The 72,089-nt window shown below is 43.5% G+C and overlaps 1 protein-coding gene and 1 long non-coding RNA gene across 6 annotated transcripts; both read right to left on the bottom strand.

The window, feature by feature from the left end:
- Window positions 1-17,893: 17,893 nt before the first annotated feature.
- OLIG3 (oligodendrocyte transcription factor 3) lies at window positions 17,894-20,578 on the bottom strand. The gene has a single exon (XM_031613961.2). It carries the CDS (start codon window positions 19,604-19,606, stop codon window positions 18,785-18,787), a length of 822 nt encoding a protein of 273 aa, XP_031469821.1. The 5' UTR covers window positions 19,607-20,578; the 3' UTR covers window positions 17,894-18,784.
- Window positions 20,579-31,017: 10,439 nt separating this feature from the next.
- Window positions 31,018-71,568, bottom strand: LOC116240632 (uncharacterized). Of its 5 annotated transcripts, none has more exons than XR_016464340.1 (5): window positions 71,415-71,568; window positions 68,462-71,058; window positions 55,965-56,082; window positions 54,048-54,151; window positions 31,018-32,943 (listed from the first exon to the last, which is right to left on the bottom strand). It is a non-coding gene; the product is annotated as an uncharacterized LOC116240632 (long non-coding RNA). The 5 variants fall into 5 exon arrangements; XR_016464338.1 differs by lacking the exon at window positions 31,018-32,943 and adding an exon at window positions 43,690-44,321; XR_016464341.1 differs by lacking the exon at window positions 31,018-32,943 and adding an exon at window positions 45,029-48,380.
- Window positions 71,569-72,089: the final 521 nt, after the last annotated feature.

The following is a 72,089-nucleotide window of genomic DNA, read 5'->3' as shown; positions in this document are numbered from 1 at the left end:
AATTAAAAGTGGTAATAAGTATAAGAAAGCCTATTTTCACTTGGTTCTACCAGTCAGCTCAAAAATTACAACTGATTAGAGAAGAATGTCTGGGCAGGGGTTCTCTAGGAACCCAGGCATCAAGAAGAAAGAAAGCAAAAGTATACTCAGAGAGGGAAAGAAAACACATGTTCTTACATTGCTAGGCAAAGAAGTTTGAAAAGTAAGAAGTTTTAGGTTAAGAAAATGGATGTTTCATTCCCTTAACTATGACCTGTGCATATACCTGATTAAAGATTTTCATTTTCCTAAAGAATTAACACTAGCACAATAATCACCTTTGCCATCATCAATTCATAATAGTAGTAATTTTAGAGTAGCACCAAAGTACTCCAATCGTGGGTCACAACCTCTGGTGTCAGTGTCATACAAATGTATGTCCTTGGATGGATCCCTGTAGCAAGGGGAACACATCTCCCTCTTACAGCCTCCCAACCCATCATTAAACAAGTGAGACTTTGGACTACTGAAGCTGAGTACCATTACCTGGTTTTAGTCTTGTTTTGAGCTTTGTGCTTAAGTATCTGACTAAAATATTTGTTGGTTGTTTTGGTAAATGAATCAAGAACATCCTGAGCTGGAAAAGCTGCAGATACTAAAACATGAAGGCATCAATGACATGGCCAATTAATGAGCAATCATGCACAGAGCAGAAGAAACAGTCTGAAGCTTTATAACACTAAAAGCCCTGAATTGTCTTAATATTAACATTATTGTCAAATAAGAAAAAGACTAAAAGTGTTGCGTTGTGGTATGTAACAAAGGAAGTTTCACTTCTGCAGGTATTTACTTAGAAAAGTGCAATCCTTCCTCTATCACACCCAAGTACTTCAGAATAATCACTTAAATTGGGGACATGAAACAAAATTTTCCTATGAAAATACAAAACATACTAAACAATCCCTGAAACACATTTTAAAATTAATTGAAAGCACTAGAATTTTATGACAATCAGATACTTGGATAATAATACTGTGTATATTCAGAAAATGACTGTAAAACACAAATTCTGGATAGCACATTGCTGACGTCTAATACAAGTCATACTGTCAGAATGGAGACTGCAAAGGAAAGGATCACTTTTCTTTCTTGTTGCCCTTAACTCTGTTCTGGGTGATGTGTTTGTTGAGTGTGGTTTATCTACCAGAGACTTTTCCATAGAAATGTTCTGCTAAACATCATTCAAGTTTTTTCTCTGTTGCTAATCTTCAACAGGTGCAATAAAGGCAAGGTGTAATAATGCTGTGGAGAAGAGAATATTTGTTCAATAACATCATGGGACTGGACATACGCATCATATTGCAGTGAAAGAAGAGGCATCAAATTCAAGTCTCTGAGCATCATGGACCAGCATCCTACAAAAGTAATGGGTAATTGATTTGTGCATAATGGAATGCATTACTTAGATCTAATGCTATAAACAAAATTGTCTGGTTTTGCCTGCTGTATACAAGGCCAAATGTGGCTGAGAGTGTGGGATCTGGCTAAAATTTAGCTGCAATAACATCAGCATCTGGCTTTTTTTAAAAAAATAGTGTTGTGACTAAAGATGACAAACAGTTGGCATTTTTTTTACATCTCCTCTGTGAAGTGTCATTCGTTGGAAGGACTGATATTACTATCAACCACATCCTTCAGGCTCTTCTAATTTTATTTTGCCTTGTTGATAATAATATCTTTTTTTTTTTTAATGAAGATATGACACCGTGGGAAGGCTGCTATCTCAGAAATATCTGTAGGCTCTGATTGGTATACAGTCAACAATATGTTGACTAATGGTGAATAGATAAATGATCACTCTTATGCTGTAAAGTCTCAAATTTCACAGAGTTTCAGGATATTTGACATATCATAATTGCTTCCTAAAACTTTCCAAATGTGTCAGATTAGAGTGCAAGAGGCTGCTGTTTTAACCAACATAGATAATCTGAAACAAAAAACGGAGACAACAAAGTTGGAAAAAAACAGGCTGTTTTGACCAGTTGTTATCTATTGTGCATACGTGTGTCAGACTTGATTTACTGCGAGCTCACAAATGCCTCTGTTGTTTTTGCTAGTTCCAAGGAATGGTGGCAACTCTAGGGGCATGTGCTTGTGGTTACTTAGCACAGCCAGAGCCTTTCAGTGGCATGTCGCTGTCTCCGACACTTTGCCAAAAGTCTGAAGGATCCAACGCCAATCACCAAGTGTCTGACAGGCCTTGGCGAGTTCACCTAATTAGCCTGAGGACTCTTGCAGAGCTTCTAAGCTTCAGAGTAAGTCCAGCCAACATTTAAAGCCATGTCGTGAAACAGATCTCCCCCATCCCCAAAGGAGTTCCTGCTAATCTCCTTGGCCCCACTGCATTCTTTAGCCAGAGAAACCCTGGCAGAGGGCAAATGCTGTGAGGAATTTCTAGTCCTCAGAGGGACTCTTGCAGGGATTTGAGGCACATCTAGTTGAATTAAATGGTTTTGTGAAGGCCCTGATAGCTTGGGGAAGACAAAAAGCAACAGACAAACTTTGGGTACAATTCTAGCAAGCAGGAGACCAAGATATGCTAATTAACACAGCTGCCATTGAGGATGTAATCTAATTTACATACTTGGTAGTGAATAAATGCTTCCATATGGCAGAGTACCAGTATTTTTCCTTGACAACTTTATCAAAAAGCTAATGAAATTCCCATTTAAAAAAACAAAACAAAACAAAACAGAAAAAAAAAAAAAAAAAACCAGAAAGGAAGAAAAAACAAGGGAGAAAGGGAGAAGGAAAAAGAGAAAGAGAGAGACAGAAAGAAAGAAATGCACAACGGCATTCTCCAGGTAACTTCACCAACTTCCTCATCTGCTTGCCCTGACCACATCCATGAGAGCCTCACTTTTGCTCAGCCTGTGCATCCTCCCCTGCCAATCTGAGGCAGATGCTCAAATGCTCAGATGCCCAATATGAGCCAGATGCTCAGATGCGGTGCTACTGGACTTCCTGATGCGTGTAAGCCCACAGATCCATCCCTGCCTTCAGAGTCCTGGACTAGTGCATGATTCACTGTGTGTGGCAGCAAAGTTCCCCATACTGCATAGGAATATTACAGACTGCCTCAGCAGTCATGTCATCTTCCTGGTGCAAGGCAGTTTGCTTGGTCACAACAGTGACATCCAAAACTCTGGGTATGGCTTCCATTCAGCTAGAGAAACCAACTCTCTTGGCCAAAGCAGATGTTACTCTAGATGTCCCGAGGAATGAGCCACACAATGTACCACTCTTCCCTAAAGTGGTTCAGTATTTAATTTTTTTTCTGACTAAGTAAGGGTTGATTTAGGAATGCTTGTCTGGCAGATCGCAGGCTGGCCACTGAGGTATACAGCACTGTGTTATCTCTCTGGACAACAGTAGTTTCAACCAAGCCAGCAAGGTAACATGAGGATGATGATACTGATTCAGAGTTTCATTCATCCTCCCTTGTTGTATGATTAGAAAACAGGAAACATTAGTGAATATGCACACTGCAAGTTCTGATGCCATGGACTTTCCCAAGGGAGGATGCCTCTGCTATGAAGATACTGAGCTCTGGAAAAATTAAACAGCCTTTATTTTTGCCTGAAGCAGGACTGTCTGAGAAATGACTGCTCCATGTTTTGTAATGCCTTCCACATTGGTTTTCATTTTTAAAAATGAAACTGCAGATATTAGATGTATCCATCATTAAGTTATTGATAGTCTAAGTGGTCAATGCTATGAACATCACATTTGTACGAGCAGCACAAACACATGCATAACAATGTGCCTATACAAACCAAATAGAGGTCTGAATGACCTAGTAAAGGACAGTAGCCAAAGAAGCTATGCTTGGTTTAGGTGTACCCATGGAAGAAAGCATTCCACCATTCCTAGCCAGATTCTGGAAAGCTTCCCAGACAAAATGTGGTGAGAATATTTATACATATGCTTAACTTTAGACATTTGTGTTGTCCTACACAGACTGCATGCTTGAATGCACTGCTGGATGCAATCCAGGGCACAAGGCACCTCCTGAGGATCAGGCTCAGCCTAATAATCATTTTCCTTTTGTACTTACTCTGACCAGAAGTGAGGCAGGCATTTATGCAATTCTTACTGTGTACCTGCCTTAAAATCCCATTGCATTCTCAGGCAGATAGCCTTACCTTGTCTCAGTCTGTTTTTCTTGAAAAAAAATCTCTAAAATCTTCGTTAGCTGACCTTAACTGCTGCTGCCAATAGACTAGAAGTGTCTATCCTAAAGTCCAGGGAGATATGCCTTCTGCACTTGGACCTCACAGTCACAAGCACATGGTCTGTGAGCCACATCTGAAATGTTCGTGAGATAAGATACTGAACCAATGCAAAATTATTATCTGTAATAACTGGCATCAATACCATCTAATTTTCCCTACTCCTGAGTAATGTGCAGCTGACAGGTCCAAGAGAAAAGCCCTGGCCACATCTGCTCTGCCAGGGAAGTAACACAGCAGGAGGTTTAACATGCTCCAGCCAATCCAGGTGTAAAGGGAGGCACCAGCCCAGGTTCTACTAGGGGCTTTAAACAGAAATTGCTCTACAAGCAGAAGAGCCTGAGATGGCTGCTGTGGAGATCTTTGGCTTTGATGCATGGATTCATCCTTAAGCTTTTATTGAAATAAATCATTAGGATTGTAGCTGTGTGTGCCTCAAATGCAAGAATGCACCAGCAAAGCAATGGCTGCTGTTGTGAGCTGCTCCCATAGGGCTTTCTATCTCCAGGACAGAAGTATTTGGTCTCCATTACTGTTGTCTCCTGTTGGACCCACTCCTCCCATCCCCTGCTACTGGTGCAAGGAGCAGACCTGGCACACAACAGGCTGGCTGTCTCCTGCCCCACACGAAGCCAAAAGCAAACCTGACTGGTGCACTGGGACTTTCAGCCTGTGGAAGGATTTTTCCAGCCACGGAACAGTCCCACTAAAGGTCACCTCTTCTTGCAGCTAATGCTGGCCAAAGACAAGCAAACTGCACTTGGGAATGTTGGTGGTGGAAAAGTCAGGCAAAATGCTGACACAGGCAGCAATCTGCACTCGTGTCTCTGTCTTTCACTGGAGGTCGGTATGGCTGCAGTAGACGCAACTTCTCTGCAGTCAGTGCTAGCTGCTTTAAACCGGAGCTCAAGAAACATCATCTGGGCTGGCACAGCCCTTACTGCCTTCATAACCCCCTTGTCAATGGTTTGAAAGCACGATGGCTAATTTTGTGCCTGACAAGAAAGGACGGATCATTTTCTCAGATGCTGCTATCAGCAGAGTCAGTGCTGGTACACTCTCCGAGGGAGTCCCCAAACTACAGGTTACTGGCAGGCAGACAAACACTCGCTGACAGCCATTTGTGACCAACTATGAAACACCATCTGCTGTAGTTGGAGGGAAGGAACATATCCAGCAAGTGATACCACTGTGAGAAATGATTTTGTGTGTTGACACACAGCGGTCTTTAGATAGCCCCAAAGAATAAGCCTACTTTATTTTTCCAGATTTTTGTAAGGAGGAAAGAAGCATTTCCTCTCTATGTGAGTCCATGTGTGAGACTTCCTGGGTCTATTTGTATCTGAACCAGAAAAACAAAGAGTTTGATGCATTAGTATTAACAGGTGTACTAAGTGCAAGCCCAAGCTGAGCCAAATGTGCCTTTAGCAATGTCCTGTTATGGGGTGAAACAATAGCTGATGGTTAGAGCACCCACTGGGGGGGATGTAAATCAGCCCCTAACTTGCAAGACTAGGCAGGCCACGTTGCTCCTGGTTTGACTGGTTCTGGGTTCTGAGGAACAATAGTAACGCTTTTCTCCAGGAGAACATTGCAAGGACCCATTATTGTTTGTTCAGCTCTTTTAAGTCCTTGGAGAAAGAGAATACCTATTTTTAGTTGAGTTGCACAGTGGCTGCATGCCACCAAACAGACAACAATGAACACTTCACCTTCAGTAGGTTATATATATACATATGTGTACATACATACAAAAAGATAGAAAGGAAAAAGAAACATTTTAAGGCTTACAGAAATGTTCTTAAAAAGAAGTAGTCATTTAAGTTTCTCCAGCCACATACTTTTGTATGTACCTAATTGAGTACCAAATTGAGTCCAAAATGCTATCCAGAAGCACTGTTAATCAACACAGGCAGCAGCAGATCACAGAAGTTTCAGGATAAGGGATGCTCAGCTCCCTTACAGGGAGAAGGAATCGTACTTGCTCATTAATGTAAATAAGGCATGCAGCCAAAGGCATATGCCAGCTCTTCCCTCCCTGGTCAGAGAACAAGGCTTTCATTTTAAGAGTCTTAATAGTCCTGTGTCTCATGATTAAGTAATGAGAGCTGGCATCCAAAGTATCTGAAGTTCAGCTGATCGTGCACTATCCTTGCAGGCCCTGACAGACTATAAAACAAAGTATTTTGGAGCAAAATATGCAGACAAAAAACCAAACAAAATATACATCTTAGACTTGTCACTCAGTATTAGAAGAGAGGAGCCATTTCGTCAAAGAAAATTATCACTTTGAATTCTAGTGACATTTTTATTCACTAGTAAATGTGTTATTTTTTGTGCATTTTTTTATGTGCATCGATATTTGCCATCAGAGGGTTGCAGACATTCAGTGCTGTTTTCCAGCAGAAAGCCTTACTGGAGGCTAGAACCAGATGCCTGAATTCCGTATCTTTAAGTCCACGTATATCACACAGCATCAGCCACAGGAGGGCTTAGTCCAGATCTTGCATCCTTCACCCTCAGGTGATGTTGCAAAGGGGACCAGCTCACAGGAGCGTCCCTTGGAAAGGCAGGAGCGGCACAGCTTAGGGACATTCCTTCTCCTGGGAGCTGCCTGTGCAAGCCCCAGTCCTGGGTGAGCCAATGTGGGGGGAACAGGGAGAGGAGGGCAGGAGAGGGGTCGCAGGAAGCCCTGTGATTTAAGCACACTGTCGCCTGTGCCTGTGCGATATGAAAACCAAATCTAAACATTTGTCTGTAGAATCAGGTGATGGCTGGCCCTCTGCTGTCTCAAGGGGGGTAGGAAAACAGTCCATGCACCTGCCACCTAATTCAGTTTAAAACCTGACACATTTACCAAGAGTGGGCTGGCATAATGAACTTCATTCATGCTGTCAGTGGAGTCAATAACTTATCCCCAACTGCTTTTGTCTCCCTGGCGGCAGTGCCTCTGATCGGACTGAGGTACTTATTCAAGTAAAATTTATTTTCAATTGCAGGCCATAATACTACTGGCACAAGCCTTGCTTTGACAGAAGCTTTTGCTCAAGGCTAAACTATTGTTAAAGTTTGTGCCCATTGTCCAGGGTCTTTGATCTGTCAAAGCTGCTTAACAAGCTGGTTAAAAACTGTTTCAGATAACAGGTGTGTCCTTTGAGGACACAGGGCCATTTCTCAACTTCTTTAAAAGACTAGTCCAGGAGCTGACTAAAATTTACATGCTGGTTGGTGGTGATATATGTAAAGCACTTTTAAAGCAAGAAATTAGATTTAGTGTTTTAGTTCCCTGAACTTCCTTGAGGTTTGTTGTTGGTTTTGTTTTTTTCAGGAGAGCAAAAAGATTTATGAAGTGTTTCTCTGGGGTTTTGGCAGTATTTATGGGAAAGATGATTGAGAAGCTGAACCTACCTGCGATGCTGCACAGGCACCCAGCTACAGACAGAAGGATGCTCTCAGAGGAGAGCAGTGGAACAGTGCCATGGCCCACGTCCCATTAGCCCACCCCATCTCTTCCACTGTGTCTTGGCTCCACTTCAGGCTATTCCACTCTCAGGGTCTGCACCGCAGCAGAGACAAGTGGCAGGGCTCACTATCCAGAGAAGCCATTTCCTGGGAGAAGATCCCCATCGTAGTTTGGGTCCCCACTGTATAAACCAGGCCATTCATGCGTGGCCAATGGCCTGAACAAAATTTCCTTTGAATGGTCCATATGTCAGCTATATTCTTTAGGATGTGTGAAAAATAGTCCCTCCCCTTCACATATGTTTTAAAACACCACTGAGGTCCTGTGGGATTTAACCAGCTTTAACCCAACCTACTGTTATTTTTTTTCCTGTCAGAAACAGGCAAGTGTTGTCCACACTCATACTGAGTTGCATGGAACCAGCCTGAAAGCTTAGAGAAAGGGAGGAAGGACAGCTTACTGAACATTCTCTGTGTGCATGGAGGGGAAGGTGGAAGGACAGCAGGATGAGCATTATTAGGGATATTTTTCCCCTTCAGTGCCACCTGTTTGTTGAGCTGTTTACACAGGAATTTTTGTCCACACCAATAATTTCTGTCCCTTTTTGAGTTTCAGCTGATCTGCAGAAATGGGCATCTTCAGTCACTGAGTGTGAGGCCATCTTCAGTAGAAAACAAAACAAAACAAAAAGCTGAAAGTTTCCCTCAGAAAGCAGCAAGGCTACAACGCTTGCTTTCATCCTTCCCCAGAACTGAGCCCAGCAGCTCCCCTTGCTGGAGAAGCTCACATGCCTTGAGAGCAGAGTACATTAGACTGAAATGACTTTGCTTAAAAGTGGGCCTGCTTACTAGGCATATTTTCCCCAAACAATCCCATCTGTACTGAAAATCTGTCATCAGCTTGTTAGTTCAAGGCAGCTGGAGAATAAAAGAAGCACTTTGTCAAATGTAGTGGTATTGAGAACATTGATGAAGCGAGTCAGGAATGAAAGTGTAAAATAAAGTTTTTCTAATACTGCTCAGCTATGCTCAGCATTAGGATCATTACAACAGTTCAGAGATTACTTTGACATTCCTGTGTGCCGTCAGTAAGCTCCAGAGCTACATTTAGAGCAACTTGTTTTCAACATTCTGATGTAGCCAGAAAGATATGAGGTAGAGGACGAGTTGTTATCTCAAGACTTCGGCTCCACTCTTGGCCTTTAAGCAGAGCTCTCAGTGGCTTTACTGAAATACTGGCTCAATTCAAAAAGTTGTGTGCATTTGAATTGGGCGACTGAGCCCATGTCTAGGGGCAGTTTAAAGATTTCAGTGAAGATAAAGACCTGCTATTGTCCAAATACATTAAGACATGTTCTCACCTTTATTAGCTAGATTAAAAATCATTTGTTTTTCTGTGCTGAAAAGGCCAAAATATTTTTCACTGAGCTGAAAGAGATGTAGAGATATCTACTATTCTCACTTCTTACTGTGAAAAAAGATCTGGGTGTCCTGACCAAAAGCCAGCTGGACATTAGCCAGCAGTGTGCCCAGGTGGCCAAGAAAGCCAATGGCATCCTGGCTTGTATCAGAAATAGTGCTGCCAGCAGGAGCAGGGAAGAGATCATCCTTCTGTATTCAGCACCAGTGAGGCTGCATCTTGAGCACTGTGTTCAGTTTTGGGACCGTCACTACAGGGAAGACATTGAGGCACTGGAGCATGTTCAGAGAAGGACAGCAAAGCTTTGAAGGATCTGGAACGCTATCCTTGTAAGGAGAAGCTGAAGGAACTGGGATTATTTAGTCCGGAGAAGAGGAGGCTCAGGAGAGACCGTATTGCTCTATAGAACTCCGTAAAAGGACAGTGGTGCATTAGGAATCAGCCTCTTCTCCTGAGCAACAGTAATAGAACTAGAGGGAAGGGCTTCAAGTTACACCAGAGTAAGTTCAGATTGAATGTTAAGAAAAATTTACTCTCTGAAAGAGTGGTAAGGTATTGAAACAGGCTGACTAGGGAAGCGATGGAATCCCTGTCCCTGAAGGGGATTCTACAACTATGAGCATGTTCCTGATGTAAATAATGTACAGTTGATTTAAAATGTGATTGCCTGTTACCCATTGCAACTAGTGTGATATCCTTAATGCAGTGAAGAAACATAGAATAAGGGCTTATTTTATGGTCTCTTCTGTTACAGAAGTACAATATCAGGGAAAAAAGGGTACTGAATAATAAACTCTTTGAAGAGAAATATAAAGACCATACACAAAGTAGCCCAAAGACTTTAAGCCACATAAATATCAAACCCCTTTTATATTATTTTACAATTGTGACCTGGAAAGTAAAATAAGAAAATGGTATAAAGTGACAGACATCCAATAAGTCCACCATATTATTACAGGAGGGTGTCCTTAACTATTATTTGTCACTAGCTGTTATTTATATTGCAGATGATTCAACAGATGGTCAGGCAGATGCAATGGCAAGGTGAGGCAACCACAGCAGTGAAGGCTGGAATAGAGGATGCTGCAGCTGGAGGAAAAGTGCTGTGCATGGAGAGAGATAGATGGAGCCAGTGAGTGGTGAGGGGATGAGCAGGAGATGGTTAAGCGACTGAATCTGATAAACTCAAAGACAACGGAGCATGGAATACATGAGATGCGCTGGAACGCTGATGAGATCAGACTAAGTACTGGGGTCTGTAAAGAAGTCTAATTCCCCCAGCAAGATGAACAAGAGAGAAGGAGCTGAAGCGTTGATGTTGGATGTACTGGAAGACTGTCCTTATTCTCTATTTCTTAAAATGAATAAAACAGGATATAATACAATGGAAAGCAAAACAAGACAGCAGAGCAGCAAGATCCCAGGCTGCAGCAAATGACTCACATCTCAAACACTACATCAGTGAACACAGAAAAAATAGCTGCTTACATTCAGAAGGCCTCAGGTATGCAGGGATCTCCAGGGAAATACCCTTACATCCACTGTCAACCCTTAAATGAGATCTGGGAAGGAATGAAACCTGGTCAAACCTCTTCCCATAACTCAGGAGCACTGCATACACCTGAGCTCCCTTGGGTTGGCCCTGCCTTCCCACCAGATGCTCAATCACTGTTTCAAGCCCTGACTTAAGCATTTCCACTACACAGGGTTAATTTCAGAAATCTCAGGTACAATCCACATGGGTGGTAGTCAAAGAGAAATCAGCGTTAATCTTACTAGAGGTGTTTAGTTAATGCTGGCTTTGCCAGTAGGCAGAATCTGGGGCAGAAATCTTGGGCACAGAGATGCTGCAAAGAATTGCTGTGGTTCAAAATTATGGAGTGCTGCCAAATCCATAATATGCATCAGTGAAGGAAAAAAAAAAAAGAAAAACAAACAACAAACAAACAAACAAAAAACCCTACAGATTTCTGAGGAAAACTCAATTAAAAAAATAGAATGGAACAGTTTTGTCTATGGACCATAGGGTGTTGATATGTTGACATATGCTGAAACAAGTGGGATGGGACCGCTTCTTCCTTAATCTGTGGAAAACTTACAACACAGGGGGCAACCCCTGTGTTTGCCCTCATTCCTTTTAAATTTGGGAGTGGGAGAAGCAAGGAAGCAGTATCATAGGTTGATTTTTCTTGGTGAAGATGTGATGATTGGTGAGAAAGTTCTGCGTCTGGACATCTGATGAATTTTGATATGGAGAACTACATTGCCTGCAGACTGCAAGGTTCCTGTGGAACGTGGGACCTCACTGCCTCAGATATTATTTGCGCCATAAAACTTAATGCTGGTGGAAGTAGGATATCTAACAAATGGCACAAAACCAGGAATAGATGTTCTTGTCAGTTTCATAGCAAATGTTTTGACAGAGCAATCTTGTGTAACTGGGCAAAGCTGAGCAGACAAAGCTAAAGAGTAATGGAAACAAACCAGCTAGTGGGAGACTCTGATCAGTTAATAATACTGATAAGCTACTCACTTGACAAAGGAAAAGTATCTTCTTGGTAATCTGGAGAATAAAGGATATGGAAAGATGATAGCAAGATAAAAAGCATAAAACTTGATGTAAGAGAAAGACTCTCAGACTCCATCTATACAGAACATGCCTGTGATCACTCTCTAGCTCTGAAGCCAGCTGGCACAGAGTGGCTTGTGTCCACATTATTAAATTTTTGCTTTCCAGACAGTGTGGCTTTGAAAAGATTGCCTGCTGGGGTTGGCCTTTGGCCTATGCTGTCCCCAAACCATGCCTGGGCTGTGTTCAGGAGAGAGCTAGTTGTTGGAGCCAAACCATGCCAGGAACCATTGCAGCAGTTTGACTCTATAAATAATTGAGTTTCAATGTCTGAGAACATTATGTGACACTGTTGAATTTATTGGTGGAGATGAAGTCCACTATCCTATCCAGGAACAGAAATCTTGAGCACCATAGAGCACCTGAGAAAAGGGAAATGCTGCACTATCCAGCAGAAACAAGAGAAAGATGATGAAATGGAGGCAAGTATGACATTACCTACAATTACACTAACCTTCATTGATTATTTAATGTAAAGAATGTTTGCTTTTTGAAATAAAAAGTCTTGCTTTAGCTAACACAGCTTGAAGAGGTGCACCTGGAACTGAAGACTAGGGAAGGGGCAGCTGGTTGGTTACCTCTCTCTGTGCAGAGGCCAAGTGACATTTGCATTGCTGCTACTGCTCGGGAAGATGGCTAGGAAAGGTAGGTTCAATTCACAGGGTGGTTGAGGTTTGCCAGGATCTCTAGGTCTCTCTGGCCCCCCTGCCCTAGCAGAGCTACCCAGAACAGAGTACTAGTGTCCCAGTGTGACTGGTGATCTCCAAAAGACAGAAGCTATACAGCCTCTCTCAGTTCCTTATCTAGAGCTTAAAATTAGGTTTCCTTTGCTGTAAACTACAATGATAGGGACACATTCTGCTCCAAGTTATTCTGACCGTGTCCAGTTCTGGGCTCTTCCATTAAAAAAAGTCAGGGATCTTCTAGATAAGGTCCAATGGAGGGCTACAAAGATGTTGAGAGGCCTGGAGCATCTCTCTTACAAGGGAAGTCTGAGCGACCTGGGGCTGTCCAACCTGGAGAAGAGAAGGCTGAGAAGAAATCTCATAACTTATAAATCTTATAAAGCTTATAAATATCTAAAAAGCAGGAGTCAAGTGGATGGGACCAGGTTTTTCTCAGTGGTATGCAGCAACAGAAAAAGGGGCAACGGGCAAAGAACTGGAACACGGGAAGTTCCATACAAACACAAGTAAGAACTTCTTCTGTAAGATGACAGAGCACTGATATAGGCTGACCAAAGAGGGTGAGGAGTCTCCTACTCAAGAGATTTTCAAAATCCCCCTGGACACCTTCCTGTGTAATCTAATGTAGGGAACCTGCTTTAGCAGGGGGTTAGACTAGATGATCTCCAGAGGTCCCTTCCAACTTCCATAGTTCTAAGATTCTGTGGAGGGTATAGCTGGGTTACTGAGAAGACACCACTCATCCTCAACGTATAGGAGAGAATAGCCAAAGGCCTTCTGGTCTTTTAGCAAGAAGCAGGAGATTAAGGTTATGTCATAGAGCATTATGGATAAAACTAGGGATGAAGTTACTCAAAATAAGGGTTCTGTGGGACAAAAGGAGTTGGGGTAGGAACAAAAATGCAGTTGGATGCATATTGCTGAGGAGTTTGCATTACCATTCTCACATACAGCAGCCCCCGAGGATCTGTAAGAGAATTGAATAAGTCTTGATAAATCATGTTAAAGCATTAGTGGTAGGCTACTCTATTTAGTTATGCAAAATGGTGCTTGACTTGTGAGTGTCAGCCATGTGTGATATCAGGTTCAGATCAAGATGTTTCCTGAAAAATTGACAAGACAGTTGACTTATGATATTGAGGAGAAAATCTTCTCATATATCTAACTCTCTGTCTCTATAAGTAAAAAACAAACAAACAAACAAACAAAACAAAAAAAACCCCACACCTTCTCCTGACTGAATTCACCTTACTGTCTTTCACAGTAGATGTGTTTTTGAAAATGACAGGACTTTGGGATGTAACTAACTACTCATTAGAAATGAGCAGCAATGAGTCATGCATCCAGGAACACCTCCTCCCCTGCTCTATTCTGTAGTCAATGGGCTGTATTTAAAGCTTCCTTTGAATAAATTGAATGTGACTCGTTTTAGAAGTAAATGGAAACCTCTTTTGAGAGACTTTTTTTTTTTTTTTTTTTTTTTTTGTAGCTCAGTGTATGTGCAGTGATCAGGAAAACTTCATGTTTAAGCAAAAATAAACTTAATAAAATAATAAACTGTATAAATTGCCTTTTCATCTAGTTGGCCTAAATGGCAATTGAGTGCTATGTAACACTCCTGCTTCTTGCTTGTACCTGTGGCAGCCAGCTTCTGTGATCTGACTCTGCTGTCCCAGCATCTCTGCCTTAAGAATTGAGTCTTATCTGCTTAAACCAGCTCACAAGGCATCAGGAATAGGTCCTGTACAAATTGGTTGATTGTCACTCCTCTGCATGTTTAACAAGCAATACATCAGTTTTTGATTTGCTGGTCTCTTCAAATCACCTTCATCATAATTATTAAAAGTATCTCAGTGCTTGCAGTTCTCCTCTTGCCCATCTGGTGAGTAGCTTTCAAGGTGTACATGTCAACAACAGTCTGGAAGAAAACAAGCAAGCATAAGTGGATTGAACTAAAAATACTGATCTGCAGTCTTCCTCCCTTGCTGCATAACAGCCCAGGAGGCTGATTCACAGCAGGTTTGGGGAGAGTCCAGGAAGCTGGTTGCCAGTGTTGGTCACACAGTCTCAACTGATGATATCAGCTTTTAGGAAGTGTTGTCCTTCACGCAGACTTGAAATGTCCTGCATCTGCAGTGTGCACAGGTAGATTCTTACCTCAACGCAATATCAAGTAAAATACTTTTGTTTCAGTGTCACAGGGGAGAAATGGAAGGCAGGAGAAGGAAGGGTGGTTGGGATGAGCAAGATGCAGCATTTCCCTTCACTCATTTTGTGCCTTCAGTCCTGTGCTTTCTACCCAGCCATTGCTGGGTGCACCAGCAGGAACACACCTGCAGCTGCTGCTCTATCAAAAGCTATATCATCTCCTGACATGGCATAAGATGAGTAAGGTAAGAGGTTTATTCCTCTTACCTTTAAGCTTGTCCTGATTTGAGTCAACCTGATTCCTTGAAAGATGAGAGAACACAAAATGAACAACATTTAAGACTCAGATCATCCACCTGAGCTTAGACATTAACAGTCACTGAGACACCCTAGGGTACCTCACCTGGCTTCTGCTGCTGCTCCTGAGGAACAAGTGCTCAGCAGCCCTGAAACGTGTTTAGGTGGCATGGAGTGGCTGCTCAGAGCATCCCAGCTCGCTCTGAGGGCAAAACAGCAGACCCAGATCCCTTGAATCCACAGAAGTGCAGTGAGAGACATCTGCCTACATTTCATTATTTAGCCTGTACTTAGCTTCTGGTTTGCTGTTTCCTCTTCAGACCAAAAGATGTGTTTGTGTGCCTGTAAAGTGCCCTTTTCCCCCAACAATAGCTAATAAAGGATTACACTTCATTTGCCAACCTTGCCCCTCAACAGCAGCGTGGTATCAACTTGTGATGACTCTTTCCAGCTCAAACTGATGTCTATCTGCTTCTGCAGGAGGGAAATGGGGGCTGAGAAGAGTTACTTTAAAAAAAAGAAAAAAGACAAGTGTAAGTTTTTCTGAGGAAACACATAAGGCAGCCAGAGGGGAGTCAGAGCAGGGCATGGGTGATTGAAGACAAGGATCCCTGATAACCCCATATTCATTTTGGTGGACTAGTTGGGCCTCTATGGAGCAGTGCAGCTGCCTGCAGCCAGATCCATTGGAGAGAACAGCAGCCTTCACAAAGATTTCTTTCTTTGTTTTTTACCTTTTTTTTTTTTTTAGGTTTTGTTTTATTTTTTTTTCCCTCCTCCACTTCAAAGAAAAACGATTTGCTCATTTAGTAATCACCGATGGGGACGTGAATTACCGAGCTCGCCCCCAGACTGGTTTTATCTCCTGGCCAATAAATCTCTAAACTGAAGCAATGAAGCTAAGTACTGCCGCTATTTCTGCGTTTTATTTCCATATTAATCAAAATGAGCCTACTCCGCCTCCTCCCGGAGCCTGTTCTGCAGGCAAAAGGCATTCCTTAGGGGGACGGTATGGATGGGGTTTGTCAGATGTGGGAACCAGTGGGAAGTGAGAGAGAGGAGAAAAAAAAAAAGCCAACAACAGAGGGAGCTGAATGAGGCACCCAGGGGGACCAGTGTCATGTGTGCCATGAGCCCTGGGTGGGACCAGCAGGGTATCCCACTTGAGAGGACACGGCTGTGTCCTCAGCATTTCCCTGTTCTTAGTTTCTGGCTCTGTTTCATTCTCCAGATTTATTTTATTTGCCAAATGTGTGCATGTATGTGTAGAGGAAATCTACCCAATGAAAGCTCCACGGTTTCCACTTTTCTCTCCATAGACATCTTCTCTCAGAGTTCTTTCTTATATATATTTTTTTTCTTTTTCAGTATTGAAAAAGACAGAAAGGAGAGCTGGCAGGAGAGCAGGGCCCTGGGAAGTTGTGCAAGCCCCCACAGGGAGCAATGAGGGAAGGGAAGGGAAGGGAAGGGAAGGGAAGGGAAGGGAAGGGAAGGGAAGGGAAGGGAAGGGAAGGGAAGGGAAGGGAAGGGAAGGGAAGGGAAGGGAAGGGAAGGGAAGGGAAGGGAAGGGAAGGGAAGGGAAGGGAAGGGAAGGGAAGGGAAGGGAAGGGAAGGGAAGGGAAGGGAAGGGAAGGGAAGGGAAGGGAAGGGAAGGGAAGGGAAGGGAAGGGAAGGGAAGGGAAAATCTCCTGCTGCATTGGTGCTCTTGTTGGTGTCTGGGTGGGAGCATGAGGCACAGCATGGGGCTCAGAAGATTGTGTTTCTGCTGAAGAGACTAAAGATTTCTGATCAGCCTGAGTGTGTAAAATTGTGACCCTGATCAAGGAGCTGGAGCCTCGATGCTGAGACTTGGGGGCTAGGAAAGAGGAAGGAGGGTAGAGCCGGGGCAGCAGGGGGTGGGGGGGTGGGGAGGGGGGTTAGGGAGGCAGGGAGCAGACCAGGGGACAGTCCCCCTACCCTCTGTAGCCCACAGCACCATATCTCCACATAACTTAGGATCCTTCCTCCTGATCAGTCAGAGGCATCTCTGTCACTACCCTTTTCCTCTGTCCCTCTCCAAGGGCTGGGAAGTGATGGCAGTGAGCCTAGAGCCACATGTTTCACTGTCCTAATGGGGCACGGTGTCCCGGGGCTGCTGGGGCTGCTGGACACTTATGGCCCTCCCTAGGGACACAGGAACCCAGGTCTGTCTCATGCAGTCCTATAGCTTTGAGAAGGAAGGAAGGAAGGGAGGAAGGAAGGAGGAAGGAAGGAGGAAGGAAGGGAGGGAGGGAGGGAGGGAGGGAGGAAGGAAGGAAGGAAGGAAGGAAGGAAGGAAGGAAGGAAGGAAGGAAGGAAGGAAGGAAGGAAGGAAGGAAGGAAGGAAGGAAGGAAGGAGGAAGGAGGGAGGAAGGAGGGAGGGAGGGAGGGAGGGAACTGCGGCATCTCTTGAGTATCTTGTTGATGTGGTAGATGAACTTATGTCAGCAGGAACTAGCTTTTATTACAACACAATTTGTTAGTTCATTGTGTTTGGGGTGCAAATATTCATTCTCCTTTTGATTCTTCAGTTTTTCATCTATGCGTTCTGATATCTGAACAACGATTTGGTTGTTACCATTCCTCGGATCTCACTCACGACACGATCTCCTCACGGTTCCTTGCTGACAGTTGCCTCTATCCCCGTTTAAGTGCCCCGTTCCCACCCCCGGCAGTTCTTCTCCGTGTTCCTTCTGATCTTTCCTCGACGGCCCCTCCGCCGCCGGCATTTCGGAACACCGAGACCTCAGCGGCGAGCTCCCGTCGGGGCTTCGGGCATCGGAGCGGAGCCGCCCGCCCCGGCTGCCGCATGGGGGACGAGGCGGGGAGCGCGGGGCCGCACGGAGGGTTTGGGGGGGGGATCCAGGAAAGCCACAGGGAAAGACGGCCCGGCCCCAGACAGAGGCGGACCAAGCGGCGGTGTTTCATTTTTAACTTTATTTGGAAATCTCATCCAGAAACACTGGTCAATAATAAATATATCGATAGTTATCAAGAATATATAAAAAATAAAGACACGGGGTTGTCTTTGAGGCCCTAACCAAAACCAAACGAACGATCGAACAGAATTAATGATAATAACAATTCAAGCGAACGCGCGGGGAAAGGCGCCGGGAGGGGGACGAACAGCACCGGCGGCGCCGAGCCACTGTCAGGGGGAGCGGCCCGGCCGCGCCGGCCCCGCATGCAAACCAGAACCGGAGCGGAACAAACGAAACAACGAAACAACCGCAAAACGAAACGGAACGGTTCTTCGAGAGGAGAACCGAGCGCCGAGGGGTTTCAGGGAGTGGGAGGCGAGGGGTTGGCAAAAGGGGCCCGGAGGGGCTGCGCCGTGCTTTGCACCGTTTCCCTCCTTATTTTGTTGGTTTGTTGTTGTTGTTGTTTTATAAGAGGACGCGGAGGGAGGAAGAAAGGAGCCGCCAACAGAACCGCGCCGCGACCAACGCCGAAAGGAACTCCCGCAGCGCCCGAGGCGGTCCCGCCCGGGGACATCCGCGCTGCGCCCCGCGGAGCTGAGCCCGAAGCCGGGGCGGGGCGGGCAGAAGGCTGCGGGACGCCGCCGTTGGACAGAACAGTGAGAAAACCCCGCAAAAGGAGGAGAACCCCAAACCGATCCCATCGTCTGTGAACAGCTGCGAGCACTGCAGTGACAACCATGTCTTTTTTTTTTTTTTTTTTTTTTTCCATCCATTTTAAGGAATTATTTACATTTCCTCCCCACCGCTATTACTCTTTTTTACCGCGGGGATCGCTCCTCTCCCGGCTCGGCGCGGGCGGCAGCGTCCCCTCGGCAGGGTCCTTCCCTCCCCGGCCCCGCGCTCCCGGGGGCGGGGGGCAGGGCCGGGGCGGCTCACTTGAGCAGGTCCTTGGTGTCCGCCGAGATCCGGCCCATGCCGGAGGCGGAGAGGGCAGAGAGGTGAGGCGGGGGGGGCACCTGGCAGATGGTGCAGGGGCACGGCAAGCCGGCCCAGTGCTGGAAGCCGCCGCCGAGCTGCAGCGCGGGGGGAGTGGAAGGGGTCTTCAGCAGGGAGTGGGGCGGCCGGATGGTGCCCAGGGCCGGCAGAGAGGCTGGCAGCGACGGGGACGCGTTGGCGGAGGAGAGGGCCCCGCCGAGGATGGGGTGCACCTGGTGCACGGCGCCCGCTGCGTGGGGCGGGTGCGCGGCGGCTGAGTGGCCCACGGTGCCGCAGTGGAAGGCCGAGTGGTGGCCGCCGTAGATCTCCCCCACCAGGCGTTTCATCTCCTCCAGGGAGCTGGTGAGCATCAGGATGTAGTTTCTGGCCAGCAGCAGGGTGGCGATTTTGGAGAGTTTCCGGACGGAGGGGCCGTGCGCGTAGGGCATCACCTCCCGCAGCCCGTCCATGGCCAGGTTGAGGTCGTGCATCCGCTTGCGCTCCCGCCCGTTGATCTTGAGCCGCAGCTGCTGCAGGTCCTGCTCCGAGAGCTGCTTCTTGATCTTGTACTTGCCGCCCTCCCCCTGCGCCTTGGGGCCGCCCCGGGCCAGGCCCTCCCCGGCCATCTTCTGCACCAGGTCGCCCTGCGTGGAAGAGACGGGGTTGAGGCGGCTCTCCGGGTGGTGGTGGTGGTGGTGGTGGCGGTGCTCCCGCAGGTACATCTCGTCCATGTCCGGCGAGGAGGCTCTGCTGGAGACGGAGCTGGAGTCAGAATTCATTGTACTCGAGCGCCGGAGCGAGACACCTTGCCCTGATCGGGAGGCGGCGGAACGGGGCGGCTCCTCCGGGGGGCACCAGGGATGGACGGGTCGGACGGCGCCGGGCGGGCGGCAGCTTGGGGCGGCAGCGGGGGAAAGAGCCCTCTGCCCCGCGGCAGCGCTGCCCCGCGCCCCGCACTCAGGGACGGCGGTGGGTGTGTGCCGGGACTGACCTCCGCCTGCCTACGAGGGGCTTTTATAGGGCTGCGGCGGAGAGCGGAGACAAAAGGAGCCCTCCTATGTATAGCGGTGTAGTTGGGATGACGTGCCGTTATTCAGGGCGGTGCGCTTTGACTGTCCCATTTAGCGAGGACCCCCATTCATATTCATGGCGGTGCCACCCGGGACACCTCAGCCACGGACCGTCAGGAGCCGAGGAGACACAAAACCCCTCTGATTGACACCGCACACCCGGCGCTCCGCGTGCCCGCCACCTCCTCCCCCTGCCCCTCATTTCCAATATAACAAGGCACCCCGTTCGCTGCGAGGAGCCGGGGCCGCGGGGACTGCCCGCCCGTCGGGGCCGCCCGGCCCTCCCCTCCCAGCTCGGCCCCCCGTTCAGGGTCGGTCGTGCGGCACCGGCTGCACAGCGTCCGCCCGGGGAAGCGACCGCGGTGTTCCCGAGCCGCTGCTCCCGGCCCCGACGAGCCGAGAGCGCGAGGTCGGCACCACTCGCGGGGAGCCGCCGGGTGCGCTTCCACCCGCGAGCGTGGGCATGGGAGAGAGTTCCCAGCGGTACAGCAGGATGGTAAAGGGGTGTGGGGAGATGAGAGAGGGGGGAGTGGGAAACTGTCATCCGCCGAGTCGGACCGTGCCTCGTCTGCTGAGGGAAATTAAAGCCTCTTCATTGTCGGCACTGAGAGAGAATCCCATAGAGGAAGGGAAGAGAAAAGAAGAAAAGAAAAAGGGAAAAAGGAAAAGAGAAAGGAAAAGAGAAAGAAAAAGAGAAAGAAAATGAGAGAGAGAGAGAGAAAGAAAAAGAGAAAGAGAAAGAAGAAAAAGAGAAAGAAAAAGAGAAAGAAAAAGAAAAAGAAAAAGAAAAAAAAAAAAAAAAAGAAAAAGAGTATCACCCCGTGCTTAGGAGGATGTATCAGAAATAACTGAACGGGACGTCGTCTCATTCCGCTTCCGCCACGACAGCCGTGAGCCCAAGCAGCACCCCGCACTCGTGGACACGGCACCCGCCGGACCCGGCCGCCGCCGACTCATCGTCCGCTCCCGCAGAGCCGCTCCGTCTGTCCCGCTTCTCCTTCCACCGCCCCTCCCGGCGGGTCGGGCGGAGCGAGATGGGCTCGGCACACGGCGGCAGCGGCAAGGAAGGAAAACGGAGATCCGCCGCCGAGGAACGAACAGAGCGAGGAGCGAGAGGCGCCGTCGGGGAAGAAATAGGAGCAGCCCGGCAGGTCGGGGCCGTCCCGAAGTTGGCCAGGGCTCGGCACGGGGCGCGGCTCCGCCCGGAGCCGGGGTGAAAGCGGGAGGTGGGACGCGGAGGGCCGCTCTGCCGGGTCAATCCGCGTCCAAACTTTCCCCGACGGAACTAACATCGGGAGTCGGAAATGCAATGCTGCCGGCATCGGGGCTGAAAGAAAGGAGAAAACGGCGGCTGGACGGCAACTAACCCAAAGTAACTTTCATCCCTCCTCTATTTAATATCCGTTTTTACAAAGGCTGAGAGATTTGGCGAGGGAGGAAAACGCGCTTTCTGAGGAAGGCGAACGACCTCGGAGAGCGCGGGGCATCGGGAGCGCTGCCGGCACCGGTGCCGGGCTCGGAAGAGACCCCGGAGCCGCGGCTGCAGCGGGGCCCGAGCGTACTGTACGCGGGACGGGGCAGAGAGGGACCTCCGCGCTGTGTCGGGAGGCGGGTGCCGAGCGCGCCTTGAGGCAGCGCCCGGTTTTGAATTCACAAAGTTTCGGGACATCGGGCGAACTTTTCTCATACACAGCATCGCTCTGAAGGAATATTACATCTCGCTTCTCGTAACTTCATTGACCTTTATCGGCCGGCGGCTCGGAATCCGATTCGTAATTTGCCGAGCGCTTAAATGTTTCTTGAGGTTTTGTTAGGATGCAATTAGGTTTTACGACTTTCGCCCTCTCTGCTTGCTTTTCATTTAATTTGAGCATTTGGACAACCGTGCTTTTAGTGTTAAACAGTTACACACGTTAGCGCTGTAATGAGGGCGTTGCTGACGGACAGCAGAGAAGCTCTCTGCTTCGGCTGCGGATCTCCGCCGGCGTCTCCGGGTGAGCGCAGCCCCGCTCGGGTGTTGTCGCATCCATCGGGCCGGCCTGGCAGACGGCACCCAACTCCTTTAAGGCAGGGCGGCCCAGGCTCCCGAACCGGCCGCCGGCTGCGCTTACAGTTTATTACCGGGTTGCATTTCGATTGACGGTGTAATTCCGATTGATGCTCCCTCGTCACCTGACGCTGCCTTCACCAAAGTGATGAGATTTTATTTCCCGTGTTGACCGCGTATTTGCTTTGCAGAGGCAGGGTATTACGAGTTGCCTCAGAATTTGATACGGTATTCAAATTCTGCAGCCAGATAAACCCAGACTGGACGATCCGCCGGCAGAACGCGGGGCGTTCTCTTCTCCGTTCAGCTATTTTCAAACTCGCTGGCAACGCGGAGTCACAGCAGAACGTTATTAAACACGAAAAAGGAAATCGTGCTCAGCTCGAAGTGTCCCACAGCTGCCGGCGGGATGGAGCCACGCTGGTGCTGCTGCTGAGGGCGCACAGCCCCGCTGGGCACAGCCGAGGGGCACCGCGCTGCCGCTCATTAAGGACGACATTTTACTTTCTGCATTTCAGTTCTGATTTGCAAAAGTTCTTGAAAAAATACGCTGTTATAACTCAGCAATAAAATTTAAAATGCCAGATAGATTACTGAGCGACGTGTTAATTGCCAATCCTCTGATATACGACAAAAGCCTGAAATTAGCTTCTGTAATTAATAAATGGCATTTAATCAATAGTTTTATTTTTTTCCTTTTTTTTTTTCCTTTCTTTTTTTCCCTATAACAAATGCACTTGAAACATGCACTTTATTTTGAGAAGAGCTTATAGAAAGTCAAGTTTCTAAAGCTCCCATCCATGCTGTAGTTCAGCCAGCTGTGAAATATTTTGCCGTCCTCAGAATTTAAGAAGAAAAAAAAGAAAAGCTGATTAAGTACCCATCGATCAGTTTGCTTTAAATGTCTGGTAATACTGGCACTGCCTTCACGACACTGCACTCAGCCGCAGAGCGAAGGCTGCGATGCACATTTCACATACACAGATCCGCACGCTTCAGTGTGCAGGGCTCAACGTGGGGTTCTGGACAAACAAAGTTTGGAACCGAGGCCGAGTTGTTACAGCACTGAGTGATAATAACACCGCTCAGCAGCCTGTATTTATTTTCTCTTCAGCCCATGTTCATATTTAAAATACTAATGTTGAAAATAGACAAGTTTCTTTGTCTTTCTTGCCTGCCTCCCTCATCTCTTACAGTCCTCTGCACTCACATCACCACGAACTCCCTCCATCCGCTCACACTTGTTACAGAAATGCACCCATTGGCTTTTAAGACCCCTTTCCCTCACTGCTTTTGCAGGTGGTCGCTGCTTACTGAGTTCACCTTGAAGCCACGCAGGCCATTTAAATATCAGCTACATGCAAAGCAGAAGACAGAGAATACATGAGAGGCTCCCCCCCACCTCTGTGCTCCCCATCACACACCCCAGATGCACCACTGTTTGTTAAAAGCTTCTCAGCTGATGAAAGTTCTCTTAGGCCCGAATGGAAACTTGGCGTTACAAAGACTAAAGATTGAAATGTTTTGGTGTCTCGGAAACAAGCATAAGATTCATTTTTAACATCTATAGCGAAAACAAATAAAGCCATAGAAATTATTGAAAATGTCTCCCAATAGACATTAGGGAGCATGGATGACTCTTTAAGGAGAAAGAAAAAAAATCCTTGTCTCATTTTGTATCTCAATTTTAAACAATGCGTGTCTCGGGCAAATATTTATGGGTAGTTAATAGGCTAGTACAAATTCTAGAAGACACAACAAAAATTATCTGCAGTCTATTCACAAACCTTTGCCACGTCTCAGTGTTTGGGGATGGGCGTAGGGGCTGCCTTCACCACTCCTGAATAGAACTCTATTGTGTGGGCTTGTTCCACTGGGATCAATGGGACGACATGTGCAATGAGATGCTAATGAACACCAGAAACCACGGTAAAATCTGGCCCGGCCAAGGCATAGGGCTGGTTTTATAAATCATTCTGAGTCTCTTGCTGTACTGCTTTTAGTCAAGCTGTTGAAACTTCAAACGTTCACGGAGGTTTTGCTATATAAGAAAAGGTTTTTTGTTGTTGTTGTTACTATTTCTGGGGGTTTTTTTAGGTCGCATTTTCCCTCCCTGAAAAAGTGAATCCGTTCTCACCTTGTTCAAAGTTGCAGCTGAGATGAGGCAATCCTTTTTTTCATGGCAATTGCCGTGTTAATGCAAGTGCATTTCCACAAACAGAAAATGAAATACAATGGAGGAAAATAACGTCAAGCACAAGTATAAAGCAGAAGAATGATGACAGTCAGAAAGAGGCATGCAAGGGCAGTGCTGGCATCGCGTAGCCCAGTGGTCATTGCCCACCACACCTGCAAAAAAAACCAGCCCATCTTCTGAAAGGTTTGCTTTGCACACAACAGGGACAGCACTTCAGAGAAGTCCCTGAGGACCAGTGTAGCTGCAGAGGGACTGTGCTTGGTGTGTGTGTGTGAGCCATGCATGTGGTGCTGTGCTGTGGGAGGCTCACGGTTTGCATGGGCTGTCAGTCTCTCCCCACATCCTGAAGCCTTGCAGTCTGTTTGCATGGTCAGAACGGGTTGCTGGGCTGGAAAAGCCCCAAACCTGCAGATCAAGCACTGCAATCCATAACTCCTGGGAGCTGCAGCAGGCTCCTAAGGGCCCAGACACAATAGCAACAGGGACTGTGAAAGTCCCATTCCCATCTCTTAAAAGACTGAGGACAGGAGAGGACAGCAGATCTACTGACACTATCTTTTTTTTTTTTTTTTAATCAGCAAAGGTTAATCATTAACTATTGAAACACTGATGAACTGTGGTGTTTGTTTGCTGATTATGAGCCAGAATCAAACCTCTCTGAAGCTGACTGATGTCCTCAGTTTCAATAGACCCAGAGGTCAGGCCCCTAAAACTCAAGTCACCAAACAGTTTCTTGCAATGAAGAACCCAGTAAGGAAGGGCTTAATTACTCCAGCGAGATCATTTTGTTTTTAAGCAAAAATGTTTTAATTGGGGGCAAGCCCTCTCATATTTGTTTCCTGTGAAGGAAATTTATTAGTGACTTGTTAATTACAGGCTAGCGAGAGAGTTCGTGCAGCCACAGACACAAAACTCAGCTGAAAGCATTCCATTTCTTTTCAGTCACTGACACTGAGCAAAACCATTTCCAGAGCAGGGAAGAGTGAAAAGCAGGCCATCTTCCCTGCTTTTCTTCCTGCAGCCACCTCACCTATTAGTTATTGGCACCCACACCAAATGTGTCTCCAGCAGCAGCAGCAGTTTCATGTACCCGAAGATATCCTGAAGCCATTCTTTCTTTTTTGTTTGTCACTTAGACACTTTCTCACAGGGGTGCTTAGCTGGGACCCTCATGGACTTCAGCCTTCATACGGAATTCAGTGGCTTGAGATATTTGAGAGGAAATAATACAAAGGAAATGAATGATTCCTTGGTGGAAGTTAGCAACTTTGAGCTCTCTGCCTGTCCGTGGGAAATGCTGCTGGCTGGGAGCATGGGATGGGACTCCAAAACATGCAGTCTGCATGGTTCCTATACTACCCCCTCCTTTTTCTTTCACCCAGGTGAGCTGAGTGCTCTAAGGCTCCTCCAAAGGCAAATATCACTTTGGAGTGGGATAAAATACACACAAGGCAAGGAGAATCCTTTGCCTCTTAATTACCAGAACACCATTTGGCTCACAGATTGATACAAATTTTATCTCATTCACTCATTGATAGCGCAGTGTTCTTGTGGAAGTATCAGTGATCTGTAACTCTCAGTAACCATTATCATCTGTAGTTCAGTGAAACCCAAAAGAGGTGGAGACATTGCTGAGATGTACAAAACCTTCATTGAGGGGAGTACTGTGTAAGTAGGTAAAATAGATAGAAAAGACAAGGCAACAGGAAGAAGAATGATAAAAAAATAAAGGGGAAGAAGCAAGCAATTACATGTATTTTTAATTTTAGAGCTCTGCTTGACTGCTGCTCACAGCTGAAGTCAGAAGCAATTATGTTCAGCACTTCTGAAAATGAAATTCTATTTAAAATTAAACTCACAAGCACACATGTTTTGAATTGTCTTCTCTTCTTCATATCATCTTCATTACTAAGTGAGCCTCTTCTCCACAGCTGGTAGGCACCTGAAATGGCTAATTAATGTGTAACAGTTCAGGATTCTGCAGATATTGCCACCGTTTTGCTAAACTGCAGGAAGAGCCCAGCATTGCATCGTCAGTGTCTGTGAACTATTCAAAGCTCTCTGAAAATCTGGGGAGCCTGTACAGACTTGATATCCTCTTCATCTTTCATTGTTTTAAAGATTTCCACCTACCTGAATTTCTAGACTGTCACTTGTGCACTGCCAAATTTTGTGCCTTCTCAAAATCACCAGAGTTCATTACATCTAATTCCTTTAATCAAGACACTTATGACACCCATCTCCATGTTTTTTGTTTTATTGAAATAAGGCTCAGACAATCCTTGGAGATGCAAAAATGTCAAATTAACAAAATATTAGCTCAAACTTGGCCCACTGTATTCACAAGAACAAAGATACTCTGGGCTTCATGCTGATTTTCTCTAGTATTAATAGATTCATATCAAAGACGTTGACTTCAGCTGATACTCACTGAGAACTTCACATCTTTAAAAATAAAATCAAATTGAAATAATTAAGAAAGCATATCTGATATTTCACTGAAGTTTCAATTTCCTTCAGCCTATTTCATATACTCTGAACCATAATTCCTGGGCTGAAAATTGTAAAGCACACACACACTTAGTGACACAAACAATCATCAACAACAAGAAGAAAAAATCACTGACAAGATAACCTACACAGTATAAAAAGTCCATTTTCTTATTTTTGCCTTCTAAAATCTGGCTGCATATGTACTCCCGTCTCTTACAAGTCACAGTGAACTACATGGTATTGCACAAGAGCTTTTATCCTAGTGAGCAGAAAGTGAGCAGCAAGACTGAACAAAAGAATGAATGAATTAATTAATGGATGAATGTATTAAGGGGGAAAAAGAAAAAGACTCCACCTGCTCTGCTCCGAAAATCTCTCACTATGCCGCAGAGTGGTTTGCTACACTGACTAATATTAAAATCTTCCCTTTCATTTTGAACAATATGATTTGTTTATATTTGGATTGCCAAAAAGGAGACTACGTAACGTAGGCAGTGCCTTTACGAGTGTGTCTAATATTAGGAATTCACCACTGATGTTGCCCTAGGGGCAATGAGAAAGCTGGTTTATCAGAAATGGGAAGGAAAAAAGTAGTTTTTTTTCTAATGCTTTGCCTGAAATACCTAATACACATTCTGAGCCTTAAAGTCTTGCCTTGCGCATACAAATAGTTCACTTACACAGGAGAAGTACAACTTACACGAGCAGAGGCACACTTTAAAGAATTCCATAGGATCGTGCCTTTATGTTCTCCGACCGGTGATAGTTTATTGTCTTCAAACAACGGACGAGAAATAGTCATAAAAAAGTGCACAGGAGAGAACCTTTATTTGCGTAACAAACCCACAGAGATTGCCGGGATTTTGTCGAACGGCTGCTCTGAAAAGAGGAACGGGAAAGTTACGATACCGCTGTCTTCTTTTCCAGGCTAACCAGAGACCCACCAGCGTTAGCAAAGCAAAAGCGTTTGTGGCTCGGGGTGCTGGCGCTGCACCCTGCGGGATTAAAAAGGGGCAGAATGTGTTTATCCCCCAAAGCTGGGCGCTAAACCCGCATTAAAAGCACTGTCCCCCTCAGGAAGGTGCTGAAATGCAAAGCAAGCTCTCAGCTCCTTTTCTCTCTCTTGGTGGCATTTGAAAGTGTAAAGCTTTGAATACCAATTGCTTGAACTGGACATATGTGAATCTCTTCTAATCCTACTAATCCCGTCCCCAAGTGCTTCTTTGTATGTGGAGGCAACACACATAGATCTAAGTGAAAGTGGCCGTAATCCTGGAAATGTGGAAAAATGTCCCAGTGTGGGAGTTGGGAGAGGGAAAAGCTCCCTAGCAGAGGGGACCTGCTGGAAAAGCATTGTGTTTGTGGGGTGAGCGAGGGGCGGGAGTGGGGGCAGGGAAGATATGAAGGAGATCTCTCACCTTTTCTGAGCTGCCAGGAGGAAAGCAAACCCACCCAGCGGGAAAGCTCCCTTGCAAACAGCCATCGCACACTTGAGCAAACCCACAGAACTGAGACAAAGTTTCCAAATGCTGGGAAATTCACCCACTGGCAGCTTTCAGCAGTGTGAGCTCAGCAGGCTAGGCACTAATGTGCTGACTTCATTATTTCCCCACCTCGCTGCTCTGAATGGCAGATTTGTTTAGGGAATGGTGGGCTACAGCTCTGTCCTTTCCCGGACACAAAGATATGAGGGGAGCTGTGATCCCGGCCCCAGTCAAAGGCACAGCTCTTGGTGTCATGGGGGACCCTTTTACTCCACTCAGAAGTGAGAATCAGGCCATGTAAGCAGATGTCTTTGCAAAACCTTCACAGGGCAGCAGAGAAGAAGTCAGCTTACAAGTTACCAGTTGTATTACTCATTCAGTCTCTCTGAAAATTGATTTCAGGTCTCAAAGCTTCTAATCATACATAGGTAATAGGGCAGAGATGAGAAATTTTTCTGTCTTTTACAAGGAAAATGTGGCCACCACTCAGCATCAACAGCTCAGAGTTTGACCAGGCCGTTAGTTAAAACGAACATTCACCTGGGTGTCAACAAACCCTATGGATTTTCAGAATATATAATTGAAATATATAATTAGCCTTGTCAATTTCCCAAATATCAGAGTCCTAATTTACATTGCCTTGGCTGGTCACTGAATAAAGTGTGTTTATACACTGCAGTAGGTACTGTAAAAGGAAATTAATCTGTTTTGGGTTTTTTTGTACATACTTTCAAAAGATTTTAAAATATGGAGCAATTGATGACATTATTTGCCAGCCAAATCTTTATTTTTCTCAATAAATCTCTAGATAAAACCATGTTAGGTAAGAAAATCTAAGGCTATATATTCCCTAGGAGTTGACTTTTTTATTACCTCAGCAGACTTTGCGCTTTCATAAATAAGTGTCAGCTGAAATTAACCTGCTGTTTAGAGATAGTATGGAGCATCCCAAAATCGGTCCATTTCTGCAGCATGTGGACCTCCTGAATGCTGTACAACAGAAGGAGAGATCCTTAACATTTCACACATAAAGCAATGAGAAGCTTTCTTGGAAAGCTGCTAAGCCAACCCTCCTAATGTCTAAAATTGCTTCATTAAAATTGAACATTCCAGGGAACAGTATTGCCATGTGTGATAAAATGCTAGTTAACTCAGCAGTGGTGAAGCTAGGTGGACTTTACTACTTGCTACAGAAACACAGTTCATGTGAAGAAATGTTATTAGGCTTGGAACTGAAGGGACACCTCTGACATTTCATGCACGATCTCATCCAATTCAGCCATGCTGCCCTCCCTGCAGCTGTTGCCCTGTACTGTCTCTGCACGAGTTCTGTCCTATGGGCTGCCACAGGAAAAGGCTTCACAGGGCCCAGCCCTTCAGAACAAAGAAAATCCTCAGGGTATGCTGACACACTTGTTCATTTACTTTAGATTTGCATCATACTTCTTCCCAGCTGGAGAAGAGAAGGGACTTGCCTATAAGGCAGCTACTTTCATTTTTTTGAAAATACTTCCTGTGCAGCACATGGATAACCTTTGAAACTCATTCCCACTGGATGCAAATAGGGATCAGAAAAATTCAGAGAAGGATGGTTCCTTGGTGACAGTACTGTGAGGAGCATGGGAGCACCCACTTCTGGCTCAGGAAGCTCCTGTAATGCAGTTTGCCAGCAGTGCTGCAGCATGTCAGAGAAGATTTTTAAATCTTCACTCTACCCTTTGCCCCTCAGCCTGGTCCCAGGCCCTCAGTCCCTAAACCCTCTGGACCTCTGATTGGTTAAGTGCCTGTGTGAATGGTTGAAGAGTGTTTTGTAGAATGCTCTGTTGACATGTAAAGGTGGATAGGAAAGTTGTAGGGGTGGATGGGAAAGCTAGAAAAAGAAAACTTGTGAAGGTATATAAGTGATGTGAGAACTTGTAATAAATGATTTGGATCAATCGCATCTGAGTTCGTGCATCAGACGCTGCAGCTTTGGTCCAAGACTCTCAGATCAGACAGAAGAGTGGCTGAGGGGCTTGAGCATTTGATGGGGTGTTGGGCTCATGCAGGGCTCCTTCTTCCTACTTCCCTCAATTAGGGAACCTGGTCAGCATGCTCTTTGCCTGGGTAAGAAGTGCTGTGTCAGCAGCAGGCAAAGCTCAGTTTTGATGTGTGGGGACTCAGCATAGTCCCTGAAGGCAAAGAGTTAAATGTTTGTTTAGGCACTCTGACCGACTAAGACAAGCCATTAAGAAACAATATGGCTCCAACCCATTCATTATGATAGCTGGTAGTGGTACAAGTGAGGTAATTACTTACGTGGATTTTTACACTGAGCAAAAGCAAATCTGTGTTGTTCTGGGTGGTGGTATGGACATGGGGCACAACTAGCTCAAAGTTGGGACAAGAATTAAAAAATGTTTCTAGAAGGGCTTCATATGCCAGGTGTCAAAGAGTCCTCCTGCCTGACAGCATCCTGAAGAGTAGAATGATGCAGGTGTGCAGGGGACAGCCTTAGCCTGCCCCTTGGCTGTCCAAAAGAGTAGTTTACTACCACTAGAGTAGTCCTCATTTGCAGTCAGATCTGTAGAATGTGCACTGCAGTACATCATTGATGAAGGACATCAAGACGTTGCTGTCTATGTGAACAGTCATCACCTTGGCACATCAATGTTCAATTTTTTTTCCTAGTACTCTAGGAAAGCAAGGGTGTTATATCCAGACTTCATAAGCTAGGAACCTCACATTTTGTTGTCTTTGATGGATTCACACCAGGTAGGGATCTGACCCTATTTTTATAATCTGTCTCAGATGGCAACAGTTAGAGTCTGTTTCACTTTAAATCAGTGAAGCATTAATATCTTCTAAAGATTTAGATTCAGATGGTTTCAAACACAATGAAAAGATGTGGCACCTTGTAGGCTGAAGGAGAACCACTGAAATCAGTTGGGTGAATTTGGAACTTTTTTGTGCTGTTGCAATCTACACAAATTCAAGAAGCCAAAGGTGAGATAAGTTGGATTAGTGCTTCAGTGGCCCTTCATTATCCATTTATCTCTCAGTGACATGATTTGTATCTTCAGTTTGCTGTGTTTGTTTAATGAAAATGATGAAGGATAGAGGCAAGATCACATACATAGTAGGAGGATGTTGAATCCTGTTAATCGTGTGTAGAATATTATTGCATTTCATTACATGGGAAATTTCACTGAAATTTCCTATATATTCTTCCAGTGTTAGCTCTCAGAGCCTCCCTCTGTCACAGGAGAAGGAGATACAGATGATACATGTATATAAATGTATTACAGGTCAGTTTCTTGCCAGTTGGAAGATGAGCAAAAGGCAGAATTAGGTTCATCTGAATATGGAGTTTCTGAGACCACTATTTGCTGTAGTTTGCATTGCTTCCCAGGCTGTGACAACTACTAGGAAACCACTTATTGAGAGAATCCCAGCCTACTTCCTACAGGGAAAGCAGAGAAGGAAAAAGCCCCATAATGGAGTGAATTTAGGATTGCACGTGCTGCAGACGATCTCAGCAACAATGCCAGTTTTACTGTTGTGTTGCACATGAGGTCCTGAAATGCACTGGAGAATCAGATTGCCACTCTAGAGGACAAAAGCACATCAGTTTGGGCTTGTGGAAAAGTCAGAGCCATGTAAATAACTCAGCACATTTTTCTCTTGATATTGGAACAGAAGCTAATGTGAACTATTAGGTTTGATCAGGACACAGAATAAAAGGTGGGAAGGGGATTTGCATATGGCTTAGTCAGTATGGGGGACATGAGTAGAACGTATACAAAATCTCCAGTAAAGTCTGCATCTGAATCTGAAATCAGCCCCTCCATTTACTCATTGTGCAGGTAGAAAGTGTGTCCCAGGGCATATTTCACATAGTCTTTCACATAGCCTGTTAAACCAAAGTAAATGCAACAACATTACTTTTTAATTTCTCACTGTTTCAAACCTGGTTTAATTAGGCACATGTCAACCTTGAAAAAAATCTAAGAAACAGGGAAAGGATATTGATTCTCTATTATCACTTTAATTGTCTATTCTGATGTGCTAAAACTGAAACAATCTTCCAGCTGCAATGTCTAATGAACTCCAAGATCAAACAAGATCTTGCTAATTATGGAGTTAATGAGGACAAGTTCACAGGCAGAGTTAAGTTAGCAATTACATGTTTCAAAGCATCTTGAAGCTCAATAAGATCTTCATTTGGTGCTGTAATGCTATACATTTTGCATTTCTTCTTTCTGAACGTGTTACAGAAGGGTACCCTATGTATAGTATATGCTTCTAATTGTGTCCAAACCACACAGAGCAGACTTCCATAAATTAAGAGACTGTCTGTTTATAAATCAACTCAACACTGAAATCTCATTTACATTTCTGCTATCCTATGTAATGTGTTTACACACAAATAATGTCAACATTAGCATGGGAGGGGGATGAATTTAAATTCCACAGCATGTTTCTGAAGCCAAAACGTCAAGGAAAGGCAATCAACATTTTAAATGAGCATGCGAGCAGCTAGGTATTGAAAAAGAAGAACGATTAAATCAGACCTATGAACCCACAGCAGCAAAATGAAACTCACAACTGCAACCATTTCAAGTAGGATAGGGCAACCAACGAAGCACAGTGTTTAAAGCAAGTTATTTTCTGCCAGGAAAATATGTATGTAGCCATTATTTTTTTTGTAGGACTTTAAAATCTGAACTTACTTGCTACAAATGTTCTGCTTTCCCAAGCTTCTCTTAAAATTGATGGTAACCTTGGACTTGTAGCTGTACACTGAGGTCTTGCACAACAGTTGCTGCCACAGGGTCTGTAAGATCTGAAGAAAAAAAGAAAAAAAAAAAAGAAACAACAACAAAAACACAGACAACCAGATCACTACACCTTTATTGCTTAGTGTAAGCAGTGGAAGTTCATGGCAGTGCAGTAGTTTGACTGCATCTAGCAAACAATCAGGTTGGATTAAGTAAAACATTTAATCGGCCTTGTATTAAGCAAACTATGTTGCATTAAAAATAAAATAATAATAATAATAAAAAAAAACAACAATAAAAGAGATCATCTGATAGCAAGCTGGGGTTGCTTTACAGCTTGCAGTCCTGGACTGAGACCAATACATTGAGAGATACCAAATACAGGCTCTGATATACCAGCTTTGCTCTGAGCTTCTGAGAGCTCCATACAGTGAAGCCTGCAGAAGTGCTGAGTAACATGGCTATTTCTTATTTAAGAATTGTAAATATATACATTTTTCATATTTTCCTTTGAAGTACTTCTGGATTATTTTTGAACCAGATTAGTTATTGTTCTCATTTACTGCAGTGTCACACAGATCACTGTGTTGACATAGGCAGTAGACGTAGAGCTGTAACCAAAATTAGAAGAGAGGATGGTTTAAAAGCCACTGCCACAATTTGTATCATAGTGTCAGTTTAGTGATTCATAGCATACCTCCCTATCCCAAAATGAAGAATAAATCTTGCAACTTTTGTATCTTGCAACTTTCAGTATATGAATGAAATTTCCAATCTGCTTTTCTCCAAAGTGGCAGCATGAGACCTGAGGACCAATCTGCTACTTAATTTGCAAACTAAGCTCAAATTAGATCCATATTTAAACACTACTGAGAAAACACTACTGCAGAAACTCATAGGTGGCATGGTGATCATAGAATCATAGAATCACAAAGGTTGGAAAAGACCTCCAAGATCATCCAGTCCAACTGTCCAACTACCACCAATATTTCCCCACTAAACCATGTCCCTTAATACCACATCTAAATGTTTCTTGAACAATCTGCAGGTGATATTAAGATGCTTTCATTTGTGGTCAACTGACACGTAACAGCAATTTCTACCCTTTTGGCAAAGTTTTGTTTGGAGGTTGGTGTTCATTTCAATCAAGAGGTTAGGATAAAAATTGTAATTGTGAAACTGTGTCTCTCGCAGCTGGTTTATGGGCTCCTGTCCAAATGTGCTGCATTGTATTCTTTTGCTGCCAACGCTGGCACAGGGAAGAGGCCAGCTCTTGCACTTCTCTCTACTTGCTGCTGCTCCTACCACTCAGCTCCCTGTCATTTCTGCTAATGGGTCTGGTCTTGTTTCTCTTGGCCATCCTCATTTCCTCAGGCAAACTGCTTCCATTTCATGGGTCCATGTGGAAGACTGTTGTCACCTGAACTAGATAGCCTTGCAGTCACCACTGTCTGTGGAGGAGGGTATGAGTTGCCTAGTTCAACCTATCTATCTTCTCATCATTGCCATGAGCTACCATAGGCACACTTTTATTCCTTCTATTCTGTGGTGCAAAAATTTGCCTTTGGCCTGCTCTGAAGAACTAAGGCCCCTCACTTGCAGCTGTGAATAACACAGAGGCAAAAGTTACCAAGCCTACAGTGTCAAAGGTGAGCATTTCATTCCATGTGTATATAGCTTTCTCTTTAGCAGATACCCTGGAAAGTCAAAATTGGCTCTTAGAACTGGAAACACAACAGGTTCCTGGAGAAGCTCCTTAGTCATGGAAAGGACATAAGAGGGAAGGTAGATATCAAGGAAAACCTTATACTAGATCACACTAGGCAGAGCAACTCTTCAATTTTGTGTTATGCTCTAATAGTCTGTGTAAGCAAAGACTGGTGCTGCGTGTCTCTAGTCCTTCCTAAGCTGAGGAGAGAGCTGATGTCTAACTGATAGAAATCTTTAACCTGTTACTTCATGATGGAACTGAAAACTTCTCTAAAATAATTTTAATCTGAATCATCTTTTTTTCATTACAGCACAAATTCTAATTCACTGCATATATGGTTGTGCAGTAAGTTTCTTTAAGCAGTCCTTCTATAGTATTAAAGGTTTTCTTCTATCATTTGAAATGGGGAATATTTTCCATTCTACATGATCTTTGGTTTCCATTCCTTTCAATGTGATTTTGCTTTGTTTTCTTTCTGGGCTAGGAGACAATAATATGGTTCACACACCTTCTGCTCTGGTGCTTGCAAATCTACCCTGTGTTTAGCTCTGGTGCAGCAAGCTGAGGGGTTTCCCCTTGCATGCTGCCAATTTTCAGTGTGCTCATATGTGGCTAACACAGCAGGAGACTAATCCCAACAGCAAACATTGTACTCTTTCTGTACTCACACTTTGGAATGAAGAGTAAAAAGTTCTTTTTGAAGCCCCTTTTCTCTGAGCAATCTGGTAAGCTGCTCTGGACTTTCCAGTCCCTGGCCAGAACTCAAATATATCTCAGTGCAGATCTCTGAGGGCAATGACTGTCCCAGGAATGCCTGACTCACCAACATTCCCATGGCATGGGATCAGAAGGACATGCTTCTTTTATAAGGAGTAGGAAGCTAATGATTTAAACACAACTACAGCCAACATTCCTCAGCAAAGTTAACCAAAGTGAACGTGCCTATTTTCATCAGTCCACTATCTCCAGTGTCTTTGGTTGCAACATACACAATTTTGGAAATAGAAAATACATAATTTAATGGAATTATTTCTCATCTCCAGACACAAGTTGAGCTGGCAAGCCTGACCAGTGGAATAATGCTCGAAAGCTCATGACTTTTTCTGTTTCAATAACAACAGACAAACTGTTTGTTGTCTGGAAACAAATGTTGCCTGTATTTTGGTCTCAGTGGGAGCTATACATGTTGAATTTGGCCCAAAGAATCATGGTGCAAGATGTTCTTTCCTCTTGCCTTGCTCCAAAGCTTGATTCTTGCTATTTGTAGACAAAAGCTAGCTGACTGAAATAAAGGCTTGTTAAAATACCTGTCTTGAAACAAATTTTTGCTGCAAATGTATATGTGGAAGGAAATATGGAATAATTCTACTGATCTCCTTGGATTTTCAGAGCTGGACTGGCACAAGTGAAAACCGCTCTGTGTCTGTTGAATATCATACTGAATGGGCATTTTAATACCAGCTCCTTTTTATCAGTTCTTTGGTTTTTCATAGGCAGGTCTTCCTTCTAGCTGTGATTCTACAGAAGAGAAGAAATATTTGCAGCATTACATCTTTACAACTGCATCTTTTGTTGGACTGTTACTGTAGGAAATCAGGTGATGCTTTGTGCAATCATTTTGAACTCTTTGAAACTGGGAAAGTAAAAAGGCTCACAGGAGGGCATCTGGGAAGGAATCTCCTTTTCTTTCTCACTTGCATGAAGGGGAAAGCTTCCAACAGGGCTAATTCCAAAAGGAACCTGAACCCCTTCAGTGTGCACAGATTTTAGCTATGAATGTTGTTCATTTAGGTTTTTTTGATGCTCACAGATGGAAAGTAAATTTCTTATAGAGAGAGTGGAGCTGGATGATTAGGGCATGGTCCTAAAAACTGGGAAGCACAGGAATGATAAGTCTTAAAAGAAAGAAGGACCTGTAGCTTCCACCACCTCTGGGTAGGCAGGATCCTTAGACATGAGGCTATCTCCTGCCGGAGGACAGAGGGAAAAGGGAGTGTTGTGACTTAACCTCTAAACTTCTTTCTAGATATGAATAATTCCCAAATTTGACCTGAATTTTTAAGTAGCTTGGGACGAACCAGACTTCATTTATGGATGATTTTCCTAGGCAGCCGATAACCTTCTTTGATACTACACTCTCCAAAGCTACAGCTGCAGCTTTACTACTGGCCTGAAATGAAATTCTTTAGAGTAGAAAGTTCTCATCTTCCTCTGTTACAGCCATGTGATGCTGAAAGACATCACAGTTGTCACATCTCCACACTCAGACAAACTTAAAAGCTTCCTGTGTGGCTTACAAATCCTGGACTTCACAGAGATTCCAGGTTCCATCACTGCGGGTGGACATGGGGGCCAAATGGGGCCAAACATTTCTCTTTTTCATCTGCTACTTATCTTAGCATTGTCTTGTTTTTCTGTGTAGGAAACCCTTGATGGCAATTCACTCACAATGCATTACTTCCTAGAGCTGCTGCATAAGTGTGGCTCTGAGAATTTACCTGAGAGTTGCTTGTAGGTTGTAATCCAACTAAGTCTACTTAGATTGACAGGTCATTAGAAGTGAGCAAATTCAGAAGTACATTCCTCCACAGTTCTACATAGTTGCTCTGAAAACAAAGCTTAATAAAGAGACTGGATGAGGCCATGGCTCTGTCAACTTTGAGCGTACCAAGGAAAATGATGATGTCAGGCATCTTGCATCTTTCTGTAAATATTGTACACTTACTAAAGCTTATGCAAGTAAATAAAATGGTGAAACACTCAACAATCACTATGAAATATGCAGCCACAGCCTTGACAATTGTTAGGGCATTAATGCCAGCTCTCAAGCACAGTCCTGGCCTCCCAAACTGTAAATGGAGGGATATGTGAAGAGGCTACTCTTGTGTGGGAGGACAGAATACTTTTCTAGACATCCTATGGGCTGAATTTCATATGTCTTGAGCTAAGGAGAACTCTACCCTACAGGGCTTAGAAATCCTTCTTGTGCTTCAACTGCCTTTTCAGCTTGCTCGACTACTCATGAAGGTCTTTATTTATTATTTTTTTTTCAGGGAAAGGAGGGAGGAGGGGACTTTTTCCCTGGACCTCTTGTTCTTTCTGTTTTGCTTTGAATGTTGCGGTGTGTTTGGTTTCCCCCTCCCAATGTGCTCGGATAACCCAAAAGAAAGAGAAGTCATTCTTTTTTTCATCCCTTTTCCCTGAGGAGACAGAGAGAGAGGGGGGAAAAAAAAAGAAAGATTAAGATGTAAGCTGGCTAGATAAGCCTGGAACTGGGTTTATTACTACTTCTGAATGAGAGTACAAGGATATAAAAGCAAACCTGCTTTACTGGAGCTGGAGCGAGGTTGGTGGGAGACCTACACTGATTGTGTGCCACTCCGAGAAGGGATGTTTCATTAATTACACATTAACTATGTGCACTGAGGAGGAGGCAGAGGATAAAAATGCAGATGTTTCTGCTGCCCGACAGAATGAAAACCACTCTTGATCCTGTCAAAAGAACATTTTGAATCAAAGGGCTCCACAGAAGTGGAAGAATGAGTTTTGTGGCTGAGTGCAATGGTGCGGCCTTTTAATCATTAAACCCTTTTATAGCGGTAAAATGAACATCCATTGTCATGGCCACTCCAATGGGGCCATTGGAGCTGGTGAAAAGGGAATGCTTTACGAAGGGCACTAAAACAGGACACAACCAGCCCCGCTGCTGGATTTCTAAAGGTAACAACAGCAGTGCATGACAAAGAATGAAAAGACAGCCCAGGTTGGTTTGCTTAAATTACTTTCCTCCCCAAGCCCTTCTTACAAGCTAAACATGCACCAGATATAATGAGCATTAGGACTTCACAGGCTGGCAGTTCCCCTCCTTTGTTTCCTCAGAGTTTTACTGTCTTGGTTTATTTTTTTTTTCTGTTCGTTAAGCAAAGGTTCCTTAGGAAAACGGGTTGAAATGTTGTTTTATTCTTAATCACTCTCTACAGTTGTAGTAAAGCCATTAGCATTGCGAGAGGAACGATCCTCTCTTCTTGCATCCACACCACCTCCACCTCTGCAAGCCTGCAGGGTTGCAACACTTTAAGGCTGTTTTTCAAATAAAACCTCCTCAACTCATTTTTAGAAAGCAGACTTAATTTTAACTTGTCAGGTCATGACCCTGGAGTTTTACTTATATTCTTTCCTTATCTGTTTCTTCTATTTCCCTTTAATTTCTCAGTAGAAATGATTCAATAAGCTATTTCTCATATCAGTCTAGGAAGAATTCAAAGATATATTTCCCAAAGTTCATATATGCCTTGGAAAATCATATTGCCAAGTTTTTTGGAGCAGAACCTGTCAGAGAAAAGTAACCTCATTTCATGGGGAGTTTCATATCTAGGTTTTGCTCTGATAGAAAACAAAAGGGAATTAAATCCTGACTCCTAGGTAATACATCTGATGGACAGGCTGGTACCACGAATCCTGAAATTCTGGACTGTGAAAGAAACTAGAAGAAGATGAAAGCTAAAGATAGCAAGGCTTTCTGGCACTCAGCCAGTCATCCAAATGAACTGCTGAGGATTTGAGTGCTTTGGGAGCTCCAGCTTTTGAGGAAGCAGATCTGCTAGTCAGAGATTTTCTTTCATACCATCAGAAATGTTCTGAATTTGAATGTTGAACCCTGAATAAATACTGGAAAGATGTCAATGCAGCTAAATCAGCAGAATAGGATAAAAAAAAAAAGTCTTTTGATGGAGTATTTTAAACTGATTATTGACTAATAGTTTATAAGACAGAATTTATGTTGAGAGTTTAATAATTTCATTTGCATTTGGAATGCAGAATCACAGAATCACAGAATCACAGAGTCACAGAATGGCCAGGGTTGGAAGGGAGCTCAAGGATCATGAATCTCCAACCCCCCCTGCCACATGCAGGACCACCAACCTCCACATTCAATACTAGATCATTCAATACTAGACCAATACTAGACCAGAATGCAAGTGTATTTTGAACAGTGCATCTATTCTTATTTCTATCAAACAAAAAAATAAATGAATACTAAAACTTCTCACTCAGGGGCAATTTGTGTGCCAGCTGCATTGTTTAGCTAAGATTGCCATTTTACTATAAGCTAAGGAAGGCAAAAATCCTTTTTCATACGGTGCTCGATTAGTGTGAGTTTTGTATAATCTGAACCACGTGCTTCTTATGTAAAGGGCAGATGCCTGGAGAAAGTCATCAGGAAGGTCATAAGGAGATAAGAGCTGTATGGCTCAATCATCTAGGATGATTTGATCTATAATGGTTTGATGGAATCATTCCCTGGGAATATCATTACATTCGAACTGAGCAGTTGTCATCACACCTCAGTTGAAGCCAGCTCTTCAAAGTCCTGGAGGGATCCAAAGAATGCAGACAAGCATTTCTTTGCAGATTTGGCCCAACCTTTTTATCCTTACAGATTTCTCAAAGCTGAATTTTCATTTTTGGAGGAATCCAAATGATGATCCTATGTTGTTAAGTTCCCTCTGGATGAGGCTGTGTGACCTGCTCAGTATTTTGCTAGAATGAAAATGCAAGTAAGAATAAAGAAAGTAATAAGAAAGTAGCAAAGTAGTAGAGAAAGTACTTGGTACAAAAGGAACAAACAAAAAAAGTGCACTAAAAATGTTTATTCTCTGGCAGCAATCAAAAGGGACTGACGGACATTCTGGGTGCCACTCTGAAGGGCAGGGAAAATACAGCTGAAAACAGAACATTACCACAGGCTGCCCTGGGTGGCAGAGACATTGCTGAACTGCTGGGAGGGCTGACCTGCAGGAAGCTTTAAAAAGGGCTATTCCAAAAATGTCTTCATAATGATAGGTAACTCAAATGTATAGAAGGGTGTTTTCTGTGCCCTGTATGCTCGGCTACATGTACCATTTGGAGAAGGAGTTGGACTGCTAACATCTCTGATAAGAGCTGATTAAAAGATTGAATACAGCCAGGAGATGGTAATGAGATAGGAGAAGATGGTGCCCAGCACAGATCTTGTTCAAAATACTGAAGGAGCATCTGGGCAAATTCCACTCTGGCACTAGTTACAAAGGTAAGGAGGCTATAGAGAACTGTGCATAATAAACTCTGGCCTCTGAGATGGGTTTCATAATGACAGCGCTTAGCAGCCACAGTTCAGGCTGTTCATCCTGAAATTCTGCTGATCTTAAATCATGCTTATAAAAATGCTGCCGATCAGTTTAAAGTATTTCTTGCTTGTTTTGGTTTCCCATGATAAAATCAGAGTTGCAATTGTTAGTTTTCTGTTTTCCTTCTCCTGCACTTTTATTTTCTGAAAAAATATTTAGAATCAAAACGGCAGCTTCCTATTATTTCAGCATTACTAGTATCTTGCTTTAGAAACTTCTGGGGCATTATCATGATGAAAGTAGAGACAACACAAGAGCACAGTCAAATCACAATTAATTTAGAGCCACTAGTGTGTGACCTGCAAAGAGGAAGAATGCTTTCCCCACGCTGCCTGAGCCAGTATTTATGCCTATGCTGAATCACACCAAACCAGCCTTCTGCAGCTACTACAGAGCAGCAATGCACCAATTATTTGTTTTGGCTGTGGTCCATCTATCAAGCAGACCAGTGCTTTCAGTCTCTTTCCTCCTGACATCTCCTTGCTCAGATGGCAAAGTACTCACTGCCGGTGGCTGGCTAAGACAGGTGGATTTCCTTGGCCAGAGCTGAAAAGAAATAGTGTGTCTCTTTACAACTGCAAGCAAAATAAGAGGCAAGTCATGTCAGTTTGTGCTCCTCCCTCCCTTTTCTCCTACAAACAAAATTGTTAGCAATGTCGACATTTCAGTGCTGCTCTGTAAGCATCTGAGATGAGCACAGTCACTGCTCTGAATTCCCAGGACATTGCAGACAATGAGCAGAAGTGTGAGGAGCTGGACTGGCACTCCAGTGATGCTTCGTATCCTCATCCAGCCCAAGCTCCGCAGACGAGCAAACGTGAGTTCTTTTAAATCAGAAGCAGGAAGAGAGCAGATCATGAAGGGAATAAATTGTATTATATAGGAATTACAATACAAACATTTTTTGCTTGCCTTTCCTATATTATATTTATTTAGCTGTATTCTTAGTTCCCTGCTCAAGCTAGCCCTGAGCTGAACCACTGAACACGGATCAGGATTGCTTATTTCAAATACAGAGCATATCTAGATCATTTCACACAGTTTCAGTTGCTGATGTAACAAGTACTGCCATCAGTGCATAAAGAAGTCTATTTGTTGATTTTCTTTCTGGATTTGCTACTGCTCCTTAGTAATATGCACTACCCTGAACTGAAGGTGTGTGTTGCCTCAACTTGTGAGGAATGGAGCATCTACAGTTCTGATAGTTATACAATAATGGGAGAGGGGTGTGGGAAGTAGGTCGCTGGCTTCCTCTTAATTCCAGGTAATGCAAGATGAGGCCACACATTCCTACATGCTACAGATGTAAACTAGATAATTCAATGTAAAGGGGGAAAAAGTAAAAAAAAAAAAAAAGAAAAGAAATCAACGTAAAATGCTACTTAAATGATTTCTATTCTGTATTTATAAAGTCCTGAGAGTTTCAACAAGACATTTCTGGTGCATAAGCTGGGTTAGGGTACCTCAATTCTCAGAAACGTTACACATTGAAATTGGGATACCTCTGTTTGGTCATTTAACAAACAGATGGCACCTCAGCTCCTGCCAGGCCTGAGAAGCCCCCTCCCAGAGCTGTGTAGGGATGCAACAAGTGAGGACACTGAGAAAGTCACTTGTTTATAAACAAAGCATTTTACACTTCCTTGTGAGACATTTTAAGTGAGACTGTGTCACATAAAGCTCCTCTGGGATCTGCCACAGCAGCAGCAGCCGCAGCAGCACACAAAACAAAGTCACTTCTTCTGCTGCACTTTATTCTGTTGTCATGTTAAAAGCAATGAATTTATTTCCCCCTCTCAGCCCTCCCTCAACTACTGCAGCCCTGCAGTAAATCAAAAAAGTAAACTCTCATTCTCATTGTGCAGGGCTTACTTCCAGTCCTCTACAGTTACCACAGTAACTAATTAGAAATTTGCATCTCTAAGAGAGAATTATTTAATACTGATGTAAGCCCTTTTATTCTTTGGAGCTTGGCCTTTTGCTACTCAACTTCTGGTAGATGTTGGGCCTTAAGGTCATACTGTACAAACTCTGAATGTAGGTGGCCCTAGTCTTGCTTTTTTTATTTCGGATGATTCATATCCTGTGAAGAAAATGTCTTGCCAGGTTTTTGTTGAATGGCATGGATTTGAAAGGCAGCACCCAATTCATTTAGTAGCCATTTGTTTTAAACTGTAACATATTCCCCATTCCTCATTAGCTAACTCTTGTGTAATTGAGTCATGCATTTTTAGCCTTGTTAAACCAATGGAGTTAGGTCACACTGATGCACCTTTCCCATTAGTTCCATTTACTTCCTCTCGCTTTCCGAGTTTAAGCAAGCTTTTATTTTGCATGACAGAAAAGAAAGCCTCAGCTACTCGACATGCACAGACATTTGTGTTTTATAGCTCGGTCGTAGGTACTGTAAATCTAAGATACTGTCCCATAGTCTCAGGGAGGACATAAATACTGAGAGAGGAGGAAGTAGAGGCTGGAAATGGAACAAAAGCCTTCCTTCATGTTCATGCTAGAAAAAGGCTCTGAACTGTTTTTGTCCCAAACCAGCAAGTGCTCCTCACACAACTGGGTTAAGTCAAATCTCAGATGACTTCAGTAGGCTTTGCATCAGTGTTCAATTGGCAGTCCAGACTCACCACTTTTTCAGCTATTGCACATTCATACAAATTATCTGAAAGAAAGCAGCATAGCTGATACTACCCCTTTCTACCACTACATGAATCTTTTCTAGCCCTTCCTATCCAAGCCTTATATTGCAGTACCTAAAAAAACTTTAGTAGGGTACATTTTATAATCTTGTAATCTTTTGATTTTGCAATCTTTAAATGTAATATATATATATATAATCAAATATATATATATAACTGACAATTACGTGCAAATATAATATATATATCATAAAATAGGCATATATAAATATGTTTATGCATAAGTAATAAAAGATTGCACAATCTTAAAATGAAAGAGGAGCAAGTATTTTGACTTCTTCCCCATGCAGTTATTTCCAAAGAAGACACTGTAACTGAAGTTAAATGATCACATCTGAAATCTTTCTGATTCTATAGTTACAAGTAATTCATGATTGTAACTCAATGCAACTTTAATTAATTGAGACTGAAAGAAATGGAACTTTAAGAGTGTCTCCATTCATCACTCTGTCTATAGTGGAGGAGTTGCTTGAGAGACATAAAGGTTATGAACTCACGTAAGTGAATCACAGACTCCATTTTCTTCTTCTTTCCTCAAAGGTACCCTGAATTAGATGCAAACCTCAAACACTGTGCACTTATTATGATCCAAGCACTGTGAAAAGGCAACTTGAAAGCATAATTATGAGCATCCAGGGTGAGAAGCAAGACCTATCTACATCAATAAACATCTCCAAGAGTCACCAAGATCTAGTGTTTAAAGAAGGGACAGAGAACAGAAATGCAATATTCTTTCTGTGTGCACTTCTATACCGCAGTAGGTTATTCTTAACAACTGTGATTTTCTTGTGTTTCCTCGTATGATTTCCCCCTCAGTGGCTTTCCGAACTTCAGTAAAATTTTGGCAGCACACCATCCTGTAAGAAATGGTTCCACAGATTAAATACATATTGAAGAGGCCTCACTTCACTATTAGGAGAAGAGATTTACCTGCTATTTATTTCCATCCATTTCTTCTTACACTGGAAAAATCACCTAGAGCTTTTATTATAAAGATATTCTTTGCTATGATTCAGCCTCACTGTTTGACTTGTCTGTCAAAACAGGCTCCATATTTAATGTTAATGGCTTAAGATCAAGATTTGCAGCCCTAATTCTCACAATCTCATGACTTCAGCACTGACCGGAGGCTGCAATGCAGTTCCCTACAAACAAGCACTTAATCCATTTATGAGGCTTCAGGGCATCCCGTCTGGTTGCCAACTGCTTCTCCAGAAGTCCCTCTATCTCCTTTAGGCCTATGTCAATCTACCTTCTCCTTGTTTGCTCACTGAAGTGCACCTGCAGGGAAGCATTTCCCTGTTGAGATTTTAAAAGATTACCAAGATCTAGTATTTCTTAGTATCTTTTTTTTCTCTTGTTGTAGTCTAGGATTCTGATACCTCTTCTTTCTCTTACTGATGGATAGGGGGAAAAACACACACAAAACTAAGCAAGGGTCAAAGGATGAGAAGAATGGGACTAGCAGATATCTTCCATTTGCCTTCTAATAACTCTCTACTTAGGATCAATTTGTGGCAACTATCTGTAGAAAATATTCTTCCTTTGAATAACCATCTGATTTCCTCTTCAGAAATAGACTGCTTTAGTAGCAGTGACTAAGTTCATGCTAAGAACTTGTCATTTATTATGTAATCAAGTAAACAGCCAGGCAGTTCAATGATTTTTGGTTTTGTTGTAAAATATATATATACGTACATCTGACTTTCTATTTTTAAATGAGAAAATACCAGTTACAGATACATGAATATGTACAACAGAAGACTGATCTATACATTCACAAACCCACTCATATCCCCAGTTTTCTGCTGACTTGGCATTAAAACTGTCCAGTAAGTTTTGCTCATTTTTAACAAAGTCAACCCAAAAAGTACTGTGGGAATGAAGAAAGGCAAACAAACAAAGAGAGCTTTTTAGAAAAATGTTATGATTCTAGATAAGGGAACATATGAGAACAATTATTTATATCCAAGTAGTGCTGAATATTGTTTTAATTCTGACCTTTTTTGCTAAGAAAATTTACTAAAAAGGATGTTTCCACATATGCATGTTAACAAGTGGCTATTTGCTTACACAAGCAAATAGTCACAATTAAAGGTAAAAAGAAATAAAGCTCTCTTTATTTTGGACGACTTTCTGAAGATCCTCCTTTCCTTCTAAAAATGCTTGCTCATAGCATGTCCACAATTAAATCACACCTGTAACACTGGTAAATCCCACCAGAGGAAACTCCTCTCCACCATGAGGTCTTTCATATTGCGCTTGTCAGTGAGTGGAAACAGGAACATGAAACTCATGTTGTGCCCACAGCCAAGTCACAGCCACTCCTGCCACGGGTGAAAGAGTTCTGAGCTGAGAAGCAGCCCTCTGTCAATCACCTGGATGCAATTCCTTCATCACAGAGGTGGCAAAATGGGAATTTCTCATTAAGCCATCTTTGTACCACGTCACACTGGTATCCCCATTTAGGCCACCTCCTTATCACTTACCTGTTAAGAGATATTAGTGGGTCACGTGGGTGGGTTGGTGTGAGAGCAGAAGGACCAGGCAGCATTTATTGACATTAGAGTCATTACAACATAGCCAAATAGTCCAGGCACCTGCACACCACAGCTGGAAATGGGCTTTGCATTGAAGGGAGAGGGAGATGTGTAACTAAGGGCATCTAATTTGATTAGTAGGTTTGTGTGCCTTGGACTGTCCCATAATTCAGTCAATTAATCTATGCTTTAATAGCGGGGTCTTTCATGGCGCACATCCCAGGGTACCACACAAAATAATAAAATTAACAGCTCGTGTAATTATTATGGAAAGACAGTTACTTTTTCCTAAGTAAAATTTTATGCTTTCTGCCATGAATTTGGTGCAGGCCCTGCTGCCATCAGTCTTGTCAGGAAAAATCCTCCTATCACCGCATCCACACCTGTAAAATGTAGCCAGAAAATAGATTCTAAGTCCAGACTTCAGATGAAATTTCAGTTGTTCCCATTAATAGCCAGCAGCTCATCCTAAAGCCAGCACATCCCATGCAGTGCTGACTCCTGCCCAGGTCAGTGGAGCACAGCTGCATTCAGTCAGGACCGTGCTGGTTGGGTTTGTAGGCCAGGTGCTTCATCTCCTCACACACTGCCCCAACTGGAGCTATGTGCCACACATCAGCAGGCTGCCAGGGTGGCAAATGCTTTGTTCCAGGACATTTTTCTACTGGGAGAACATGAGATGGGATCTTTAACAGCTTTAACCTGGGAAAACACTGGCCTAGAGCATCAAAGCCAGGGAGAGATGGGAGATAACACGTGCCAAGGGTGTTACTCAGTGAATCTCTAAATATTTCACCAGGCACCAGCTGATGCAAGGAGGCTGTTATGCACATTTTTTGTTACAACATTACAGTTCAGCATTTCAGACAAGTCAAGTTGTTGCTCTTACTCAAATCCCCAGCATGATTTGCACACACTGTCAGGAGTAACTGCCTGGCAGAAAAAAAAAGCAGAGGAACTGAAAACCCAAACCATCCAAACCCCCTCTCCATTTCTTCCTTATGAGCAACCAATATTTAAGCTGCCATTTTTCTTTAGAGCTAGTGTGCCTTGCTCCTCTGATGAAGGTTTGGATGTGGTGCTCAGGGACATGATTTAGTGGAGGGATGTTAGAGTTAGGGTAGAGTGGTTAGACTTGTGGTTGGACTTGATGATCTTTAAGGTCTTTTTCAACCTGAGCAATTCTATGATTCTAAGGTGCCAAGAGCTCTTCCCCAACCCAATATTTTTGGCCAAGCCCTCTTAACTCACACTGGGGTAAGAACAGCTGTCCCAGCCGCTGATCCTCACCCCACTCCCAGCTATGGGGCTGAAAAGCAGCTCTGTCCCACACAGGCCTGGTGTCTGCCTCTGCTCAGCTGACTCAGACAAGCGGAATCATGGAGAAGGGCTGAGTGCTCCCCTCCCACAGCTGGGACAAACCTCGGGGTTGCTGGGTATCGCCCAGAGCCATGACAGCTCTGCAGTGATATTCAGATAAAGTGAAAGACTGAGATCATGGTTATTAGAGAGCAAGCATCATAATCAGGTAAGGAAATAACCTGACTGCCTTCTACTTGCCGCTGTGTCCCGAAGAAATTATGCTGTTCCTCCTTATAAATAATAGGGGTGTGCAACGTGTCATTCCTATTCAGTGTTTGTGGGTTTTTTGGTGCTTATTGATGCTGCATCTGTTTTGTCAGTGCGTCAGCTAATGGAGAAAGTTAATTGTGTTGGTTGTAAGGCCACCTGTCACACACATGCCTCATTTCCATACTAATAGCCCAACAGTGGCAGGCAGTGTGCTCCTCTGCAGCAGCACACGCAGCCTCTCCACCAGCCCAGGCCAAATGTGCCTATGCAGCAACCGCAGCCCTCGCCTCCAAACACTGCTGGAGCTGCGGCACCCAGTGCAGAGCCACGGCAGCACCAGGCTGCAACGGGTCACGGAGACACTCTGAGAAACACGTTCTCTCTTGGAGGCAGAACCAATGCCAGAAAAGCTATAATTAATTAATATTTTATTTAAACATATGGGAAATTATTCTGTGAGAGGCTTCCCTTCCTTCTTTCTTCTTTCTCCCTCGCTTCATACAGAAGATTATGTGAGTGGAAGGATTCACTCTGAAGTATCAACCCATGGCTCCAGCATGATTTCCTCTGCTCTGTAAGGATCCCTCATAAACCCTGGCAGAGTTTACACCAAAAGCATGCCCCACGAGGGGATGCCTGGCATCCCGACAACTTCAGGGGAGACCAATCTTCATGCCTTTTAAATCACTGCAGCTGAAATTAGAAATAGCGTGTACAGCTATTGGGCTTTCAAAGGAATGTCCTGTGGGCTGAGAAACCTGCTGTGCGTGATCTGCTGCTCCTTTGCACCCTCTGTCTGCAAGCCTGTGAGAAAAAGAAAATGCTCCAGCTGCAAAGTATTGCCTCGTGGTGTAATGCAGCCAGTGACGCAGCAAATGCTGTGCGTATGTCAGGGTTAGGAACAGAGACATCTGTGTCTGTTACAAAGGGAGGAACCGGCCAGAATGTCTGCTGCTGAGCTAAGTGTCAGGTGCCGGGGTGCATAACAGAACTGGGCAGGGCCAAAGTGGGCAGCACCTGCCCCTAGATCCTCACCTGGCTGAGAACAACTAGGTTTCATCCTGCACAGCTGCAGAGTTCTCCTGTTTCTGCATTGAGCCTCTCTACATGCTGTAGTGATACCTGCAAACATTTCTTTGGCCAAATGGCCCTGCGTGCCTTGAGAGTAGCTGTGCAGGTTGGTTTGAGAGAGGGTGCGCCTGGTGGCAATCCAAAGAGCCTTTCGGCTTGATGTGCCCCATCTAAGAGCCCTTTCAGTTTGATGAGTCCCGTCCTCCCTATGGCTAGTTTTGTGGAGAACTGTACTTTAAAGTATTTTAGTGCTGAGGTGGTTTTTTTTTTGTTTGTTTGTTTGTTTTCAACGCGGACTGGCTGAGCTGAAGCATCAAGCAAACATTTACAAATTCTAGAGCTTTATAACCTGTTCATCTCTGAGACAAAGGCTTCCTCTTCAGAATGTGTACAAACTGCTCGTTTGCATTTGGCTGAAGCAAGCATTTTATTGTATAAAAAAGATCCTGCCAGGGCTGCACAGACTGCCATTGTGAGTGATGTGTGGCCGCTCCACTCGCTTTGTTGCACACGCGGCTGCTTGAAGTCGTGCTGCCGGGGCAATGACCCACCCCTTCCCCTGCTCCAGCAGAGCAGACATCCACCTCCTGAGTGGGCCTGAGGAATTTATCTCCAAGTCTGCTAACTTCTCCCCATGTGGCTGTTATTCTTTTCCCCATGCGAAGGGCATAAAATTAGTGGCAGAAAAGCAGCACAGTCTATGTGGGACAAAGAGTGTTTCTCGAGTCCTGGATCCAGGCACATGCATCTCCCATCTTCCAGCTACAAATTAAGGTGAAGAACAGATGCATGCTGTTATGCGCTCCAGTTTCCAAGGGAAGAAGGCAGAGGGCAAGAGACCCACAGGAATTTCCAGCAGCTCCTAAGCCTCAAACCCTCTCTACTCTATGACCTGCACATAGCCACAAAGGTTATCACAGCTTCCACGCAGGGAGACACAAGAATCTATCTCTTCACACGAATATGACTGTTTTTCCATTACCTCTAGCTAGCTGAAATTTTCTGAGAATACTTTTTTTCCAGCATAGTACAGTCTTAGACACGGAAATCCTCATGAAACACGAAATTAAAGGTTGCAAACTAGCCCAGCACTGTTGTCAGCTTTTCTGTGCAACCGGTAGCTTGACACCTCATTTTAACACTTGTGGCTGTTAATAGCACAAAGTGAGGGCACGCTGACCAGACTGTGGCATTTGGTGTCCCACTCTTCTGACTTCTTAACCAAGAGCCTTCCAGGCTAAATTCTGGCTCTTTCTAGTTTCAAATGTAGATTTAATGACTAGCTTTATATTGTACACACACATACGTATACAAATATTTATAAAAATTAATTAATACACGTGTTTTAAACAGTTAATAAAAATACAGTGTGTTTGTTAATACTGAAAACAAATAGGATTTCTAGAAATGGTAAAAGAGTTGTTTTTTTTTGTTTAAATAGCAGTCCAAGCAAAACCAAGACATGTTTTTTCTGTCTTTCAACTATCTCTTCTGTTTTCTTTCTTGAGAGTAAAGCCAAAACTGGAAAACTGAGTTTGGGCCTAGCAGAATTCCACCTTAAATTCTCCCTCTTCCCAACAAAGAATAACATTTTACTTTTGGTTTTGTTTTTTTTTTTTTCCCAGAAATATTTACATGCTTCTGAGCCAACACAACAGCTGATAGTGCTACTTCCCACTCCACCACATTGCATGCTGTGCCTTCTGCACAGACCTCATGAGATTGCGTGATTGCATATATAACCTTGCTCCACACAGTGTCAGTATTGTTCTGATCCTTTCTCTTCCCCCACATGAGTTTTTGTGTTCAGCATATCTTGGCATTGTGAATTGGAGGCTTTCTAAAGGAGGTCTCAATTTACCCCTGATTTACCCCTACAAATCAGCTAATAAACCATTGTCAGCACTGGTGTTATTACACTACATGGAAACAATGAGGACGGAATATGCTGGTACAGACAACAGCATTCCAGTTCTGAGGGCTGAAATGCACAGGGCCCTCCAAATGCTGAGGATGCACGAGGGTAGCCTGCAGGACAAGAGAAAATCTGCAAGGTGATTCCTACATCTCTGCTCTGCTTCACTGCTCTGTGACAAGTACAAGTCAATGCATTCAGCCAGAAGTAGGTAAAACCAAAGGCAAGGCTGTGATTACAGCTGGGGTCATTTATTTTTCTCCTGGGAACTCTCTATCCAGAAACGCTGTGGATGCTTTAGATAAGTGGAATACTGAGGCGAATATCTCACAGCCAGCCGGCCGCATGAGGAAGAACCTGCTAGGTGGTCTGTGGGGCCGTGCTATTAGCAGCAAGACATGGGGGAACAGCCTGGTGCTTCCTCTTCTTTAGGCTGAACAGGGAAGACTCATTTGGGAGAGATGTCTCAGCCAAAGGATGTGTCAACCTCTTTTAATGCCACATAATGCAGCTCGGGTGCCTGCCAAATCCCAACGCGCTGGAACAGACAGAGACAGAGGGCTATGTGAGCTGCCCCAAGGTGCAGCACCTACAGGAGAAATCTTCCTGCCCTGCCAGGGAACCCTCCCTTCTCCATGGTCAGGAGAATGTTTAACTTGTCTTTTCTGTTTTGAGTCTTTTCTGTTTTTATTCTTTTCTCCTTCACTTTTCACGCCCGTGGGCTCTTGGCAGCCAGCCTAGCACAGTGACATGCCACAGGGTCCTCATGTTACCATACAGAGTTTGTTCAGTGTGGAGCAAAAGGGAGAGAAGCGTGCTGCTGTGTAGACATGTGATGTTGTCTGCATTAAAATAAAAAAGTGTTGGTGATAGTAAGGCTATAAAATATATCCAGAGCTATTAATAATCAATGCCAAGGGCAGAGTGGTTGGCATATTCAGTCTCATTCTTCAGACCTTAAGGCAACCTCTTATTTCCCAGTGTTGGGGTGAGACTGACCCTGAAGGCAGTGCAGTCTCTGTCCCTTACCTCTGCCCATTCCTTTTCCAATGCACCAGGACCTGTCACTACTGCAGAAAAGAGGAGAGATGAGATGGACTTTGTGTCTGTTCAAGCAGGTGGTCACTGTGCTCTGACACAAAGCTGCTGTTGTTTGCTGTCCACATTCACTTTGCTAGTGGTCAAAAACAATACCGTGTACAAATATTATATCACACCTTACTAAAGTAAGTGTAATGTCAGCCATTTGGATTCATTTCTGGAGAAGTTCATAGACTTCTGTGCTACATCCTTGTATCCAGTCCAGGTACTGTCCTTTGGAGCAGTTTGCACAGTGCTTCGCACAGTGCCCAGACACTCTTCCTTTGATCACTAAAAAGAATTGGGATTTCATAGGAGTATTTCACTGGGCTGTAACGTTATCACTGTTGCATTTGTGTCGTAACAGAAGACCCTGCACAGATATGCAAAGAGTATTCTTTATTTCTTTCAGCCACAGTACACCTCTTGAGTGTCCGGTTTGGGAGTTGTCATTTCCCTCAATGGATATACAGCATTTCATGGCATTGTGTAATTTTGTGGGTTTTTTTTCCTGCATTTGGTTACAGGTTGGGTCTCCACAATCATTTGGCAGAGAACAATTTTTTAGTCACGATAAATCTCTTAGCCTGGCCTCTCAAATCCTAATGATTAATAATTTTACCACCACACTCTCAAAACAGATGGAGCTTTGCACTGTGTTTTAAAGCACTTAAGCCCTAACCTTGATGTGTGCAGGAACACTTAGTGCCTGGCAGAAGCAGGCTCCTCTCTGCCACTGAACTGGGGCTCTGTGCCCAGATCATCTCCTTCTCCCCTTTTCCTTTCTCTTAGCACTGCAGTTTCCTCAGACCTCTCATTCCCTGGGTGTTGGGGAGCAAGGGGCTGATCTGTGCTCATCCCATGGGCTCTGATGAGCTCACATTTTGGGCACCCCTGAAGGCAAAATGACATCTGCATTCTCAGTGCTATAGAACGAGAGCACAATGCTTTAAAGCCTCTCAGAAAACCTACAGGACAGTTAATATGATTTAAGCCTATATTTAAATTTTATGAGACTCATTTTCAAGGCTAATAACCCAGTTTACTGTGCACAATATCGAATGCAAATTTTATTACTGACTTGGTAAAAACCAAGACGATGTTCATTAGCATATCTCAGCGCATCACCCTTTTTAGCCAAAAGGTGCACCAGGAGTAACAGTGGGAGTTTTTATATGTGCTGTAAATTACAGTTACTATCTCATTAGATAAACACATTTAAAATCAGGTTATCATTCACTTATATATCAGAAAGTTGTTTGTTCAATTGCAGTTAGTCTCCTATTACAACATATGGTACATGAAATTCTTAGACTAATAAAATTTCAAGGTACGGGAAGCTGGTGTCTTGGAAAAAACTGTTTCTGCTCAATGAATGGCTCGATATAATCTGTAATTGCTTAGAAACAATTATGCAGCAGGCTGTTTTGTACTTAATAGTATTTACATCCTTGGGTTTATTAGCAACAAAATCTAAGTGGAACTTGTGAAAGAGAAAATAATTTTTCCACTAAAAGGTATAAACTTTTAAGTTAAAGATCCAGCAGATTGTGGAAATCTAAAATATATGTAATAGACTCTAATTTAACTTAGTTCTCACTGAAATGTTTCATTATTACTTCAGATACCTGTGGTACTTGGGTTATCTCCTTTGCACCCAAGGAATTCCATTCAAACTTCCATGACCTGAGCTGAATTCCTCAGCTCTTCCATCGTGCTGGATAGGTTTGTTTTCCTGCTCAACTCTAGTTTCGCCATCTCCTGTAAGTGTTACGTAGCTATTAGGAAGTGTCCACATACGTTATCTGAAATCAAACTGAAAGTTCATGCACTCATGAAGTTCTCAGAAAGTTCTGCCTACTAAGTTTAAGCAAACTGTCTAGAATGCATGAATGAGTTCAGTCAGCATTTTGTACTGTTCTGTATGCTGGCAATTCAGTGAGCAGCAAGGTACACAGTTTCAGAAAGGGAGGCATGCCGAATACACAGCAACTGTGATGCAGGTATGCTTTGGATCTAACTTCCCTGCTGTAAGAACTGCTGGAGCTCCAGCTGCTGGAGAACTCAGCCAGCTGACATCATCCTTGCATTATGTCTAACTAAAGCCCTACACTTCACCAGCTACACTCAGCATATCCACATAGATTTCATCAGGTTTCATGCTATATGCTGATGATGCACAAGTTGAAGTGTCTAAAGTGGGGCCCTTTCAGTGTCTAGAGGGAGGTTATAAGAAAGAAGGGGACAGACCCTTTGAGAGGGCCTGCTGTGATAAATCAAAGGGAAATGGTTTCAGACTAAAAGAAGGCAGATTTAGACTGGGCATTGCCTTCAGTTTTCTTTGTACTAACACATTCTTAAATATCGAAACTAAAATCCCAACCTTTGAGTTCAGCTTTACTTACCTGTCTCTTGGGCTGTAACTTCACTGATCTTCCTGTTGTTCTTGTTTGCAGTGAATTCCCAGCGAAAGCCCTCACCATTACACACTCACAGTGCCAGCAGTATCCTGGGAGGACCAGCGTATGCAAAATGCTGTGTTACTGCTATCACCTATCAGGGCTTGTCAGAGTAAAGCATAATAAAACTTTAACAACAATCCTCACCCTCTCTGCAGGGGAATCTCTTCAGTTGCTGCTTTCGAAGGATTTGCAATAGGGGCTGTTGTAAGGAGCAGGTTCTGCAAAGCTGTGCAGCCTTCTGGGCTAGTCCTGATAAGGACTTTGTAAGTGCACACCCTTGACTGCAAAAACAACTTCACATTTTGCAGCAACAAAAGCGGGTGTAGTCTGGTTTCAATCTCACTGATCCAAGGTACTACAGAAAGTAAAACCACAAATAACATTATGGAGCAAGACTGGAAAATCACCATGTGGGAAAATAAATCCCTCTGCATGCTCAGTGCAGGCTGCACCACCAAACTTCCTGGCTGTTGTGGGACCCTGTCTCTGCTGCTCACTGCCTAGCTCAGGGTGGGAGCCCTGAGGGCTACTACCCTTCCCTGAGAAGCAAGAGGGCTAAACCTGGTGCCAGCTATGTCTTCGAGCAGCAGGTTGGCTTCTCTGAAATGTGCTGTAGCAGCCTGAAAAGCAGCTCATAGAGTAGATGCTGCCTTACCAAACCACAAAAGTTCACTGCTCTTTTAAGGTCCTACACAAGGTATTCTGCTCCTACCAGGTGCGGAATATCCCCTTATCCTGCCTAGCAGGTACCAGGCTCCTTTGTCTATTCATCACTAATTCAAGCAAATTTAGGCCTACCGCCCAACACTGATGTTTACTTGCATTCACATGGAGCAGGAAACCCTTTTTTCTTTGTGTTCATTCAGCACCAAAAAAACTGAAGGCCATTTATGATGAGGTCTTCTGGGTCCTGGTGCAGTGACGTTAATAGTAGCTGGATATATTTAGAAGTTAGTCTTTTTAGTATTTAGTATTAGTATTTAGTTTCTGGCGTGGGCGATTTGTTGATATTTTTGCCATTTTATAGCTTCTACAGTTGAATATAAATAGATTGAAACAGGTCCCTGCTTTCATATACTTTGAAGTCTAACCAAAGATGGTTTTATCAATAAACCAAGCTGCTTTTTTTTCCTGAATGAGTTTTGCCTAGATTATGTTCAGTAAGTGCCTGTATGTACTTCTGAAGGGAGAAGTGAGGCTTAGGAAATACATCCATTAAAACGATACTTTTGGCAAGACGGCCAGGCAAACATTAGCAAGGGTGGAAGAAGGTAGAGTGAGGTACAGAAAGATTCACAAGCATAAGAACTGTGGCACTCTGCACAGTGGTAATGGAGGCTAAAATCTATGAATATTTGTGCAAAAAAGCCTGAAGAAAAATTTGGAGTTTACTCACTAAACAGATATTTCGCAGTTGCAGTGATTTAGTGGTTAGTTTATGTCCTGAATTAGAAATTCCTGTTTGTTTCAATTTTTATTTCTGTAAATGTAGATGCTGTTCTTAGATGTGTCATTATTTTGCAGGTTCTCAGAAAATCTCCCAAAATAATGAAATCCACACGAAGTCCTCTGTCTCCCACATCATTCTAAGAAAACCTAACTTAGGTTAGTGCTAAGTTTGCCATCCTTCTTTCCATAATAGGAAGAAGCACTACCATTTAATCTCTTTACAGTCTTCCTCTTATCTGATATTCACTTCTGCTCAAAACAAAATATTAATATTCTCAGGGATCTGGAAAGCCTTTTGGTTTTTTTCCCCAGATTTTCTTTTAGACATTTGTTGTTATCAGGATGGGAGGGTGGGTAACAGCCTAACACTTGCTAACACACATTAATAACCCTTAACAAAAGTTAATTTACCTGAGAAATCACACTGCTTTATCTTCAATCTCATTTTGAAATAGCCATCTTCCTTTCTGAAGCTTTGCTTAATTCTTTAGAAGAGAATTCTCTTTTCATTTTCCTTTCCCCCAGCAACCTGGAAGAAGACCAGAGCTCTTGTATTTTGGGGAGGGGAGAACAATGCTCACCTGGTGTATTTAATTCCCTGCTCCTAACCCCAATAGACTATGAAGGCCAAAGAATGTTTTCTTCCCTGACAGAGAAGAAGTAGAAAAGAGTGATGATGATGACTGTGGCTTTCTTCAGCTGTGTGAATAGTGAAGGATGAAATCACTATGGAAAGTATGAGCTTGGAAGAAACCTTGAGAAGCTGTTGGGATTGGTAACCCCCTGATGCAGGGGAAGGGTGGATTCCTAAACAGATTGCAGATTAACTTCATTGTTACAGAAAGCCAAACATTCAACTGACAAACTCCCAAATCTGGAGATAGCCATCTGCTATGATGATAACAATAGCAGAAGTCTTAAATTAAAATAAATTGAATAAAGTAAAATATAAATTGCATAAAGCTTTTTATGGAAGATGTAGAAATGTAAGATTTGAAAAGTAGTGTAACCAGTTGGAAGGATGCAACAGTTTGGACACCTTTTGATGGGTGGCAAAGTGCAACCAACTTGGCAGTGACATGGAAGAGAGGAGTAACTAGTGAGAAGCCAAGGCCAGACAGGTACAAGGACCAAATAGTCAGTTCTTTTCAAGTGGAAAATTATACCGGTGAGTATGAGCTGAGTTTCTTTTGCTCTAGGAATTATTCAATGAGCTAGGCATTTGTCACCATAAAAAAAGGCATGCTGTCTTAGAAATAAGAGGGACTGGTGATCATAGTCTAGTCCTCATAAAAGGACAACAGTTTTGGTATGACCATGTGCCAGCACAGTAGTTCGGACACTGAAATGACAGATGGTGTTTATAGCCAGAACTGACATTGTTTTGTGATAATGCTTAAAATTATATTGTTCATAATTCAAATAGGAAATACTTTTCTTGGCGTGAGGCACTGAAGTTGTCCTAGGTCTGACTTCTCTAACCCATTTCACCCATATACATTTCTGTCCTTCAATGCCATAGAAGCAGTAAGTTCATGCACACTTGAGAACAGGAAGAAAACTGTGATGCTATGAAGTTGTTCAAAATGCAGGAATTATAAATACAAAGCAGTGCTAACTGAAGATGCAGTCTTCTGTATGGTTTCTTTATAAAAATCAGATTTGAATGTATATTAAGATGAAAATTACCAAAATGAACAATCTCCCAATCTCCCCTTTTTATAATGCTGTACCTTTTTATAATGCATCACCTTGTACACTGTGACTTAATAGTGGCAATTCTTTGGAAATCTCTGACTTTTTTTTTTTTTTTTTTTTTTTTTTGTCTTTCTAGGTAGTTTAAAGCAAAGAAGTAATCTCATGTGATGGCAACAGAAAATTTCCATGGCTGAGTCACTGTGTCTTTGAAAACAAATTTCCACATGTCACTTTGAGACCTTTCAACCTTAGCAAAACCTTCAGGAAAGCTGATTCTTTGTGGGCTTGGGTTGGATTTTTGGGTGTTTTTTCAAAGTATCATTTTTTCAGTCAATAGTCTTGACACTTAGTGAAAAACCTTCAGTTGAATTCCTGAACATATCTGTCTGTCTCCAGATGATCCATAAGTTTAATCACTTCACAGTTTACTTTCGTCTAGATTCAGGAAAAAGATTATATTTGGACAATGTCCTCATTGATATGCTTTAACTTTTGGTTAGCTCTGAAGTGCGCAGGCAGTTGTACTAGATAATCTTTGAAGGTTTGTTGCAACAGAACTGTTCCATTCTGTTCTGCTCTAATATACCAGCTGAGTGTGCCCAGAAATTGGGCTCCGTTCTTGTCTTCTCATGGAGTTCAATGTCTATCTATATTATAATTTTGCAACATAAGAAAATAGTAGAGAATAATGCCATAAATTCCTTTTGTTGTCATCTTAAAGATGTCTCTAAAGTAGTCTTATCCTGGAACATATTAGGCATTTTTGATGTACAGAGTTGTACAGGGAGGCTGAAGGAGGCAAAATGGCCAAGATCTCCCAACAGCAACGTGACTGAACAGCCTTTAATCTTTTTATCCCATCACAGTAGACTCTTCCTCACAGAGATGAATGGGAAACAACTGCTCAGCTGGTTCACTCACCTTCCTCCTAGCACAGCTTCTCACCTGTCCTATGAGAGCCTGCATTTCTGCATGTCCTGCCATACTTTAAAATGTGAAGATTATAAGAGTTTTCTCCCATTTTTTATGTCACTTCTTCAAAGCCAGACAGACTCACTGCTTTCTTTCCTTTGATCAGCTCCACAGTGCTATAGAAAGAAATGGACTCTCTTGGGCAATGTACATCACCTTAGGGAAAAATACAATTTTAGAATTCCAAAAATCCCAAAGTTTCAAGCTTTTCAATTTATATCTGCCAAGCCATTATTCTGAAACCACCAACTATATGGGACTTTTATTTTGGCACATCCTGTAATAAACTCTCTACGTAGTGCTACGTTTTCTTTCTCAAGACTGGAATTAACCCTCCTTTCTGGGTTTAGAAGAAGTATCTTGGTTTCAAGATACTTGAGATTTGAAGAGGTCTAAGATTTGAAGCAGGGTGGTTCTTGTTGACTGTTCTCAGTTGAGCAAAAGATGTCCAGACATAGCTCATAGCCCTATCTGTCTGCCTGCTTGTATCTACCCAACTAGCTATACATCTGTCTTATCCAACTCCATATTTTGGTGCTTGTCCTCAGTATCTTATTCACCAAAACAGCCAAGCAGAAGTCAGAGAACACCCTGGGAAAGCTTAGCAATCAGGTGTTAAGGCACATCCCTGGGATCCCAAAGAAGACCACGCTGCTGTGACGTCAAGTGTGACTGGAGTTTCCTCCTCTGTGTGAGGACTGAGTATTCTTGGGGAAAGAACCAGAAGAAGAGAGGAGAGGAAATGGGAGCTAGCACAGAAACAGCTTCTTCCACAGAAACTGTTCTGCTTTCTGTAGTTCCAAGGGGCCAATCACACTTGGTGGGAGGAAGACTACAGCCCCTAGCAAATCGACTTCCCCTCCCCTTCTTGCCTCGAGGGTTCCCAGGTCAAGTGTCTCTGCTAGGGAATCCCCATGCTCTTCTTGCTTCCCAGAACCCCCTTGCCAAGGGGTTTTCCACTGAATGGGCAGACAAGTCAGACCTGTATTTTTTCTAGTTTATTAACTTTGTATATATTGATGGAATTCATCATCGTCTACTGAAAACATCAGTCAAACAACAGAATCCATTCTTGACATTTTCTACTCCCTTCTCTAAAGCAGAAAGTACTGTAGCAGCAGATCTAACCAAGAGTATAAAAGATCAAAGGGGAAAATTAGGAAAAAAAACCCAAGCTTTATTTTGCACTCTTAGTGACCAAATAGCAAGAGAGTGACTCCAAGTTTTAAATTACTCTGGCACTTTAAATAGCAATTGGAGATGTTTTTTTTCTTTTAATTTTAGAAGATACTTTTGAAAGTGGATTTGAAGCTCCCAGCGTTTGTCTTGCTGTTACACAGCTGAGGCACATCCCCTCTTACTGCAGCTGAAATTTCTCACAGCTCCTACGCTGCACTTTACACAGAGCAAGTTCTGCGTGTGAAATGCAGGCAGAGTAAGGAGCACTGCTGCAGCAGGCTTCATGTGGTATTGATAAGCAGCAGCACACGAAGTAAACGTGATCTGCCCTTTGTGGCTGGTGGGGCGGAACGGCGATGCTGAGCGCTGCTGACCACGGCTGCACCCCCGGCAGCGCCCACCGCCGTGTGGACAGACAGACGAATGGATGGAAGCACAGAAATCTAAGGCATCTAATTAAGACTCCCTCATGGAAAAGCTATAGCTAGGTAAACAAAACTGTTTAAAGTGTGTTCATCATTAAAGTGTCCCCCGACAGCAGGATGTGGCAGCAGGCTCGGTGACAGAAGGGAGAAGAAGAGAGGCATATGGCCCCCAGCCTCATCCCCTGCTGACAAGCTGCCTCGCTGCAAGCCCCCTTTTCTCTGTCTTCCTTGCGTGCAGCAGATTGCAATGGCCCAACTTCCCCATCTGTATCCCAGTCCTGTGCCCCCGACAATGTGGCAGCCATGCAGCTTCGTCGTGGCCGGGAGCGGGAGGAGGAGGGGGGAGATATTAGCGACCAATAATCACAATGCTATCCATAATGCATTGTCTCTACAAGATTACATGGTATATTTCCAGTGGGGATTAGCCCATCCATCACAGGCCTTTATTGGCCCTTTTTTTGTTGTATAAAGCCCAAACACTGTCGTAAAATTCTAAACCGCTTAATTGCTGTGCTGTAAAAATTTGCATATCAGAGATATGTCATTCCTTCGTTAAATGGCACTAGGCATTTGTTACAAGGTCCTAACAATCAGGCCAGAGCACCTCAGAAAAAGGTCAGCCCTTGGCATTATGCAAAGTTCTCCGCTGAATTCTAATCTGCAGTAATTACGGGTTTAAATATATTGCAACTTAATGGATTTTTATTCTGTGCAATTCTAACTCCCTGGGCGCACGGTCTCCTTGTTCTGTGTGATCAGACTGGGTAAGCAATGTGGTTGTGGTGGCACGGTCTCTGTTTCTGTATGGCCTGCAATGTCACTGAGCTCCAGTACAAGTTTTCCTTGATGGGCATGCATTTATGGTGAGTTCTTCATTTCTTAGATTAATGGCAAGTTCTGAAGATACTATGGAAGCCATAGCATTGCCACTTTTAGAATTCATCATTGAAAGCAACCTGAAGATACAACTTTTTCCATGTGCACTAAAAAAAAGGATCATTATAATATTGAGCAGAAATATTGTACTTCTAACCCACGGATCTCAAAGATGTGCATTACAAAAGGAAGAAAATATCATCCAGATTTTACTCACTGAGAAACAGGCTTGTGAGACCTCAGCTGCAAGCACAATACCTGCCAAGAACTGCTCTCTCAGGACATATCCTCCTTTAATGACCCAATCTCTCACCTCACTCCCTGGTCCTCCATGGCTCTACATGGAATACAAACTTATCTGCTTCTGGAAAGCTGAGGTATTGGCACTGCCCATCCTATAAATGTGCTCAGATTCAGCCTAAGTATGTGCCTGTGGATTAATTAAGGGAGATATACATCATCTTCTATGGGACTGCCACACTTGCTTTTCATAATGACTGAAAATTACATAGACTTACAGGATGCTTGAGAATGGAAGACATTGGGTCATCTGGCCCAACCCTTGCTCATGCAGGGACACCCAGAGTAGGGTGCCCAGCACTATGGCGGCTTCTGGAGATCTCTAAGGAGACACCACAGTCTCTTTGGGCAACCTGTGCCAGTGCTCCATCACTCACACAGCAAAGAAATGCTTCCTCCAAGAAGTACCATGGTGGTGTTACCACTGTTGCTTTTAAAACTGGAGAGAATCAGTGATATTTGGACTCTTCAACAAACATATTCCAGCACACACTTAAAGGCTTATCAGTGCCTTCAAAGATTTCAAACTTGCTCCCTTTTCCCAAATGAGTTTTCCAGTGGCATGTTTCCTCATCCCAGAGATAGGTAGGAGAGGAGGAGGTGGCTAATGATTTCAGCTCCTCTCCATGTGCAAGAGGTAAATGTTAATCTCTGCTTAAGCCGCATCAGCTTTTCGAGTCTTCCTCAAAGAACGCAGCTAGTCCTGCCATCCAAATAAGATGAATGTATTACAAATATTATTCCTCCAGGAGGAAGCAGATGAATAAGGATGTGCCACATAACCTGAAAATATTGCAGAAACTCACATGCCTTCCGCAGCAGGAAGCAAGAGGCAGAGTTAACACACTGCTCTTACTGGAATCAAAGTGATTTTTGCCTTCAAGGTATCTAATTTATTTCATTAACCCAGTCCAGGGACCCAAGGAACCCAGGAGAATACTGCATCACCTCAGGAGAATTTCTTCTCAAGCTCCATTTTCATCAAGTCATTTATGTCTTATATTATCTGTCTTACATATTTGTTTTCTAGACATTTCTCTCCCTACTGATTAGTACATTTTTCAGACACGTACCTCTTACTGGTGCTGTAAGCACTCATACTTAAAATAAACCTTACATCGTATTTAATCATCACACTACGTTGGTTTTATTATTATCACATTTTAATCTGGCAGGTGGTTTATTAACCAGAAAGAATTCTAACAAGAAACCCAAATGCTCTAACATAATAAAAACATCATATCTTTGTTTTTCTTTTTAATTAACAACCAACATCAATGCAAACTTCTTGTCCTACGTGTGAACTCAGCTACAGTCAATTCACTTTTATCTGCGCTCTTGATTAAGAAGGCCTCCTACGAAGTAGCCCCACGTATCTACCCTGGAAGAGATTTCAGCCCCTGTCCTTGTGCTGATGAAACCCTCTCCCTCTGTGGAATCCATGCAACCAATTGTAGGGCTGCAAATTGATTCCCCACAGGGAGAAAACTCTTTAAAAAACTGGCCATGGAGGAGTTAATCTGGGTTATTTCAGATGTGCAAGTCACAGCCATCGCTGGGAATCTCAGAAGATGGAGTATTTTTACATCCATCAGCCTGTGCCTCTTCCTCAACTGTTGTCTTTGCTAGACAAGAGTTGCAGCAATGTCTGATTTGTTCAAGGTTTTCCAGCACTGCAGTGGCAGAGCTAGAAATGGGATTAGGGTCCTGTGCAGCAGCACAGTGCATGACCCTAAGGGCCATTTTCTTTCTTTCTTCGGCCTCCATCCTTGTAGCCCCTGGAAGCGGGCTACCCAAGACCTAGGAACAGACCTCAGCAGGCTTCTGGCCTGGGCTCTTCAAGGGACAGAACTGCAGGTCACTTTGCCAGCTGCCCTCCCTGAAGAGCTGTCTGCCCACTGACATTTATATCTGCTTTGGAAATAAATTTGTACCACAGCCCATCTTCTAGTCCATCCTCCCCTCCCTGTTTCCTTTGTGTTCTGCCAGTGTCAGACACAGAGGAGTCTTCCCACTGCCTTCAGGGAGGTTTGAGATAGGGCTAAGCAATCTATAAATGCAATTTATTTTACCCTTATTGAGCATTATTAATGTTTCTATTAGGACTGAACAAACTATGTAATAACACGTCATTTTCTCTGGCTTGATTCATTATTCAAAATTATCCAAACAATAATTTATGTGAATTATTCTGCAATTAATTTGCCATGAATTTCTTGCAAATATACACTGAACAGCGTCTGAACTCTCTCAATTGGTTACAGACGTCTGCTGCATGCTGGGAGTGGGATCTCATGTAACACCAGCTAAGCTCAAATTTTAGGGAATATCTACATATGAATATGGGCTGTTTCCATTAAGTTAGTATGCAGTCACATGAGAGATCTTTGATTTTGTTCTCTGTAGCTCAGAATAAACTTATTTCTAACTGAATTACATGAAATCAGCACAATTTGGTTTTGCATCAGTATAATTTCCATGTGCTTTTTGCACTGGTTTAACCAAATCAGTGTAAGGCTACAGATGTACTTAAGTTCCTTCAACTTTGCACATAAATAAAGCACTCTGATCCAGTTTTTTTTTGACTTCACGGTTCCATTTTGCAACACCAACACCTGTTTCCCAGGCTTTTTGTCCAGTAGTTGTGTTAAAGTGATGCCTCATGATCTGTCCCAATGTCTTTTGACCTCAATGGAAAAGGTCCATCAACATTCCTGAGGTTTTTGGAAGAGGCCCAGGATGAACACCAGTCCCAGTGAACTTTACTGCAAGACTAGTCAAAGAGCAAATACCAAATAGAGAAGTAGCAGTCCTGTAAAATGCACAAACTACTTCCACAGCTGTGGGCTGGATGGGTCTATTTACCTCGAGGCCAGGAGTGGGTACAAATGGCCACCAGCAATTGCTGCCCACAGGTGCGGCCAGGCCTGCAGACCTCAGGCACAGCAGAAAGGCCGAGGGGAAAACTGGGAACCAGTCAGCAGTGCAGAGTTCTCCTTCACATTTCCACCTGCAATTAAATCTGTACCTATTGTGTTTTCATTAGCAATGAGGCTTAATAAGCTCTTTTTTGAAGAAATAAAGTGGCTGCGTTATTAATTGCATCTTGAGCATGTGCCACTGGGCACTGGACCTTTCTTAACTTTCTGGGTCTACAAACATTAACAGTACCATGAAAATCATGACATTCAGGAGCTAGATCTATTGTAAGCCTTGGAGAATACCCTTTATTCCTTTAACACACACATATTCCTCCTAATACTGGTCTAGCTAGTCTAGCAATTAGTAACATTTTAAGAACATTAAAGACTTTGCCATCATATCTTTGACGTCTTTAAAGCTACTTGCTCAACACATAGCTACTGGAAATGCTGGAGGGTGAGTTGGTCAAACAACTGCAGCAGGAGTTCTTTTCTCACATCTCCTGCGGCAGGAGGCAGGGAAGGTGCAGAAAAGAATAGAGGACAGATTGTTAAGAAGTTTAGGGGCACTGGAAGAAGGCCTGCCCCATGCTGATGTCAAGAGCCAGCTTTCCTGACCAAGAGGGCCATCGCCATCCCACGTTTCACCGCTCCATCCTCCAGCCACTCAGTTAAAAGACCTTACCACAGCAAACTATACTGGGTACTTCCACTGGCAATTAACTGGAACTGAGTTCATTAGGTAAAACAAGAGGTGAACAGGCACGTGAATGTCATTGCAGCCTTCGATATGGAAAGTAATAGCAGTCTATAATCCATCCGAGCACTGGGTGGGGTAGAGGCTCACATATTATAGCAGTCACCAAGGTGTAAAAATACAATAATAAAGTTCTGCAACTGTCCTATTAACATACCAGATTTGATTTGGCTCCATTATATTTCATCAAATAGTTTACAAAGCACCCAGCATAAACCATCATCATAATTGTAATCATATATTTGGTGATTTAACGTGTACACCATAATGTACCATTAGTTACACAAATAACTAATAATTTGCTAATGACAATATTATGTTAAGTCAGTTTAGGGGCAATTAAAGTGAGTGATATTTACATATGCCTAATGAATCACAGTCGATGGCAGATTAAGAGATTCTAATGAATATTCATCCAGACATTCACAACCAGCTTCACAGTTTATAAACTGAATTATGGTTGATTTGCCCTTTTAAAAATGAATATGTGAGTATCTTCTGCATGGGAAGAATGAACAATTGGGGTTGATTGTAAAATTTTTTTAAAGCAATGTACTGGTCAGGACACAAAACATTTTTATGCACTCTCATACCCTTGGCTTCTCAGATCTTTTTATATCACATATCAGCATTGATGAACTATCTCCATTTTCATTCCTATCCATGACATGAAATATAGAAATTGTTTTGTGTTGAATTAAATGCAATAGAAGTTTTATGCAGCCTCACTAAGGATATAATTACACAGGTATCCTGCTTTCCCTAACCAGAGCAGGCAAACTCTCGCCACTATGGATTAGCAACATTCTGCTTATAAAGAGGGCCTTTATGCACACTCACTTGAGTCAATGAACAAATTATCGCTCGTTCAAAAGGAAGCTGTGTAAAGCTTTTCTAGGATGAAATCAGAGTTATTCTGTCACATCCTATACTGGAAGTTTCTCCTATGATTAATATCAACAATATCGATAGCAGCAATAATAATAGCTGAGATACAGCTTCATGGTTTGGTGATCAGAGATCAGTGAGCCCAGAGAAACGTGAAGTGTTTAGAGTGCATACACAGGCTTTTCATTGGTAATCTCTGTAAGGAACTGGTATGATACTACAGTAGTCTCTCAGGGGTTAGTCCCCCTGCCCTTGCTTAAGCTGTACAGCCAGGCAGTATTGCCTCTAAATTCTGGGGGCAGTTTTGCATTGTTTGAAACACAGAAATTTAAGAAACTCTTCCTTGCTCTTCCACTGCTGAAGAACTGAAATCACTAAAAACCAGCACTGCTTGAGGTGGAGGATGGGAGGAGGGGGGAAGGGGGGAGAGGGGGTGATTTCTCTGAAATCAAACATTGGAACTTTTCACACCTCTTCTAGCAAGAGAAAATCCCCAGTGGGCTGAATCATTATTAAAACAAGCACCTCACTTTGCTTAATTTGGGGATTTTTGATAAATCAATCCAATCCTCAAAAGTGATTTGTTGAGTTCCACAGAGTAAAGTTATTTGTATGTATGCTTTGTGCAGGCAGCTGTGAGCTGGAGCTCAACATCCTGATAGAGTTACAGAGCATTGTGTAACAGTGCAGGTCTAGCCTGAATCCTGAAAGCAGAAGTCATACTGGGTTTTGGTGACAGGGCACTGTAATTTCAACACAGAGTGTTGAATATGCGGCTGTAACAAATGAATTCACCATTCTGCTGCACCTTAACTGGATTAGGCCAAAAAGTCCATTTGAAAAAGACTGCTGGTTAATTTCCTTGTTTTCAAATCACTTCTTATTGAAAAAAAAAAAGTTTTTTTTAATAATTGGAAACAATAAAATAATAATTTTATGTGAGAAACATCATGCACATATTCATTTTTCATGGCAATTACTTTTCAACAACTGGAACAAAACTCAGTTCAAGTCTTTAGTGCTTTTAAATAACAGAGATTCAGTTTTCTCAGTGATCTGCTTTCTTCTCATATGTATTTCCCTTTTTCAGTGTTTTCTAAGTGAGTGACCAGCTGCATGAGAGGAAGATTGTAAGGTCTGTACTGGCCATCAGAAGTATTTGAGTTTCTTACTAATACGTGCATTTGGATTTTTCCAAGGCTTTTCTTCTTCCCTAAGACAGATATTTCTGAGATGCTCCAATGAGAACTTCAGCTATGATACTTTCAAAATCTTCAGCCTAAGAAGCTATTTACTAATTTTGTTTAAAGTTTATTGACTTTCTGTATCATAAGCCTTCCACTGTCCATAGAAAACAAGATTATTTAAAGCCAACAAGTTATTTAATCCCCTCCTTCACAGTTCAAACTCCTAAAAGGAATTAAGCCACTAATAACTTCAGAACTCTCAAAGCCAGAACTTAACTGCCATTGCACTCATTGAGATTATTTCTCTTACTTCATAATAATTTCAGCTTTGGTACATCTGCTTGCTTTACGTCTGTCAGTTTGCTTCCTCACAAGTACAGATATAATTTTTACCAGTCTTTCTACTGTCATCTGAAATACTTCAGAAATGTCTATCCCTTAGATTTAGCAACTTCAATTCTTATGTAATGCAGTAGCTTGGAGAAATCTCATGAATTACTTCGTCCATTGAAACACTGATTGTCTTCAAGCTTAAATAGGCTCTATGCCTGTTTTCAAAGAGAGGGCTTCTTCCTTCTTTGCTGTATATACTTGAAGTCACTAATCTTTCACTGCCTCAAAACCGTGGACCTTGCTCTACAACTGTGGACCTTGCTCTACAACTGTTTCTCTCATGAGCATGGTCATTTGTTCCCATTTGAGAATTTAGTGGCTTCACTATGTATTTCTGAATTGAAAGTCTCTCTCAAATACAACAATCAAATTCAATACTTCTGTGATCCTTTCTTTGCTACTCATGGTGTGAACGAGTCTTATCTTGCCAGTCAAAACCCGTGTTAATATTTGTGAGAATATCATAAATATCGTGAGAATATCATGTATATGAGGTGAAATTTTACAGTTCATAATAGATACATAGATAATTTTACAGTACATAATAGATACAAATGCTAACAGCAATCATTAACATCAGCATCATCAGGGTTTCACCAATGAATCCCAAGCCCAATATTGCTGTTTCCTGTATTACTGAAGCATTTAAAAGGTGCAGCCACTTCTCAGAGCTACATTGCTTGTGGACACTTTCCTCAGCAGTTTTACTACTTCACCTCCCCCTCCACCTCACACACTCTCTCTCACTCATTTTTGTTTGGTTGGTTTTGTCTGTTTATTTGTTTTGTCTGATTGGTTTGTTTTTGTGGACCAGCTTCTTACACATTCAGTGGGCCAGAAAACTTCATGGTTTCATTCTAAAATGCAGACTGAATGATCATGAGTCAGAGTTAATAGAAGCAGAGAAGCCTAGTGAATGATCTCCACTGTACAGGCTGAGATAAGACCAAAAGCCAAAGACTTGTTTCACACATGCACACACACATACACACACACACAAACAAACAAAAAGCCCCAAAACAACTGTTTAGAAAAGAATCAGAATAACTCGTGCAAAGGAAGGCATCCGGGGTTTTCCCTGTCTTATCTTACCCAATGCTCTGCATTTAACTTCTCATTTGCAAAGGGGTTGCACAGAAGCACTTAGCAGTAATCACAGCAGTTTACCATAGCCAGTGATAGAATGGGATCAGAACAAAGGTTATAAACCAAACAAATGAAAGATAAAATTATCTGCCTGGTGAGTAATTTTCACTTGGGTTCGAGGTGAGTAAAGTTGACTTGATTTATTCTTATTAATATCACTTACCTTGAGCTTCCCTTGGGCTCCCAACCATGCCTCCTTCTTCATCCCACTCCCCAGAACCCAAGCTTGGGGTGTAATAATGATCACGTATAATGAATGGGAACATATAAGAGCAACTGCTAATACTGCCCCTAAAAACTCTGGATATAGGGAGATGAGAGAAGTGAAAGAAGAAGTGCTCAGTGCTTGAAACCAGCAATGTCCTTCAACACATGTGGGGCTCTGAGCAACCACAAGAAGAAACTGGGAGAAGAGCTAGTTTGGCTTACCATCTGAGCCACAAATGAGCATTACTTCAACAGGTATAATCCTACAGTTCTCTCTGTCTGCTACAGCAAATGAGAAAACTGATAGGCATTTAATGAACCTCATCCTAACCTGTGTGGAATAATCTTCCAGCTAATCTTCTAACTGGTTTCCATCCATCTAGCAACAGCAGTGTTTAAATCTCTTGTTTGCACTTTACTAGCTGCAGATTGTAAATGTTTTATGAGCCGCTGAGCTTGCAGCATTACTATTTTATTAGAACGCTGAATATCTCGTGTTCATTGCTGTCTTACCAGCAAATTTTATCTAAACAAAAATTGCCTCCATACTTCTTGTGAATGACAATTTGGTAGTTTGATGGATGCTCTTGTTTCAGCTTGTTTTGCATCAACAGTTTGGAAATAGCCTCTCTACCTAGCTGGGATGCAACAGTGCACCTGTGCTAATGCAAATAAAACACATTCACATTATGAGTATATCTGATTTGGCTTCTGAAGAAGGGGCAGAGTCCTGTGAGTCTCTAGTCCTATCGTTAAGCACATGTGAGAGATTCTCCTGCCCCCACAATGAAGGAAATGTTTTCCTATGTTGAGCATGCGGTCCTCACAGTGCTTGCTCTTCCTCAAAAAGGCACAGCAGCGTTACCGAACAGATAAACCATACTTGTTCAGAGAGTAGCTGTAACTGGACCAGTGCAACATCAAACACCGACCCACGCAGATGGATGTAGGACCATTGTCTTGGTGCTCTGCTCATTTCTCACTAATCACACATGCCACTGGCAGGGACGTTCTAGGTGCACAACTTCTGAGAAGTGCCAGCAGCCCTGCAGCTGTACAAAGGAGCACTCTGGGATAGCCAAGCATTCTACAGAGGAGAAAGGGAGCCAGGAACAAGTTTCCTTACGGAAGGAATAAATGACAAGTTAGCTTTCTCAGTTATCCCCCTACCCGTGGACTTTGCTATGGTGAAGGACGGACAAAGATCAGATCTCTCATCTGGATCTGGACTTCATCAAGATGTGTCTTTCTCCATGTCTCATCTCTGCTCTGAATAGCTGCTGATATCCCTGACCAGCCTGTCTTCTTCTGCAATATGATGAAGGGAGCAGTTTAGACTACTTGCTAATTCATTTCCTTTGACATAAGCTCTAGGAATGACTGGTAAGAGATCCAAGATCTTCTTTCAGACCTGAAACAGGAGACTGGGACAAAAGAGCTTCCTCAGCCTGGAAACGAAGTTCTACAAGGATGACGCAGCCAGGAGAGTGGTGTGGGCAGCACTGCACCCAACCTATGGTCAACACTCCACTCTCTTTCTACGGCAGCTGCAGCTGCCCCATCTACCACAGTTCCCACAGTTCAGCTACAACCCAACATTCCTACTTCTCCTCTTCCCCTTCCTACTGCATCCCTTTCTTACCATTTCATCCCCGGTCCTCTCCACACACCACATACCCTCACCTCCTGCTGCCCATGGGACCCAGCCGCACACCCCTGTCTGCTGCTAACCTATCTCCTGTGCTGCTCTGTCACAGAAACAGCTTCCTCCTGGAAGTGTATGAGATTGTAACAAACCCATTCAGAAGCAAAGTAAAAGCAGTGCTCAGGATGGTTCTGGTTCCTTCGCATTCATGAAGTTCCCTATACAGCATTAGGAGAAAACTGATTTCATGTGGCAGCATCCAGTCTGGTTTCCAAGCAGAAGTTAAACTCTGCATGTAATCAGCTGGGAATATGCTGGATGGAGCAGTTCATCCAGACCCACAGCAAGCATCATCAGTACTGGCAACGTGTAGGTAGCTGCAATGCATTCTCTCCAGTAATAGATACTGCAAAGACCTGGTGATCGTGGGCGCACCGCAGAGAGGATCGGCCCTGACGTTCGGGTGTCAGATGCTGTTCGCTGAAGAGATACAGCAGCACCGTGCTGCTACCGCCATCCAGAGCTAACCGCAGCACACCCCGTGCAAGAACTGCTACTCTCCCAGCTCCTCCATTGCCTCAAACCCAAACCCCTGCGTTGCCAAACATCCGGGCCGGGGGTGGGAGGAGCGCACAGAGCCGCTCCCGCAGCGCCCCCTGCCGGCCGTACCGCGCCGCGGTCGCGGGTAGCGGAGGGGGGCCGGCTTGCCCCGCTGCTCTCCGAGGTGCACGGAGAGGCGGCATGCTTAGTGCAGTAACCGTGTCCGCTAAGATATCCACGTCCTGCCAAATAGAGGAATTGTATTAAACCAGAACGCCCCTTTCAGACTGCTCAGAAATGCCGCTCCATAAACGCTTTCTTCTCCTGCGGCGGGGGAAAACCATTTCCACCCTTCTGCAGACAGAGCCCTGCAAAGGAAAATAAACCAAGTGCTGACTTCAAGGAAATGCCTCCAGCTGCCGTTGTCTTTATTAAAAGAAGGGAATAAAGAAAAGAAACAAAACAAATAAAAGCCCTCCCAGCTCCAGGGAGAACCTTCAGCTTTTTAAACCACACACCCATTTGGCTCCCCAGAGAACTCTTTTCTAATTGCAAGCAATGCCCGCAGCTGAACCAGCCTCACTGCTTCTCCTCAGCTGGAGTTCATGTAAGTGCAGTAACACTGCCTCTGAGTGTTGCTGCAGTGTGGCTGAGGTTACAGAGCCCAGTGGATCACCTTTGTGGCCCTCCTCTGGATGAACCACTGAGCAGATCCCTTACTAACCTGTGTGTAGGACAGGCAATCCCATGCCATCTGAGCTCTTCAGTGTTCTCCAAGATCCCGGGAAAATTAAATCCTGAACAGGGCTGGGCACCAACAGGAGGCAGGTGTCTGCCAGGACAGGAGCTCAGTGCCTGTGGGCTGTTTATGGAGATGAGGTACAGAGGTCCATGCTGCAGGGAACTGACATAAACTTGTCTGAAAGCCCAGCTCACTGCAGATAGGCCCAGATTTCACGAGATGCATGCTGCACTTCTATTGATTGGTCCAAATGTTTTCCCACTTCTGCAACTAGGCACAATGCAATTGTGCTATTCAGATGCAGGTCTTCTTAGTGGTCTGTAGGTTTCCCTGACAATCATAGCAAGGTTGCTACAGTCAGCAGGAAATTCAGGCCAGGGAACCAGCCTAGAATTTTCCAGAACTGGAGAGTTCACAATCCTGCAAGGACTCAGGTTCAAACCAGTGCTGCAAGCAGGTGGGCAGGTATAAGGAAATTTCATGCAAGCATCATAGCAAAAGCTTCTCTGGTGATGCAGCTTATTCATTGCTCTTTGCTCCGATTACAGTTTCATGGTTCGAGTCATGCTGCATATTACACAGTGATAAGTGTTACAAAGACAAAAGATACAATTTTCCAGCCTTCCAGCTTCTGGCAACTTCCTTCATGCTTTTTCC

Source organism: Phasianus colchicus, chromosome 2 (genome assembly GCF_987193195.1).
Source record: "Phasianus colchicus chromosome 2, bPhaCol1.hap1.1, whole genome shotgun sequence".
NCBI lineage: Eukaryota > Metazoa > Chordata > Aves > Galliformes > Phasianidae > Phasianus > Phasianus colchicus.
The sequence above is the reverse complement of the archived record's forward strand: the minus strand, read 5'-3'. Positions and strand labels throughout refer to the sequence as shown.

What these genes read in the sequence shown, in the direction of transcription:
- OLIG3 (XM_031613961.2), bottom strand. Translation starts at nt 19,606, where the DNA reads ATGAATTCTGACTCCAGCTCCGTCTCCAGCAGAGCCTCCTCGCCGGAC.